Source organism: Rhinoderma darwinii, chromosome 12 (assembly GCF_050947455.1).
Source record: "Rhinoderma darwinii isolate aRhiDar2 chromosome 12, aRhiDar2.hap1, whole genome shotgun sequence".
In the NCBI taxonomy this organism is placed as follows: domain Eukaryota; kingdom Metazoa; phylum Chordata; class Amphibia; order Anura; family Rhinodermatidae; genus Rhinoderma; species Rhinoderma darwinii.
Genome location: NC_134698.1, coordinates 83,795,133 through 83,867,221, shown reverse-complemented (window position 1 = coordinate 83,867,221; position 72,089 = coordinate 83,795,133). Strand labels below are relative to the sequence as shown.

At 43.2% G+C, this 72,089-nt stretch overlaps 1 long non-coding RNA gene across 2 annotated transcripts; it reads left to right on the top strand.

Moving 5' to 3' along the window:
* The first annotated feature begins 28,139 nt into the window (after positions 1-28,139).
* Positions 28,140-66,276, top strand: LOC142664785 (uncharacterized). 2 transcript variants are annotated; one of them, XR_012851379.1, is made up of 3 exons: positions 28,140-28,235; positions 40,286-40,518; positions 65,774-66,276. It is a non-coding gene; the product is annotated as an uncharacterized LOC142664785 (long non-coding RNA). The 2 variants fall into 2 exon arrangements; XR_012851378.1 differs by lacking the exon at positions 28,140-28,235 and adding an exon at positions 36,860-37,040.
* Positions 66,277-72,089: the final 5,813 nt, after the last annotated feature.

Here is a 72,089-nt window from a genome sequence, read left to right as displayed (position 1 = left end):
GGAGAGGTGGGGATACATGTCCTGTGGAGAGGGGGGGATACATGTCCTGTGGAGAGGGGGGATACATGTCTGTGGAGAGGGGGGGATACATGTCCTGTGGAGAGGGGATACATGTCCTGTGGAGATCCTGTGGAGAGGGGGGATACATGTCCTGTGGAGAGGGGGGATACATGTCCTGTGGAGAGGGGGGGATACATGTCCTGTGGAGAGGGGATACATGTCCTGTGGAGAGGGGGGATACATGTCCTGTGGAGAGGAGGGGATACATGTCCTGTGGAGAGGAGGGGATACATGTCCTGTGGAGAGGGGGGATACATGTCCTGTGGAGAGGGGGGATACATGTCCTGTGGAGAGGGGGGGATACATGTCCTGTGGAGAGGGGGGATACATGTCCTGTGGAGAGGGGGGATACATGTCCTGTGGAGAGAGGGATACATGTCCTGTGGAGAGGGGGGGGATACATGTCCTGTGGAGAGGGGGGATACATGTCCTGTGGAGAGGGCGGGGATACATGTCCTGTGGAGAGGGGGGGATACATGTCCTGTGGAGAGGGGGGATACATGTCCTGTGGAGAGGGGGGGATACATGTCCTGTGGAGAGGGGGGGATACATGTCCTGTGGAGAGGGGGGATACATGTCCTGTGGAGAGGGGGGGATACATGTCCTGTGGAGAGGGGGGGAGAGGGGGGGGATACATGTCCTGTGGAGAGGAGGGGATACATGTCCTGTGGAGATCCTGTGGAGAGGGGGGGGGATACATGTCCTGTGGAGAGGGGGGGATACATGTCCTATGGAGAGGGATACATGTCCTGTAGAGAGAGGATACATGTCCTGTGGAGAGGGGATACATGTCCTGTGGAGAGGGGGGGATACATGTCCTGTGGAGAGGGGGGGATACATGTCCTGTGGAGAGGGGGGGATACATGTCCTGTGGAGAGGGGGGGATACATGTCCTGTGGAGAGGGGGGGATACATGTCCTGTGGAGAGGGGATACATGTCCTGTGGAGAGGGGATACATGTCCTGTGGAGATCCTGTGGAGAGGGGGGGATACATGTCCTGTGGAGAGGGGGGGATACATGTCCTTTCCTGTGGAGAGGGGGGGATACATGTCCTGTGGAGAGGGGATACATGTCCTGTGGAGAGGGGGGATACATGTCCTGTGGAGAGGAGGGGATACATGTCCTGTGGAGAGGGGGGGATACATGTCCTGTGGAGAGGGGGGATACATGTCCTGTGGAGAGGGGGGATACATGTCCTGTGGAGAGGGGGGGATACATGTCCTGTGGAGAGGGGGGGATACATGTCCTGTGGAGAGAGGATACATGTCCTGTGGAGAGGGGGGGGGGATACGTGTCTTTTGCTCTATTTTGCGCCTTCAGGACCAGACACCGTTTAGCCATTTTTAACACGTGTTAGTTAAATGGCTATAACTTTTTTATTTGTTGGGCTAACGACGTGATTTTTGCGACGTTTTTTCCGTAGACAATGCAGGTTTCATTTTTATCGTTTTTATACACACCTTTTTTGCTATTTTAGAATTTTTATTCATAAAGTTTGAAATTAATAGTAAAAAAATAAGCTTTTTTACGTTTCAGCTATTTGTTTTTGGTAATATCATAGTTTTACCCTAAAATAGACCTTTTATTTGTGATCGTCATTGTCTACCGTAAATTTTTATATATTACATGTCTATATTAGGGTAATTGGGTCAGCGCTAGCGTTACAACAATGTTTGGCGGGGCAACGTTTTTTTTTTGGGGTGGGTATTTTATGTGTATTTATTATTTACATTTTTTTTGCACTTTACTTTATTGTTTTATTAAGAAGACCTTTGGGGAACTTTATATATTTTTTCTTTCTTTTACACCATGTTTTTCCATTGTAACTGGAGCTGCACAGCAGGGAAATCAGCCCTCTCATAGTGACGATTGTCACTAACTGGGCTGTGCTGGGTCTAGTAAGAGCCAGCAGCAGTCTGTCAGTAACGGCACCCGGCGATCATGTGACCAGTCACATGATCACCGGGAGGAATAGAGACAGCGCCGCTGCTGCTGTCTCTATTCCTGTACACAGCGCGCATTCAGCGCTGTGTACAAGTGATGAGAGAAGATAGAAGCAGCGAAAGCCGCTTCTATCCTCTCCTCAGAGTCCCCGGCAGTCACTGACAGCCGGAGACCCGACATTCAGCTGCCCGATCGCGCGGGCAGCAAGTTAAAACCCGAGCCGTAGAAAGTCTATGGCTCGGGTTTTAAGGACCCGTCCCTGATCGCTGGCCGTAAAAATACAGCCAGCGGTGAGGAACCAGTTAATGGCAGAGCGGGGAGATTCCTCCCTGCTCTGCCGTAGTGTTCAGTGGCGTCCCGCTGTAGCAGCCATAGCGGCTGCTAGCGGAGCCTCCGGCCATGGTGGGGGCCCGTGCCGGCGGGCAACACGGGCCCCCTCATGCCGCGGGCCCCGTAGCAGCCGCTACTGCTGCTACGGCGGTAGTTACGCCACTTGGTCCCCCGTAGCACAGAGTATTTCAGGAGAGGAATGTACTGGTCTTGTGGGAGGTCTCAGACTGAGAGTTACATAGTGGAAGGAGCAGGGTCCCCCGTAGCACAGAGTATTTCAGGAGAGGAATGTACTGGTCTTGTGGGAGGTCTCAGACTGAGAGTTACATAGTGGAAGGAGTGGGGTCCCCGTAGCACAGAGTATTTCAGCAGAGGAATGTACTGGTCTTGTGGGAGGTCTCAGACTGAGAGTTACATAGTGGAAAGAGCAGGGTCCCCAGCAAGGCAGAATGCCTAAATAATAGCCCTCAGCAGTAGATGTTAGGAGTGGTAACTTATGGTCACTGGAAACCAGCAGCAATAAAAGGGGTAACACAAATTCTAGACCCCGTAAAAGATCTTGTCATACTGGAATATTATGCTATTTAATATAAGTTAATATACAAATTAATTAATAAACAAGTTTGTGTTTTTTATAGTTATTTTATTTCATTTTATTATTATTATTATTTTTTTGTTTGCACATTTATATATTATATTTTTATATAATCTAGAAATATAGGTTGTTATTATTATTATTTATATAATATTATATATTTATAGTATTGTAGTTATTATTTATAAATTATTATTATTTTTTAAATGTTTTGTTTTTTGCTCATTATTATTATTATATTTATATTATATATTTATACGCTTTGTATTTTTATTATTATTATCATTTTTATTATTATATTTATATTATACTTTTTTATTATTATTGTTATATTATTATTATCTTTTTATTATTATATTTATATTGAATATTTATATGATACATTTATATTATTATTATTATAATTTTTATTATATTTATATTATTATTATCATCATTATATTATTTTACATGTTTCGCTACATTTTAACGTAGCTTTCAATTTGCACATTTTTCTACTTGCCCTATGGTAACAAAAAAATATAATGGCTGAAGTACAACAAATTAATAAGAAGAACAGTGAAATTTGGCAAATCCAGGCAGTGTAGCGGAGGCTCATATCCACGCTGAATACCAAGTCAGTAATGTCTCCAAGAAGCAGGAGTCAATATCCACTGATGAGAACAGCTAATTGGACACTTTCTGCCGCCGCCTCTCGCACTTTCTGACCGACTTTGAATCTTGGATATTAGCGATGGTTTTATTAGGAGCAGAATAATCGCGGCTCCGGTCACATGTTGTATTAATATTTCACACGGATTCTACTCTTGTGTCATCATCTCAAGGAGGTCTAATTAAAATAATGGGAGAAGAGTAGAATGATGTTCCTGCAGCACCAGGATCCGCAGTGACACGAGACAAACCTGAAATGTCAATGCGCTAAATGTTAAAAACAGTGGAAACTCATCAAAATCCATATTCATGACTAATATATAATGCAGAGGACCAAGGCAGATTCATATTAATGACCATATAATGGCCGTAACATCCGGACCCCGTGCATTTCTCCTAAACTGACTTATATCTCCATAGATGGTCTTATATGGTCTTCTTAATCAGTCATGTGATCATTTTGGCACCTTCTATGGGACCCACTGAGTGGGGTGCAGCTCAGTTTGGCCTTCTCCCCAACTACATAAGCAGAGCTCCCAACTTTCAAGTATCACAAAGAGGGATAACCGAAGTGGCACGCATAGCCATGCCTCTAATCCCACCCAATCCACTATAGCAGAGCAGGGAGGTATCTTCCTACTCTTCTAAGTACTAGTGCCACTGTAGCTCCCTGAAGGAGCGGAATACCTCTGTGGCCAGGGATGCCGCTCCTGGAGCGCTCCGCTTGATGCCTTTGTCCATAAATAGACACAGATCACAGGGGTTTCTCCTAGAGTGGAATCCCCGGTCACAGGGTCGGGAACGCTGTGGACGGGGATGCCGCTTCAGGAGTTGCCCTTCATGTCACTGTCCATATATGGACAGAGACATGAAGCGGAACACCCAGCCACAGAGGTATTCCGCTCCTTCAGGGAGCTACAGTGGCGCTATCTACGGGAAGGGGGATGCTATGTACAACGGGGAATTATACTGTGTGGGGGCACTATATAGGGCATTATATTGTGGGGGGCATTATACTTTTTTTATGGGGCATTTTTTTATGATGGGGTGGGGCGCCGAAAGATATTTTCGGACGGGGTGCCATCTATCCTAAGGCCGGCCCTGGTCCCGCTGATGAAGATTCAATTATTGAGTAGTCTGGGTAAAGGCCCAATGGTTACCCTAACCTTCTTTATAGAGAATAGGTCCATGTAAAGCAATGACTGTGGACATAGGGTGTGATGAGGTTGACATCTACCTGGAGGGGCCCCATTCTGCTTATCGCTCGGGGCCCCTCCCTTCTAATTTCATACATCACAGGTTGATATATAATAAGATGACTGCTGGATATGACTCCGGGGGTTTGACGCTTCTCTCCCTTTTTTCCAGTTGTTATTTTCTAGGTGTCTGACACAGACTGTTCCCGCCGTAGAGATATAAGAAGTTTGATTCATTCTCTGCGAAGCGTCTGATAAAAGAGAAAGCAGCGTCCACCGATGAATATAACATCTCACTGCTCCGAGCTGCACCAAAAGAGGATTTAAAATTGTCAAAATCCTGAATGACATCGCTTCAACATGACACACGGCCTCTCCCCGGTAACAAAGGCGAATGTCACAGAGAATGGGGGGCAGCCGGGAAAAGCCCAAATATCTGCTGGATTTATCATGTGGAAACGTATAGGAGGCCGACACTCTGTATAGGGAACATTTACCACAAGAGTCTGAACACCACAGAGGTCATCCTGCAGACTGATGTTCTGTAATGTTTAGCATATCCATCTATATATATATAGCACATCCAAAATCCAGCAGCACTAGCAGCGTGTAGGTGCGAGCCCTGCGGAACCGCCTGATGTCCCGTATATATAGAAACAAAAATAATCAGGCAGCACTCCGTATAATTTCAGTGAAACAAAGTGTGGTCCTTTATTACCCTAGTGCAGCGTTTCAGTTCCGATCACAGGAGCCTTTCTCAGGCAAATGATGGTGTGCAACAACAGAATATTTAACATGATGTCAATTAATCACATAAGATTGCACCACATCATTTGCCTGAGAAAGGCTCCTGTGATCGGAACTGAAACGCTGCACTAGGGTAATAAAGGACCACACTTTGTTTCACTGAAATTATACGGAGTGCTGCCTGATTATTTTTGTTTCTATATATAAAAAAGGCAACTCTGTAAATACAATACACATCCTGTACTGATCCTGAGTTACATCCTGTATTGTACTCCAGAGCTGCACTCACTATTCTGCTGGTGGAGTCACTGTGTACATACATACATTACTTATCCTGTACTGATCCTGAGTTACATCCTGTATTATACTCCAGAGCTGCACTCACTATTCTGCTGGTGGAGTCACTGTGTACATACATTACTTATCCTGTACTGATCCTGAGTTATATCCTGTATTATACTCCAGAGCTGCACTCACTATTCTGCTGGTGGAGTCACTGTGTACATACATTACTTATCCTGCACTGATCCTGAGTTATATCCTGTATTATACGCCAGAGCTGCACTCACTATTCTGCTGGTGGAGTCACTGTGTACATACATTACATTACTTATCCTGTACTGATCCTGAGTTACATCCTGTATTATACTCCAGAGCTGCACTCACTATTCTGCTGGTGGAGTCACTGTGTACATACATTACTTATCCTGCACTGATCCTGAGTTATATCCTGTATTATACGCCAGAGCTGCACTCACTATTCTGCTGGTGGAGTCACTGTGTACATACATTACATTACTTATCCTGTACTGATCCTGAGTTACATCCTGTATTATACGCCAGAGCTGCACTCACTATTCTGCTGGTGGAGTCACTGTGTACATACATTACATTACTTATACTGTACTGATCCTGAGTTACATCCTGTATTATACTCCAGAGCTGTACTCACTATTCTGCTGGTGGAGTCACTGTGTACATACATTACATTACTTATCCTGTACTGATCCTGAGTCACATCCTGTATTATACTCCAGAGCTGCACTCACTATTCTGCTGGTGGAGTCACTGTGTACATACATTATATTACTTATCCTGTACTGATCCTGAGTTATATCCTGTATTATACTCCAGAGCTGCACTCACTATTCTACTGGTGGAGTCACTGTGTACATACATTACATTACTTATCCTGTACTGATCCTGAGTTACATCCTGTATTATACGCCAGAGCTGCACTCACTATTCTGCTGGTGGAGTCACTGTGTACATACATTACATTACTTATACTGTACTGATCCTGAGTTACATCCTGTATTATACTCCAGAGCTGCACTCACTATTCTGCTGGTGGAGTCACTGTGTACATACATTACATTACTTATCCTGTACTGATCCTGAGTTACATCCTGTATTATACTCCAGAGCTGCACTCACTATTCTGCTGGTGGAGTCACTGTGTACATACATTACATTACTTATCCTGTACTGATCCTGAGTTACATCCTGTATTATACTCCAGAGCTGCACTCACTATTCTGCTGGTGGAGTCACTGTGTACATACATTACATTACTTATCCTGTACTGATCCTGAGTTATATCCTGTATTATACTCCAGAGCTGCACTCACTATTCTGCTGGTGGAGTCACTGTGTACATACATTACATTACTTATCCTGCACTGATCCTGAGTTACATCCTGTATTATACTCCAGAGCTGCACTCACTATTCTGCTGGTGGAGTCACTGTGTACATACATTACTTATCCTGTACTGATCCTGAGTTACATCCTATATTATACTCCAGAGCTGCACTCACTATTCTGCTGGTGGAGTCACTGTGTATATACATTACTTATCCTGTACTGATCCTGAGTTACATCCTATATTATACTCCAGAGCTGCACTCTCTATTCTGCTGGTGGAGTCACTGTGTACATACATTACATTACTTATCCTGTAGTGATCCTGAGTTATATCCTGTATTATGCTCCAGAGCTGAACTCACTATTCTGCTGGTGGAATCTCTCATATCCATCCATCTACGGATGTAGCCATATTTAGCTTGATTCTGATAATTTGCTGCAGCTTGATATCACACAGCAAAAGCCATTGAAAAAGTCAAGATAAGGGATCTTTCCACTGTGTATTTAATGCGTTAAAAGTCAGTATAGAGACGGCTACATCTCTATCTATCTATCTATCTATCTCATATCTATCTATCTATCTATCTATCTATGAATCTTTCTGTATTTCTAGTGATACATTTCTCCTCTATAACATCCATGTGCTGTGGTTTAGTTAAAGCCACTTTGTAGGTTTGAAGTGGAGATTGCTATTGATTCTGAGGATATTTCTGTACTTAGACGCTGTCAACCTCTAGCTTGGAAATGGACAGATAAGACGGTCTCACTTCATTTAGACTTCCAGCCTCTCTCGGTCAATAGCTGTGTGCACTTTACTGCTCTTCGGTTCCTTCGCTCCCCCCAGGTCGCCTCTAAGTGTTCCAGCAGTTTTGGAGCTAATCAGACACATGGAGTCCTTTATGTCACACGTGAGGCTCTCCTCATCCTGAGCGCTGTGATGGGGGAGTGCTCAACTTCTGGGGAACTTATTCCAAGTTTACTAACTGATAAAGTATCAGAGCAGCCTGTGCAACCCCAATATATTCCATATCAAAAGCCCCCCATAGTTAAACCATCAACAATCATTGTGCCCCATATTACAGCAGGTGGTTTTCTAAAATGTTGCAATGACCCAAATGTTCCCTTCTCTTATTGAACATCTGAAGGCGTGGAGCCAAATGCCAATCATTGGAGGGGGTGCCGAGGTAGCAATTGCACCTGGGTCCCAGTCTCTGAGGGTGCCCAAAGATCCCTCTGCCCCCTAAGAAGAAACCAGTATTATAAATGGCACATTCTAGGTGGGGGCTGTTACAGATTTTGCATTGCCCCCCCCCCAGAGCTTCAGGCTACACCTCTGAGTAGATCCTACTGTGTGGGATCCACTGTAGATCTGATATATTTGTTAGGCTCATCCTCCAGTATCTTCTACCCATCCTCTTGTATCCCCAGACCCCAAGATGACTGGTTCCATAGGTGTCTGACGACCATGCCCCCCACCCCCGCTCCATAGATTGTATTCAACTCTAGACATCTGACTTGTAATTTATTTGCATTGATCAGTGAGCAGAACAAACCTGTCTCTAGAATGAAGGGGCCGTCTAACAAGTGTCATGTCCCTTTGGCTTCCATCGTCTTCTTTTTCCTGATGGGCTCCACTGGGAAATATGGAAATGGAGTGAAGCCAATGAAGTCTTGAGGAACGTGACATCACTAGACGGACGAGCCCCTTCATTCCAGCAATACCTGGAGGTCTCTGCTCATGGACCCCACTGATCGCTTCTGCCGGCATGTCCCAAGAAGTTCTTAAAGGGGCAGATACTTCTTGAGTGAAGCCTTCTTGTTTATGGGATGAGCTCTGACAACTCCCGGCTGACAACAGATTTACTCATCACCATTACTTTTCATGAAATGGGCGGTCTATGCATATCGGATACCTTGTTGTTGGGGTTCGGTATTTACGGGACACATTGTCCGTGTTGCGTTCATCCTTTATTTCGGATGTAACGTTCTTTGGTAATGTTTGTGTTTTCCTCATTATTCTCTGTGAATGATCAAGGTCACGTCAGACATATTGGAGGCAGAATGATTCACTCCTCACCGGCCTCCAGTGGAGCAACGAGTGACGGATGACGGCAGATTACACACAGCTCCCGAGTTCTGCTCCTTAGAATGTATCTTATGTAAGAGGAATCCTGCCGAGACCATTTGCTTCCCCCCTAAACGCAACGAGCTGGCGCAGCGAGGAGACGGCATTTTCCCGTAAAATAACTCTTTCTTTAATTTGAAAGCTTCATGAAATGTATGTCTCCCCGTATAGTGAGATCAGTTTGATAGGTGCGCGCCGTGAAGTGCGCTCAGAACACCCATTTACCGCCGAGATGTTCTAATTAAAACCTTCATTGAATTTGTTTTAAATGCGCGACTATTATAAAGACGCGGCTAAGTGTCTCCGGATCAGGCGGCTCCAGCCCCGGAACTTCTGAGAAATAAACAGAGCAAACCGTGAAAGAACTAGAACGCACCGCGCCGCTGCGACTCCTTCTACCCTGTAATTGTGATACTCATATATTTATCTTTACAACCTCAATTGGTATTAATAAATATTTATCCATGATCCGAAATGATAAATAAAATATGCAGTATATAAAGGGTTAATCCACCAAAATGCTGTGATCCCTGAAGCAACCTGTACAGCAACTACATGAAGAATCCACATCTTATATACAGACCCCAAGTGATTGGATGGGCTGCACTCTCAGTGATGTCACCGCTGCTCTCTAGTGAATGGATAGGCTGCATTCTCAGTGATGTCACCGCTGCTCTCTAGTGAATGGATAGGCTGCACTCTCAGTGATGTCACCGCTGCTCTCTAGTGAATGGATAGGCTGCATTCTCAGTGATGTCACCGCTGCTCTCTAGTGAATGGATAGGCTGTATCCCCAGTGATGTCACCGCTGCTCTCTAGTGAATGGATAGGCTGCATTCTCAGTGTTATCACCGCTGCTCTCTAGTGAATGGATAGGCTGCATTCTCAGTGATGTCACCGCTGCTCTCTAGTGAATGGATAGGCTGTATTCTCAGTGATGTCACTGCTGCTCTCTAGTGAATGGATAGGCTGCATTCTCAGTGATATCACCGCTGCTCTCTAGTGAATGGATAGGCTGTATTCTCAGTGATGTCACTGCTGCTCTCTAGTGAATGGATAGGCTGCATTCTCAGTGATGTCACCGCTGCTCTCTAGTGAATGGATAGGCTGCATTCTCAGTGATGTCAATGCTGCTCTCTAGTGAATGGATAGGCTGCATTCTCAGTGATGTCACCGCTGCTATCTAGTGAATGGATGGGCTGCATTCTCAGTGATGTCACCGCTGCTCTCTAGTGAATGGATAGGCTGTATTCTCAGTGATGTCATCGCTGCTCTCTAGTGAATAGATAGGCTGCATTCTCAGTGATGTCACCGCTGCTCTCTAGTGAATGGATAGGCTGTATTCCCAGTGATGTCACTGCTGCTCTCTAGTGAATGGATAGGCTGCATTCTCAGTGATATCACCGCTGCTCTCTAGTGAATGGATAGGCTGCATTCTCAGTGATGTCACCGCTGCTCTCTAGTGAATGGACAGGCTGCATTCTCAGTGATGTCACCGCTGCTCTCTAGTGAATGGATAGGCTGCATTCTCAGTGATGTCACCGCTGCTCTCTAGTGAATGGATAGGCTGCATTCTCAGTGATATCACCGCTGCTCTCTAGTGAATGGATAGGCTGCATTCTCAGTGATATCAACGCTGCTCTCTAGTGAATGGATAGGCTGCATTCTTAGTGATGTCACCGCTGCTCTCTAGTGAATGGATAGGCTGCATTCTCAGTGATGTCACCGCTGCTCTCTAGTGAATGGATAGGCTGCATTCTCTGTCCCCGTAGAGCAGATTCCACAGACATAATTTATATATATACATCCATGCGATGTTTTGCTCTGAGACACACAGACAGCAGGTTGCTCTTTCTCAGTATGAGATTTTGTTCTTGACACTTTTTGAAAACACTTTCTAATTTATCAGATTTACATAAATCCACATTGGTTGTTGCAGACAAATGGGATTTTATTTTTAGCATTTGAACATACGTTTAATTTCAGAGCTGGGAATTTGTCAGAGAACAGAAGTATTTATGATAGAATGAACGTTCATCCGCAGATGTGTAAAAACCACTCAAACGCCTAAACTCCGCAAACAACATTTCTCTTCACATCCCCAACCAACAATTAAGAAAAATTATTGCATGTCGAATACTTTCCCATAGGGCTCCATTTTCCGAAGCGTCTTCGTATGTGAGACGCCTGGGTATTAGGTCAAAACTCCAGCGACTGCTTCGGTATAAATTCTATTGTACAATATTAGGTTAAATTACATTATTGGTATATTTTGTGGAGATTACGGTGGAAAAGTAAATAGACTACGTTTTTTTCTATGTTGTCCATTATTACAGCTCAGCTCAGACCCACTCTCTTCAATGGAGCAGAACTGCAATACCAGATACAACCAACGCACAAATGGGGTGCTGTCTCTCTCTAGAAAGAAAGTAGCCATGGTTTCCAAATCCTGGGGAAAAAAACGTTTTTATTTTTCTTAATTTTTGTATTCTGATCTTCAGGGAAAAAGTAAAGTAAAAACCAGGACTTTAGTTTCCTGTGTATTTTTTTTTTTTTAAGTGTTTAGTCTGGGACACCCCAAAAATAAATTACCTGACTGCTAAGAAAGGGGTGACCAACACCTTTTAACAGGTTTTCTTATTTTATCTTCTGAAATGTCATTTGGTGGTTTAGTAGTTTGACTTGCACAGATGTACTGAATGGTGGGGGTCTCAGCACCTGGTCCTGATATCTCCTGCTGGGATATTTTGTAGCTCAGCGTGTCAATCCATTCATTTATAACCAGATATGGAAATACGGTATTTATGCAGGTTCAGCTTGGGTTAAGTTAGGAGATGTAGTTAGTAGGATATAGGATTTTTATACCTGAGGTAATAGGCATCCATATTTAAATCCAGACATAAAAAAAAAAAGAAAAAAGAAGTAGTCCCTAATTTCTTCATTCTTGGTCCCTAATCGGGTCTTATTGTGTAAACATCCCCCGGGACTCGTTCTTCATCTCTGTGTGAGGAGGAGATCGTGACAACAAGGGAAGAAGAAATATAGAAACAAAGTAACAGGTGAAATAATAACAAACGCAATAGTTTGATACAAACGTGCCCAACATAAAGGAGGCTTCTTCCCCTTAACTTGTCTGCAGTTTTACTCTGAAGTTTTCCTTCCCTCGTAAGTAAAGATCATCTGTTCTTGATAAACATCACTCCCGAATATTTACATCAAAATGATGAACGATTTGGACCTTTAAAATGCTGTCAAATAAAAGAGGGAGCTGAATGTCAAGGTCTTTCTTAGAGCAAAATATTCAAATGCTAATGCTGCGTCCTGCCACGTGCGCTGACCTTTCGTGGAACTGATACAAATGAGGCCTCTTCCGTTATCGCATATCTGATAGATGTCATCGCATGATTGAATCATCTGCTACCTTTATGGCTTAAGCTGATCAATAACTGCAGATTAGCAGAACAGACCGTGAACAGGAGAGAAAATCACAAACAAACTCAAAAATTCACTTACAAGCCAAAGAAAAAAATGCTGCTGATAATATAAAGTGACTCGCAGCGCTACTTCAATTATTGTAATGGGGAATTGCATGGTAAGCAACTCCCTTATGTGTTTTAACCTCGGGGCACCCATAGTAAAACCTGAAATGCCCCTACCCCTTTTATGAAGAATAAAAGTCTCCCGGAGAATCAGGGTCACCCTTTGATTGCATGATGCTCCTTGCAGTACTTTCTCTTTGTGCCCCCCGTATCATATATCTGTCATACAGTGTACAAACAACCATACCATATACTGGCTAGTTATAAGTACCATGCAGCATGGTGCCTATATAACCATGCCATACATTGGACAAATAACACTTCCATACAGTTACTTAATAAACAATACTATACAGTGCTGCCGCCATCGTATACTGCAAATAAATATACAACACAGTAACAGTGCCAGACATTTCCTATATACCACCATATAGTCCTCAAAAAATACCATCACACAATACTCCGATAATACTGCCATACAGTGCTCAAATAATACACCATACAAAGCTCAAATAATGCCACGATACAGCGCTTTAATAATACCATCACACAATACTCAGATAATACCAACATACAGTGACCAAATCATATACAATACAGTGCTCAAATAATACCACCATAGAGTGCCTAAATAATACTGTCATGCTGTCCCCAAATAATACCACCATACAGTCACCAGAGAATACCACCATACAGTCACCAAATAATATCACCATACACTGCTCAAATAAAATCACTATACAGTCACCAAATAATACCACGATACAGTCACCAAATAGTATCACCATACAGTCACCAAATAATATCACCATACAGTCACCAAATAATACCACCATACAGTCACCAAATACCACGATACAGTCATCAAATAATATCACCATACAGTCACCAAATAATACCACCATACAGTCACCAAATAATATCACCATACAGTCACCAAATAATACCACCATACAATCACCAAATAATATCACCATACAGTCACCAAATAATACCGCCATACAGTCACCAAATAATATCACCGCACAGTCACCAAATAATATCACCATACAGTCACCAAATAATACCACTATACAGTCACCAAATAATACCGCCATACAGTCACCAAATAATATCACTATACAGTCACCAAATAACACCACCATACAGTCACCAAATAATACCACCATACAGTCACCAAATAATATCACCAGTCACCAAATATCACCATACAGTCCCCAAATAATACCGTCATACAGTCACTAAATAATATCACCATACAGTCACCAAATAATATCACCAGTCACCAAATAATACCGCCATAGAGTGCCTAAATAATACTGTCATGCTGTGCCCAAATAATACCACCATACAGTCACCAGAGAATACCACCATACAGTCACCAAATAATATCACCATACACTGCTCAAATAAAATCACTATACAATCACCAAATAATACCACAATACAGTCACCAAATAATATCACTATACAGTCTAATATCATCATACAGTCACCAAATAATACCACCATAGTCACCAAATAATATCACCATACAGTCACCAAATAATATCACCATACAGTCACCAAATAATACCACCATACAGTCACCAAATAATACCACCATACAGTCACCAAATAATACCACCATACAGTCACCAAATAATACCCCCATACAGTCACCAAATAATATCACTATACAGTCACCAAATAATATCACTATATAGTCACCAAATAATATCACTATACAGCCACCAATACACCATACAGTCACCAAATAATATCACTATACAGTCACCAAATACCACCATTCAGTCACCAAATAATATCACCATACAGTCACCAAATAATATCACCATACAGTCACCAAATAATACCACCATACAGTCACCAAATAATACCACCATACAGTCACCAAATAATACCACCATACAGTCACCAAATAATACCACCATACAGTCACCAAATAATACCACCATACAGTCACCAAATAATACCACCATACAGTCACCAAATAATACCACCATACAGTCACTAAATAATACCACCATACAGTCACTAAATAATACCACCATACAGTCACTAAATAATACCACCATACAGTCACCACATAATATCACCATAGTCACCAAATAATATCACCATACAGTCACCAAATAATATCACCATACAGTCACCAAATAATATCACTATACAGTCACCAAATAATATCACTATACAGTCACCAAATAATATCACTATATAGTCACAAAATAATATCACTATACAGTCTCCAAATAATACACCATACAGTCACCAAATAATACACCATACAGTCACCAAATAATACACCATACAGTCACTAAATAATATCACTATACAGTCACCAAATGATACCACCATACAGTCACCAAATAATACACCATACAGTCACCAAATAATATCACCAGTCACCAAATAATACCACCATACAGTCACCAAATAATACCACCTTACAGTCACCAAATAATACCACCATACAGTCACCAAATAATACCGTCATACAGTCACTAAATAATATCACCAGTCACCAAATAATATCACCATACAGTCACCAAATAATACCGCCATACAGTCACTAAATAATATCACCATACAGTCACCAAATAATACCACCATACAGTCACCAAATAATACCACCATACAGTCACCAAATAATACCACCATACAGTCACTAAATAATACCACCTTACAGTTACCAAATAATATCACTATACAGTCTAATATCACCATAGTCACCAAATAATATCACCATAGTCACCAAATAATATCACCATAGTCACCAAATAATACCACCATACAGTCACCAAATAATATCACTATACAGTCACCAAATAATATCACCATACAGTCCCCAAATAATATCACTATACAGTCACCACATAATATCACCATACATTGCTCAACTAATACCACCATACAGTCACCAAATAATACATAATACAGTCACCAAATAATATCACTATACAGTCACCAAATAATACCACCATTCAGTCACCAAATAATATCACCATACAGTCACCAAATAATATCACCATACAGTCACCAAATAATATCACCATACAGTCACCAAATAATATCACCATACAGTCACCAAATAATACCATCATAGTGTCACCAAATAATATCACCATACATTCACCAAATAATACCACCATTCAGTCACCAAATAATATCACCATACAGTCACCAAATAATATCACCATACAGTCACCAAATAATACCATCATAGTGTCACCAAATAATACCACCATACAGTCACTAAATAATACCACCATACAGTCACCAAATAATACCACCATACAGTCACCAAATAATACCACCATACAGTCACCAAATAATACCACCATACAGTCACCAAATAATACATAATACAGTCACCAAATAATATCACTATACAGTCACCAAATAATACCACCATTCAGTCACCAAATAATATCACCATTCAGTCACCAAATAATATCACCATACAGTCACCAAATAATACCACCATACAGTCGCCAAATAATACCACCATACAGTCACCAAATAATACCACCATACAGTCACCAAATAATACCACCATACAGTCACCAAATAATACCACCATACAGTCACCAAATAATACCACCATACAGTCACCAAATAATACCACCATAGTGTCACCAAATAATACCATCATAGTGTCACCATATAATATCACCATACATTCACCAAAGACCACCATACATTCACCAAATAATACCACCATACAGTCACTAAATAATACCACCATACAGTCACCAAATAATACCACCATAGTCACCAAATAATATCACCATACAGTCACCAAATACCATCATAGTGTCACCAAATAATATCACCATACATTCACCAAATACCACCAGTCACCAAATAATACCACCATACAGTCACCAAATAATACCACCATACAGTCACCAAATAATACCACCATACAGTCACCAAATAATACCACCATACAGTCACCAAATAATACCACCATACAGTCACCAAATAATACCACCATACAGTCACCAAATGATACCACCATACAGTCACCAAATGATACCACCATACAGTCACCAGATAATACCACCATACAGTCACCAGATAATACCACCATACAGTCACCAAATAATACCACCATACAGTCACCAAATAATACCACCATACAGTCACCAAATAATATCACCATACAGTCACCAGATAATACCACCATACAGTCACCAAATAATATCACCATACAGTCACCAAATAATATCACCAGTCACCAAATAATACCACCATTCAGTCACCAAATAATACCACCATACAGTCACCAAATTATACCACCATACAGTCACCAAATAATACCACCATACAGTCACCAAATAATATCGCCATACAGTCACCAAATAATACCGCCATACAGTCACTAAATAATACCACCATACAGTCACCAAATAATATCACCATACAGTCACCAAATACCATCATAGTGTCACCAAATAATATCACCATACAGTCACCAAATAATATCACCAGTCACCAAATAATACCACCATTCAGTCACCAAATAATACCACCATACAGTCACCAAATTATACCACCATACAGTCACCAAATAATACCACCATACAGTCACCAAATAATATCACCATACAGTCACCAAATAATACCGCCATACAGTCACCAAATAATATCACCATACAGTCACCAAATAATACCATCATAGTGTCACCAAATAATATCACCATACATTCACCAAATAATATCACGAGTCACCAAATAATACCACCATTCAGTCACCAAATAATACCACCATACAGTCACCAAATAATACCACCATACAGTCACCAAATAATACCACCATACAGTCACCAAATAATATCACCATACAGTCACCAAATAATATCACCATACAGTCACCAGATAATACCACCATACAGTCACCAAATAATATCACCAGTCACCAAATAATACCACCATACAGTCACCAAATAATACCACCATACAGTCACCAAATAATATCGCCATACAGTCACCAAATAATACCACCATACAGTCACCAAATAATACCACCATACAGTCACCAAATAATACCACCATACAGTCACCAAATAATATCACCATACAGTCACCAAATAATACCATCATAGTGTCACCAAATAATATCACCATACATTCACCAAATACCACCATACATTCACCAAATAATACCACCATACAGTCACTAAATAATACCAACATACAGTCACCAAATAATACCACCATACAGTCGCCAAATAATACCACCATACAGTCACCGAATAATACCACTATACAGTCACCAAATAATACCACCATACAGTCACCAAATAATACCACCATACAGTCACCAAATAATACCACCATACAGTCACCAAATAATACCACCATACAGTCACCAAATAATACCACCATACAGTCACCAAATAATATCACCATACAGTCGCCAAATAATACCACCATACAGTCGCCAAATAATACCACCATTCAGTCACCAAATAATATCACCATACAGTCACCAAATAATAACACCATACAGTCACCAAATAATACCACCATTCAGTCACCAAATAATACCAACATACAGTCACCAAATAATATCACCATACAGTCACCAAATAATATCACCAGTCACCAAATAATACCACCATTCAGTCACCAAATAATACCACCATACAGTCACCAATACCACCATACAGTCACCAAATAATACCACCATACAGTCACCAAATAATATCACCATACAGTCACTAATACCACCATACAGTTACCAAATAATATCACTATACAGTCTAATATCACCATACAGTCACCAAATAATATCACCATACAGCCACCAAATAATATCACCATACAGTCACCAAATAATATCACCATACAGTCACCAAATAATACCACCATACAGTCACCAAATAATACCACCATACAGCCACCAAATAATATCACCATACAGTCACCAAATAATATCAACATACAGTCACCAAATAATATCAACATACAGTCACCAAATAATACCACCATACAGTCACCAAATAATATCACCATACAGTCACCATATAATACCGCCATACAGTCACTAAATACTATCACCATACAGTCACCAAATAATACCACGATACAGTCACCAAATAATATCACTATACAATATCAGCATTGTGAGAAACTAGACATGTACTGCACAATCCACAGTATATACGTTGATCTGAGCCGCTAGGCATAATTTAGAAACATGAACATGAGGTTCTTTGTAAACATTTTGATCAAACTGTATAAGCCCACTTGCCACTTCACGGCGACCTCTTTAAAGTGGGTCCCTACTCTAGCGGTTGCAGCACCGCATGGCGGCTACCGCCACCGCAGCACCGCTCCTGCAGAGGGAGCAACCCAGGGGCCTTCAGACCGTGCCAAGCCTCCTTGGCTCTGGGCCACGTCCCCCCACAAGTGCAGCACTACAGCAACAGACACCACCATACAGCACCACAACATGTGAACAGATGGAAAGAGCTCACCTTGCCATGCGCCCCCAGTGGCCAAACTGAGAGCACAAGCAAGAGCAGGAACACTTATGAGGTCATTCTGGAATTAAAATCAGCTGGGTATTTTTTCAAATGCGTGGAGTGCTGGTACCAAGTAAAACAAAGGAAATGAGGAGGATAGACTATACAATATCAGCATTGTGAGAAACTAGACATGGACCGCACAATCCACAGTATATACGTTGATCTGAGCCGCTAGGCATAATTAGGCATAGAGTAGGGACCCACTTTTAGAGGTCGCCGTGAAGTGGCAAGTGGGCTTGCATACAATTTGATCAAAATGTTACAAAGAACCTCTCGTTCACATTTAAATATTTTGCCTAGCCACAATTGATCATTGTATACAGTGGATGTGCGATCCATGTCTATTCTCTCCCTTTGATATAATATCACTATACAGTCACCAAATAATATCACCATACAGTCCCCAAATAATATCACTATACAGTCACCACATAATATCACCATACATTGCTCAACTAATACCACCATACAGTCACCAAATAATACATAATACAGTCACCAAATAATATCACTATACAGTCACCAAATAATACCACCATACAGTCATCAAATAATATCACCATACAGTCACCAAATAATACCACCATACAGTCACCAAATAATACCACCATACAGTCACCAAATAATACCACCATACAGTCATCAAATAATATCACCATACAGTCACCAAATAATACCACCATACAGTCACCAAATAATACCGCCATACAGTCACCAAATAATACCACCATTCAGTCACCAAATAATATCACCATACAGTCACTAAATAATACCGCCATACAGTCACTAAATAATACCACCATACAGTCACCAAATAATATCACCATAGTCACCAAATAATATCACCATACAGTCACCAAATAATACCATCATAGAGTCACCAAATAATATCACCATACAGTCATCAAATAATACCACCATACAGTCACCAAATAATTCTACCATATAGTCACCAAATAATACCACCATACAGTCGCCAAATAATACCACCATACAGTCACCAAATAATATCACTATACAGTCACCAAATAATACCACCATACAGTCACCAAATAATACCACCATTCAGTCAACAAATAATATCACCATACAGTCAACAAATAATATCACCATACAGTCACCAAATAATACCATCATAGAGTCACCAAATAATATCACCATACATTCACCAAATAATACCACCATACAGTCACTAAATAATACCACCATACAGTCACCAAATAATACCACCATACAGTCGCCAAATACCACCATACAGTCACCAAATAATACCACCATACAGTCATCAAATAATACCACCATACAGTCACCAAATAATACCACCATACAGTCACCAAATAATACCACCATACAGTCACCAACTAATATCACCATACAGTCACCAAATAATACCACCATACAGTCACCAAATAATATCACTATACAGTCGCCAAATAATACCACCATACAGTCACCAAATAATACCACCATTCAGTCACCAACTAATATCACCATACAGTCACCAAATAATATCACCATACAGTCACCAGATAATACCACCATACAGTCACCAAATAATACCACCATACAGTCACCAAATAATATCACCATACAGTCACCAAATAATATCACCAGTCACCAAATAATACCACCATTCAGTCACCAAATAATACCACCATACAGTCACCAAATAACACCACCATACAGTCCCCAAATAATACCACCATTCAGTCACCAAATAATACCACCATACAGTCACCAAATAATACCATCATACAGTCGCCAAATAATACCAACATACAGTCACCAAATAATACCACCATACAGTCACCAAAATAATACCACCATTCAGTCACCAAATAATATCACCATACAGTCACCAAATAATACCACCATACAGTCACCAAATAATATCACCATACAGTCACCAAATAATACCACCATACAGTCACAAAATAATATCACCATACAGTTGCCAAATAATACCACCATACAGTTACCAAATAACACCACCATACAGTCCCCAAATAATAGCACCATTCAGTCACCAAATAATACCACCATACAGTCACCAAATAATATCACTATACAGTCACCAAATAATATCACCATACAGTCACCAAATAATACCACCATTCAGCCACCAAATAATATCACCATACAGTCACCAAATAATACCACCATACAGTCACCAAATAATACCACCATTCAGTCACCAAATAATATCACCATACAGTCACCAAATAATACCACCATACAGTCACCAAATAATATCACCATACAGTCACCAAATAATACCACCATACAGTCACCAAATAATATCACCATACAGTTGCCAAATAATACCACCATACAGTCACCAAATAACACCACCATACAGTCCCCAAATAATACCACCATTCAGTCACCAAATAATACCACCATACAGTCACCAAATAATACCACCATACAGTCAAGAAATAATACCACCATACAGTCACCAAATAATACCACCATATAGTCACCAAATAATATCACCATACAGTCACCAAATAATCCCACCATACAGTCATCAAATAATATCACTGTACAGTCACCAAATAATATCACCATACAGTCACCAAATAATACCACCATATAGTCACCAAATAATCCCACCATACAGTCGCCAAATAATACCACCATACAGTCACTAAATTATACCGCCATACAGTCACTAAATAATACCGCCACACAGTCACTAAATAATACCACCATACAGTCACCAAATAATATCACCATACAGTCACCAAATAATACCACCATACAGTCACTAAATAATACCACCATACAGTCACCAAATAATATCACCATACAGTCACCAAATAATACCACCATACAGTCACTAAATATTATCACCATACAGTCACCAAATAATATCACCATACAGTCACCAAATAATATCACCATACAGTCACTAAATAATACCACCATACAGTCACCAAATAATACCACCATACAGTCACCAAAGAATATCACTATACAGTCACCAAATAATACCACCATTCAGCCACCAAATAATACCACCATACAGTCACCAAAGAATATCACTATACAGTCACTAAATATTATCACCATACAGTCACCAAATAATACCACCATACAGTCACCAAATAATATCACCATACAGTCACTAAATAATACCACCATACAGTCACTAAATAATATCACCATACAGTCACCAAATAATACCACCATACAGTCACTAAATATTATCACCATACAGTCACCAAATAATACCACCATACAGTCACCAATACCACGATACAGTCACCAAATAATATCACCATACAGTCACCAAATAATACCACCATACAGTCACCAAATAATACCACCATACAGTCACCAAATAATATCACCATACAGTCACCAAATAAAACCACCATACAGTCACCAAATAATACCACCATACAGTCACCAAATAATACCACCATACAGTCACTAAATAATTCCACCATACAGTCACCAAATAATATCACCATACATTCACCAAATAATACCACCATACAGTCACCAAGTAATACCACCATACAGTCACCAAATAATACCACCATACAGTCACCAAATAATACCATCATACAGTCACCAAATAATACCGCCATACAGTCGCCAAATAATACCACCATACAGTCACTAAATAATACCACCATACAGTCACTAAATAATACCACCATACAGTCACTAAATAATACCGCCATACAGTCACTAAATAATACCACCATACAGTCACCAAATAATATCACCATACAGTCACCAAATAATATCACTGTACAGTCACCAAATAATACCACCATACAGTCACTAAATAATTCCACCATACAGTCACCAAATAATATCACCATACAGTCACCAAATAATACCACCATACAGTCACCAAGTAATACCACCATACAGTCACCAAATAATACCACCATACAGTCACCAAATAATACCATCATACAGTCACCAAATAATACCACCATACAGTCACCAAATAATACCACCATACAGTCACTAAATAATACCCCCATACAGTCACCAAATAATATCACCATACAGTCACCAAATAATACCGCCATACAGTCGCCAAATAATACCACCATATAGTCACTAAATAATACCACCATACAGTCACTAAATAATACCCCCATACAGTCACCAAATAATACCACCATACAGTCACCAAATAATACCGCCATACAGTCGCCAAATAATACCACCATATAGTCACTAAATAATACCACCATACAGTCACTAAATAATACCACCATAGTCACCAAATAATATCACCATACAGTCACTAAATAATACCACCATACTGTCACCAAATAATACCACCATACAGTCACCAAATAATACCGTCATACAGTCACTAAATAATACCACCATACAGTCACCAAATAATATCACTGTACAGTCACCAAATAATACCACCATACAGTCACCAAATAATACCACCATACAGTCACCAAATAATACCACCATACAGAGCTCAACTAAAATCACCGTACAGTGTTTTAGACCTCACAGATCTCACACCCATAAGAAGAATACAGATGGCAATTTTCTAAGCCTGACTATGTGAATAAACGTTTCAGCCTCTCCGGCAGTCTGTTCACAGTATACAGGCTGCACTCAATGGAACTTGTATTCTGCTGCTGCCTACAGGACACAACCAGGGAATAGAATCCCCACAATCCTTATTATCAGAATTGCTCTTATCTGTAAAGGGAATGATTGTGATAATTACATTATACCATAGAACTGATACATGATGTGAATCCAAAACAGAGATTCCCTTTGACACTTTTCTGAGTCGTTACTGTGAGAAAACGAGCATGAGGTAAACTAACAACTGTTAAAGGAACACCCCAAGTAAAACTGACGCTCTGAGAGGGCGGAGATGACACGTAGACGTCTCTCCAATATCTCATCATAGATCACCCCCTTATGTCTCTCTAACAATTACATTAGTAAAATTCATCATCTCAGGCATTTCCATGAAATCTAATAGACAGAAGACGACTGCATTAAGGTGACAGTGGCCCCTTACCTACTGTGCCCCTGTGCAGCTGCACAGGTTGCACCAATGGTATGTCTGCCCCCCTCAGGCCATCACTTGTTATAACCCTGGGTGTTATTTTCTGGAATGTTCTTTCAACACTATGGGCCTGTTCACATTAGCGTCAGGTTCCGTTGATGGGTTCCGTCAGACCTTTCCGTCAGCAGAACCCATGAACGGAAAGGCAAATGAAACCATAGCTTCCGTTAGCAGTACTATTGATTTCAGTGGTAATGCTTCCGTTGCTATTGGTTTCCGTTTGTCCCCGTTCCGTAATGTTTCTGGTTTTTTTTTGTAGTGAACTGCGCTATTGATTCCGTCCAAAAAACGGAAACCTTACGGAATGAAGATAAATGGAAACCATTAGCAACGGAAGCAATACCAATGAAATCAATAGTGATGCTTCCGGAAAGCTATGGTCTCTGTTTGCCTTTTCGTTCATGGGTTCCCCTGACGGAAAGGTCTGACGGAACCAATTAACGCAACCCAACGCTGATGTGAACACACCCTTCGGCCTCATGCACATTACTGCCTGCCAATACTGATCCGTAGTCATCCGCAAGTCATCCGCTGTCCACACATATGGTTCATAGTGCATCCGTATCAACTGATCCGCAAAAAAAAAAAACAGGGAGGGATCTTGGGTAATCCCCTGGCCTCGCATAGCAACGCTTCCGTAATTACATGCACATCCGTAGCCGTCCGTAATTACGTAAATGCCCATAGACTTCTATGGGGAGTCCGTGCTGTAATTATGGACAAAAAAAGGACACGTTCTATAATTTGTGGATCATTTCTGCAGCACGGACACCCATCCGAAAAAAAATCCATAGAAATGAATGAAAACTGCGGTCATGTGCATGGGGCCTAACTCTGATACCTCTGATTTAAAGTAATTTGTGGGACTGGTCTCATAGTATTGGGGTCCGAACAGAGGATTTATCCAGAGTTGATTCATTTCCCAATTCTACCCTCCTCCTCCCAGGGGGGGGGGGGGAGTAAAATCCCGGGGGCCCCTCGCTGCAACAAATAACTGATTTTAGGGCCAATTTCCATGTAGATTAGTAAACGTCCGCCGTGCACTACAATTACCCGCAGTGCAGAAGCTGGAACCTCAGAGCGGGAACTCGGGGAAGTCACAGACAATTTTTCACATTATTAAATCCATATTCTTGACAATATATTATTACAAGTCCATGAGGACGGGTAAAATATCAGATGATCTCCCACTTGAATGAAATACAATTTTCATCGCCATCTGTTTTCATTTCATGTTTTATATGTGTGAGGTTAGAAAAAAAAAGTACACCCCCTCCCCTAGAAGGAAACATGGGGGAAACGTCAGCCAAAGTGTAGGAAAATCTGAAACTCTGTAGCAATGGAGGAAAGGAAGGATTTAAGTTACCTATGTGTAATAATAGCTTCTAATGTCGGATAAGACTGAGGTCATGAGGCGCCATAAATCACAGGTTTTATATAGGGGATTTAGATCTTACACTCATGTCTGAAGGTCAGCGTCAGGCAGAGTAAAGCTTAAGCCGGAATCATTGATTACATAATTTTATATATTTTTTATAGTTGTTTTAAGAACAGTTTATTATTTCCTTCCTAAATTATTTCTTGTCAATGTCTTGACTCCATTACAGTTTAGAGCTCCGATGTGGGGGGCGCTGTTGCATGAATGTCTATGAAGAGTTTTGATCATGCACGCTGGTGAAAAGTGGTACTGCAATTCACCAAAGTACTTAGCAATTAAAGCTTAAAGCCAAATATCAAACCCCAAATATCAAACCTCAGACATTTTACACCCCTCATATAACAATGACAGTAATTATCATATTATTCTACAGATCGCAGCTCCCTCCTCTTTACGCTGGTTTTTCATATCTTATTCATGTTGCGTTTTATAATGGAAATTCCTGTAAATGACTCAATAATGAGAATTTTTGGGCTGAAGTCCAAGCAGCGTTATAATGAGGTCACCCTGATCCTGCAGGGAAATACGTCCTTAATGGCTTTGTTATTTTCTCAGCCTCCCTGGGATATTGACTATGTAGAGATGGCGGCCGCGCTCCAGCACCTTGTAGGTTGCGTATAGCTGTAGCGCAGTCGTGTGCCGCAAATTCCGGCCTGAAACATTTCTGCTGCCTGCGACAGAACGATTACGTGAAGATTCGGCGTGTGCGTCGGAGAGATTTTATGTGAAGTTTTTGCAGGAAAGACGCAGATCTTATTTATCCTGGATTCACACATGCAGTTTTTGTCGCAGTTTTTGACGCAGTTTTATTGTGCCAAAGTCAGGAGTGGATCCAAACAGAAGATAAAGTATACAGGAAAAACCGATCCTCCTCTGTTTTATATCAGCTCCTGCGATTGGCTAAAAAATCTGCATGAAAAACTGCGTGTGTGATTCCAGCCTTAGGCTCTGTTCACACGCTTAACTAAAAAGTGGCTGAAAATACGGAGCTTTTCAAGCGAAAACTGTGGCTTTTTTTTACGTCTGTTTTTTACCTGTTTTTCTATTGAGTCAATGAAAAATGGCTCCAAAAACGGCTGAAGGAATGGCATGCACTTCTTTTTACGAGGCGTTTCTTTACGTGGACGTTTTTAAAAACAGCCTGTAATCCAGTATGGGACTATTTTTCCTGTAATCCAGTATGGGACTATTTTTTCTGTAATCCAGTATGGGACTTTTTTCCTGTAATCCAGTATAGGATTTTTTTTCCTGTAATCCAGTATGGGTTATTTTCCCTATAATCCAGTATGGGACTATTTTTCCTGTAATCCAGTATGGGACTATTTTTTCCTATAATTCAGTATGGGACTATTTTTTCCTATAATTCAGTATGGGACTATTTTACCTGTAATCCAGTATGGGACTATTTTTCCTGTAATCCAGTATGGGATTATTTTCCCTGTAATCCAGTATGGGACTATTTTTCCTGTAATCCAGTATGGGACTATTTTTTCCTATAATTCAGTATGGGACTATTTTACCTGTAATCCAGTATGGGACTATTTTTCCTGTAATCCAGTATGGGACTATTTTTTTCCTATAATTTAGTATGGGACTATTTTACCTGTAATCCAGTATGGGACTATTTTTCCTGTAATCCAGGAGGGGCTATTTTCCCTGTAATCCAGTATGGGACTATTTTTCCTGTAATCCAGTATGGGACTATTTTACCTGTAATTCAGTATGGGACTATTTTTCCTGTAATCCAACATGGGACTATTTTTCCCTGTAATCCAGTATGGGACTATTTTACCTGTGATCCAGTATGGGACTATTTTTTCCTATAATTCAGTATGGGACTATTTTACCTGTAATCCAGTATGGGACTATTTTCCCTGTAATCCAGTATGGGACTATTTTTCCTGTAATCCAGTATGGGACTATTTTTTCCTGTAATCCAGCATGGGACTATTTTTTCCTATAATCCAGCATGGGACTATTTTTTCCTATAATCCAGCATTAGACTATTCTTTTCTTCGTGCTGGATTATTGAGATTACGGACCGTCAGATGACGGATTATGGGTATTTTACTGTACATAGCACACACATATACTGTAGCCTTGTATTTCGCTGTATGTGTTTATCAGATATTATTGTGATGTTTCTCTGGATTTGCCGTTACATTATAACATATCCCGGAGCTGCCGCCGCTGTGACGTGACCTTTCCTAGGATTATCCTCCGCAGCTCCTTACGGGAATCCCTTGACCTCTCCGCTCTCCTCGTCCATGGGCCGCGGTGTAATAGACTCCCGCCGGGCGGCCGTGTCTACAGGCGGCTTCATATTGTATTCTTCTAAGCGAGGTATGAAGTGGTAACATATTATCCACTTGTTACATCCGACTCTTTACCTTGGGTTATGTTTCCAGGGAGCACAAAGTGATTTATTTGGCTACGGGGGACGGAGACCTCTATAAATATCAAAAAAGATCAAAAAAATATGGAAACTCCCTGCGGCCTTGTGGAAGAATAATGTATGCCGCCGCCTCCGCCTGCCCGCTCCTATATTTCTTGTCTTTACTGACGGCCACGCTTGTCTACAAACATGCGGTAAACAGGCCGAGCCCCTGACGCCTGACATGATAGGAAGCACACGGGGGAATAAGCGGCTGCTAATGGTGTAGTGTGTGCGAGCATGTCAGCCGCTCAGGTTTAATGTCACCCCGAGGCCGAAGCAATATCACGTACCCTCCATAACAACAAGCCGAGCGCTGGAGGTCTTGTCAGATCAATAGTGAATATCTGCACTTCTTACCGCAGACCCCGGGCCCACCCCGGCCCCAACCAGGCCGAACTACCATAATGTCCCTCACTCAACACTATGGATCCCTTATTCAACATCCTCGTCAAATTCCCAACCGTATCCAATTATTCCAGATATTTGTCACCAAGGGAAAGAAAATATTTACGTCTTTACTGTATCTGCTCCTCCTCCCATTAATTTTGGATTCTGTGAGTAGATACAGATGTAGCAGAGCTGACACATATTACTGTTATATCACAGGATGTTATTTGTGGTAGCAAGAAACTCATGAAACGAAATAAATAGAATAGCTGTTACTGTATAGAAGATGTGAGGATCTCATGTCTGATCACAGTGTAATTATATTATATATCAGTGATGTCAGTAACAGGGGGCGTGGCTGTGACAACCTCTCACACATGATATACAGGCTGGTTGTCAGTAGTAATAGATGAATAGCTGTTACTGTATATAAGATGTGCGGATCTCATGTCTGATCACAGTGTAATTATATTATATATCAGTGATGTCAGTAACAGGGGGCGTGGCTGTGACAACCTCTCACACATGATATACAGGCTGGTTGTCAGTAGTAATAGATGAATAGCTGTTACTGTATATAAGATGTGTGGATCTCATGTCTGATCACAGTGTAATTATATTATATATCAGTGATGTCAGTAACAAGGGGCGGAGCTGTGACAACCTCTCACACATGATATACAGGCTGGTTGTCAGTAGTAATAGATGAATAGCTGTTACTGTATATAAGATGTGCGGATCTCATGTCTGATCACAGTGTAATTATATTATATATCAGTGATGTCAGTAACAGGGGGCGGGGCTGTGACAACCTCTCACACATGATATACAGGCTGGTTGTCAGTAGTAATAGATGAATAGCTGTTACTGTATATAAGATGTGCGGATCTCATGTCTGATCACAGTGTAATTATATTATATATCAGTGATGTCAGTAACAGGGGGCGGGGCTGTGACAACCTCTCACACATGATATACAGGCTGGTTGTCAGTAGTAATAGATGAATAGCTGTTACTGTATATAAGATGTGTGGATCTCATGTCTGATCACAATGTAATTATATTATATATCAGTGATGTCAGTAACAGGGGGCGGGGCTGTGACAACCTCTCACACATGATATACAGGCTGGTTGTCAGTAGTAATAGATGAATAGCTGTTACTGTATATAAGATGTGTGGATCTCATGTCTGATCACAGTGTAATTATATTATATATCAGTGATGTCAGTAACAGGGGGCGGGGCTGTGACAACCTCTCACACATGATATACAGGCTGGTTATCAGTAGTAATAGATGAATAGCTGTTACTGTATATAAGATGTGTGGATCTCATGTCTGATCACAGTGTAATTATATTATATATCAGTGATGTCAGTAACAGGGGGCGTGGCTGTGACAACCTCTCACACATGGTATACAGGCTGGTTGTCAGTAGTAATAGATGAATAGCTGTTACTGTATATAAGATGTGTGGATCTCATGTCTGATCACAATGTTATTATATTATATATCAGTGATGTCAGTAACAGGGGGCGGAGCTGTGACAACCTCTCACACATGATATACAGGCTGGTTGTCAGTAGTAATAGATGAATAGCTGTTACTGTATATAAGATGTGTGGATCTCATGTCTGATCACAATGTAATTATATTATATATCAGTGGTCAGTAACAGGGGGTGGGGCTGTGACAACCTCACACACATGATATACAGGCTGGTTGTCAGTAGCAATAGATGAATAGCTGTTACTGTATATAAGATGTGTGGATCTCATGTCTGATCACAGTGTAATTATATTATATATCAGTGATGTCAGTAACAGGGGGCGGGGCTGTGACAACCTCTCACACATGATATACAGGCCATTTGTCAGTAGTAATAGATGAATAGCTGTTACTGTATATAAGATGTGTGGATCTCATGTCTGATCACAATGTAATTATATTATATATCAGTGATGTCAGTAACAGGGGGCGGGGCTGTGACAACCTCTCACACATGATATACAGGCTAGTTGTCAGTAGTAATAGATGAATAGCTGTGACTGTATATAAGATGTGTGGATCTCATGTCTGATCACAATGTAATTATATTATATATAAGTGATGTCAGTAACAGGGGGCGTGGCTGTGACAACCTCTCACACATGGTATACAGGCTGGTTGTCAGTAGTAATAGATGAATAGCTGTTACTGTATATAAGATGTGTGGATCTCATGTCTGATCACAGTGTAATTATATTATATATCAGTGATGTCAATAACGGGGCGGAGCTGTGACAACCTCTCACACATGATATACAGGCTGGTTGTCAGTAGTAATAGATGAATAGCTGTTACTGTATATAAGATGTGTGGATCTCATGTCTGATCACAGTGTAATTATATTATATATCAGTGATGTCAGTAACAGGGGGCGGGGCTGTGACAACCTCTCACACATGATATACAGGCTGGTTGTCAGTAGTAATAGATGAATAGCTGTTACTGTATATAAGATGTGTGGATCTCATGTCTGATCACAGTGTAATTATATATCAGTGATGTCAGTAACATGGGGCGGAGCTGTGACAACCTCTCACACATGATATACAGGCTGGTTGTCAGTAGTAATAGATGAATAGCTGTTACTGTATATAAGATGTGTGGATCTCATGTCTGATCACAATGTAATTATATTATATATCAGTGATGTCAGTAACAGGGGGCGGAGCTGTGACAACCTCTCACACATGATATACAGGCTGGTTGTCAGTAGTAATAGATGAATAGCTGTTACTGTATATAAGATGTGTGGATCTCATGTCTGATCACAGTGTAATTATATATCAGTGATGTCAGTAACAGGGGGCGGAGCTGTGACAACCTCTCACACATGATATACAGGCTGGTTGTCAGTAGTAATAGATGAATAGCTGTTACTGTATATAAGATGTGTGGATCTCATGTCTGATCACAGTGTAATTATATTATATATCAGTGATGTCAGTAACAGGGGGCGGGGCTGTGACAACCTCTCACACATGATATACAGGCTGGTTGTCAGTAGTAATAGATGAATAGCTGTTACTGTATATAAGATGTGTGGATCTCATGTCTGATCACAATGTTATTATATTATATATCAGTGATGTCAGTAACAGGGGGCGGGGCTGTGACAACCTCTCACACATGATATACAGGCTGGTTGTCAGTAGTAATAAATGAATAAGTGTGACTGTATATAAGATGTGTGGATCTCATGTCTGATCACAATGTAATTATATTATATATCAGTGATGTCAGTAACAGGGGGCGGGGCTGTGACAACCTCTCACACATGATATACAGGCTGGTTGTCAGTAGTAATAGATGAATAGCTGTTACTGTATATAACGTGTGTGGTGTATAATATTGGTATATAGGGTCTGTGGAGTGTAATAGAATGGATTACATTTGTTTTTGTTACTTATAAAGCTCCAGCATATTCTGCAGCGCTGTACACAGATTGTCATCACATTATATATAGGATTTATTATATGGATATTATGTAATATTCCTTTTCTCTGTCCCTGTTATTTGGACGTCTCCGTTACTTGCAGCATTTAGAGGTGATTTCGGTATCTTTATGGATATCACACACTTTGTGTCTGTGGACGGGATGTATCCTGGAGTAATAATACAACAATTTGCTCTATTACTTAGCAGTGACGGTCGTTTGCGGTGATTTACATCGCCTGGTCTGCGGCGCGGCGATCGCTTTATTCTGACTGTTGCCTGATGATTAACAGCTCAACTTCAGGCCTCACAATGAAGCCGATGATTGTCCTGACGCATTGACTTTCTGCCAATGAATGTCTATGGAGTGGCCGGCCGGCAGCGACTCCCTCATTGTATTTTGATGATAAAACCATTACGTTTGGAGAAAGAAGATTTAATGGCCGGGTCCAGGACTCCGATGTTGAACTGGAGCATTTAAAAAAATCATTCCAAGCGTTTAAGGTGGAAAAAAAGGCAGGTAATTATTTGGGTCAACTTCACCATCTACTTAGAAATCAGCCCGGCCCTCGCCTCCCACCATCTGAATACAAAAAGAGCCGATACATTGTGTCCTGGAAGAATGTCCATTACAATGATTTCTTGTCTGCCGTCTTATATAAGTTACATGACATGAGGACATTTCACAACACACATTATAAGATATCTCATTATTATTATTATTATTATTAGTATTATTATTATTTTGTTACATTGTATTGTCTCTGTATTTCATTTAAAGTTAAAGTATACACATTGCCTCAGGGTGTGTGCTTTACGGCAGCTGCAATGAATGGAAGCTGGACAGAGAAAGGTCAATTGATAATTCAGTCTCTAGGAAGTGATAGAGTATAGCCCCTTCCCCAGAAATCCGCAGGAGAGCTGCATACATGACTCTAACCCACCCTCTAATGACAAATCTTATATAGTGCCGACATATTCTGCAGCACTGTACAGAGTCATCACTCACAATTTAATTTCCCTGTCTCACACACTGGGGCCAATATCAGAGGAAGCCAATGAACCACATATTTATGGAGGGTGGGAGAAAGCCAACAAGAACACTGACAAAGCATACAAACTCCATACAGCCCTCAGTTGGATTTGAATTCAAGACCCCAGCGCTGCAAGACAACACTGCGAACCACTGAGCCACCGTGCTGCTAATCACTGAGCCACCGTGCTGCTAATCACTGAGCCACCGTGCTGCTAATCACTGAGCCACCGTGCTGCTAATGACTGAGCCACCGTGCTGCTAATGACTGAGCCACCGTGCTGCTAATGACTGAGCCACCGTGCTGCTAATCACTGAGCCACCGTGCTGCTAATCACTGAGCCACCGTGCTGCTAATCACTGAGCCACCGTGCTGCTAATCACTAAGCCACCTTGCTGCTAATCACTGAGCCACTGCGCTGCTAATCACTGAGCCACCGCGCTGCTAATCACTGAGCCACCGTGCTGCTAATCACTGAGCCACCGTGCTGCTAATCACTGAGCCACCGTGCTGCTAATGACTGAGCCACCGTGCTGCTAATGACTGAGCCACCGTGCTGCTAATCACTGAGCCACCGTGCTGCTAATCACTGAGCCACCGTGCTGCTAATCACTGAGCCACCGTGCTGCTAATCACTAAGCCACCTTGCTGCTAATCACTGAGCCACTGCGCTGCTAATCACTGAGCCACCGCGCTGCTAATCACTGAGCCACCGCACTGCTAACCACTGAGCCTTCGTGCTGCTAACCACTGAGCTACTAACCATTGAGCCACTGTACTGCTAATCACTGAGCCACTGTGCTGCTAACCATTGAGCCACCTTGATTCTAATAACTGAGCCACTGCAATGCCAACCACTCAGCCACTGTGCTTTCAACCAATGAGCCAGCGTGCTGCTAATCACTGAACCACTGCATTGCTAACCACTGAGCCACCGTACTGCTAACCACTGAGCCACTGCACTGCTAACAACTGAGCCACCGTACTGCTAACCACAAGCCACTGTACTGCTAACCACTGAGCCACTGCGCTGCTAACAACTGAGCCACCATACTGCTAACCACAAGCCACTGTACTGCCAACATGCTGTCACACTTCATGTAGATGGAACTTCTGTTCCATCCTCTGTAATCTCCTATAAACTATGATATAGATTATGTCATATAAAAATACTATAATACAAAAATGCAAAAAAAAGATCATGCGTAAAATACAACATCCCCTATAATTACCATATTATTTCATACATTTATTCCCCATAAACACTGTAAGTCTGTACATCAGGGAGTGAATGATTACAGAAGACGTCAAGTATTTGCTTAACCTGAGTTTACATCCCAAACCCCCAACGAGTCTGACGAAAGCGGAAAATGACCGTGATTGGTAGATGTGAGGACTACGCTGAGTGTCGGATAAAACGCGCGGCTCATCCCGTACACATCTCCGTCATCCTCATCAGCCCCGCACCCCTCAATACATGGGGAACCGTCACACCTACAGTGGCTCATGTCTGTATATCAGATAGTAACTCAATGGACTACTTGTGGCTCTCTAGTATGTGGAACTACAACTCCCACCATATCCTGGGAACGCTTCATGAATGACATAAAGAGCTGAACAAACAAAGACATTGTAGATAATTAACCAGCTCATGGCAGAGACCAGTCACTGAGGGGTTACATAGAGCGCCATTTATACTGTCTATAATAACTCGTCCCCGTTCACACCGTGACTTCCTAACCATTAGTCCCTACGGAGCAGTAACGCGGCGGCCTGGGCCGGCAGAGCCCGTAATATCCCGGAGAGCTCCTCAGCTTGATATATTGATCCATTTATCCCTGTAATAGGTTTATCTTTTATCAGTTATTGGCTTAAGTCGTCTCATTGTATATATTGTGGTTTAATGCTCAGGAAATATGCCCCTTAAACAGCTTTACGCTTGTTGGACCGGCGTTATTGCCATATCTCGTCTATTACCAATCTTTCACTGAACGTGTTCATTTAGGGAGCGCTATTATATTACACAATGTGTCTGGCGTTGGGAAGTAGGACATAAACCACTGGTACACTGTGCAGAAAGAGGAAAAGATCCATCATGTGGGCCGAGCTGCAAACAAGAAGGAAAGTCGCTTACCACATGGTTCTTAAAGGAACGCTCTGACCTGTGTGGACGGGGCATGACACAGTGATTCACAGAACACCAAAGAGAGAATCCCTGTGTCATGCTCCGCCTCCTGGGGTCCTGAACTGCACATTACACAGTGTATTGGCTTTATATAAAATGTTCCTTTAAGAAGTTGAAGTCTTATTCAGGTCTAAGGCCGTCCCTTCAACATTAAAAACTATGGAAACTTTTGAAGATTTTTTTCTTTACTATGCCAGTGTATTATATGCTTTACTGCAACTTTGTAATTTGTTTTTAATAAAAAAAAATTAGTTTTACTTTTTTTAGATACAGCTTCTATTTATCCTGGACACATAGAAGCTGCATCGTGCGCGGAGACCCGAATCAGTCAGGTCAGCAGGACTGACGGCTTTGGTGACAGCCGGTCTGTTATCACATGTATGTCAGAGACACACAGGATCGGCTGTCACCGAAGTGCTCAGGATTTGGGTTTCAGCGCACGATGCAGCTTCTATGCATCCGGGATAAATAGAAGCTGCATCTCAGAAAGTAAAAATAAACAAAAATAAATTACAACGTTGCACTGAACACTATAATACATTGTTTTAGTCGTAAAAAAAAAGTCTTCATAGGGGTACATATCCTTTAACTCAGAGCAGGCGGCCCCCATGTGAGGAGAGTTTATGGATCATATTTAATCCGCTGTCATGCGCCCTTCCATCCGTCCCATACTAAATTACAGAATGTATGAAGAGGAGAAGCAGGGGGCAGATAGAAGGGGAACACATGACATCAGGATCAGACTACACATGGTCTGTTTGTAGTCTGTAACCACGGAGACAGATAGTTACTGCATTAGAGCTATAGACCCAAATGGGGAATACATTTTCAATTAAGACTATTTGCAAAGTTGCTTCATTTTTTATTTTAGTTGCATTGGAGTAAAGGCTGATACAGTCTGCGGCCGCCCCATTACCCACGAGGCTCTTGTGCATGTTCTGCTCTGGCTCAGAGATTCTCCTAGCCCGAATGGCACAGCGGTCAGAGCCGCTCCGGGGGTAGGTTCATTGTAGGAGTCAGCTGTCTATGACCCGGGCACTGTGAGGCCTGAGATGTTACCCGTGGAATATTATACTGAACGCCCCATCAGCCGCCCCTTATATGACTAATAACGCTGCATTATTATACGGCCGCTCTGCTCTGATTTACACAATTCCCCTAAACACTCCGAAATCCAAAATAAGAAAATTCTATTTCCATTTTTGGCTTTAATCGTTTTCAGAGTAAATTAATCTTTTTGTAACAACAGGAAAGTTCTTGGTTTTGTATTTTTTATTTGCTGAGCGGCTCCGGCACCTGCACCGGGGGCGCCTCGTGTATATAATATATAGTGTCATGTGACAAACTCCTGCTTTATAGAAAGATCTATGCAAATAGTTATTTACATCTTAATTATATAGAAAAGTCCCTGAAAATGACCGACCTGCAAAATGTGCGTCCTGAATACTGACAGGGGGGTCTGGATTATTAGAGGGGCAATCCAAGAAGAAGAATCTGCTGCAAAGCCAAAGACTTCAATGGAGACGTCTATCATTATACCCCAAAATAAATGTGAGACCCCCTCCCTATTCTACTAAAGAGTTGGGGTCCCAGTAATGTGAAAACCACCAGACGGAAATGTCAAGTAAGTAAAAACGTTGTGAACAGAAGTTATAGACTGTGGAAAACTGCCAGATAGGAGTCAATATCCTGTACCCCAAGTGTCAGTGTATCATTATCCTGTACCCCAAGTGTCAGTGTATCATTATCCTGTACCCCAAGTGTCAGTGTGTCATTATCCTGTACCCCAAGTGTCAGTGTGTAATTATCCTGTACCCCAATTGTCAGTATCCTGTACCCCAAGTGTCAGTGTGTCATTATCCTGTACCCCAAGTGTCAGTGTGTCATTATCCTGTACCCCAAGTGTCAGTGTGTCATTATCCTGTACCCCAAGTGTCAGTGTGTCATTATCCTGTACCCCAAGTGTCAATGTGTCATTATCCTGTACCTCAAGTGTCAGTGTCATTATCCTGTACCCCAAGTGTCCGTGTAGCATTATCCTGTACCCCAAGTGTCAATGTGTCATTATCCTGTACCCCAAGTGTCAGTGTGACATTATCCTGTACCCCAAGTGTCAGTATCCTGTACCCCAAGTGTTAGTGTGTCATTATCCTGTACCCCAAGTGTCAGTGTATAATTATCCTGTCCCCAAAGTGTCATTATCCTGTACCCCAAGTGTAAGTGTCATTATCCTGTACTCCAATTGTCAGTGTGTCATTATCCTGTACCCCAAGTGTCCGTGTCATTATCCTGTACCCCAAGTGTCAGTGTCATTATCCTGTCCCCCAAATGTCAGTGTGTCATTATCCTGTCCCCCAAGTGTCATTATCCTGTACCCCAAGTGTCAGTGTATCATTATCCTGTACCCCAAGTGTCAGTGTATCATTATCCTGTACCCCAAGTGTCAGTGTATCATTATCCTGTACCCCAAGTGTCAGTGTCATTATCCTGTACCCCAAGTGTCAGTCCGGTATATTCCGAACCTGTTTTTTTCTCATAATTGGATGACTGATGAACTGTATTCTGTGGGTCCCTCTTGGGGCGCCCCCCGTTCTTCCTCTCCTGGGCCATGTAGTGCTGGACGTCGGTTTCTTGTAATGATTCTGATTTCTTTCCTCTTTATTGTATAAAATCTTCCGACTTCTGTCTGTCAAATGTTTCCCGGACAGATCCCCTGCGCCCCGTCTTAGACTATAAAACGTCAATGTGTTTTTTAATGAAATAGTTTTTGCTTTTCTCTGGGCTCAGAGTCGTCTAATTAATCCTGAAATACGACTCAATATCTTTTTATGATAAGTGAATCATCGCAGTAAGAGAACATGACCGCACATACAAAACCGTGCTCATTATACGCCAGTCATGACCGCAAAACATGGAGACATTGAACTAATGCTGCTTTCTAATAGACTTTATCTTTCAATTCCTTAACATTTACAAGATCTCAGCTTTCTGTCAGTGAATAAAAACCTTCAATATTACAACCATAGGCTGAAGCAAATCATTTCCATCTGACAAAGGCACCTGACTGGTTAAGGATAAAGTAGCAAGCTGTTCTGTCCTACTCAGTATAGAATTAGGAAAGCGAATGAATTTATTGGAAATCATTATTATCCCTCAAGATTTATTAAAATTAGTCATAACCATCAACCTAAGTGTACAAGAGCGAGAATCAGTGCAGCTGGACTAGGGCAGGACCGTTTTTCAGTCTCTTGATGTTAACAATGAGTGTTTCTATTCACCGACAGCCAGCAGGGTTATTGAAAATGCTTAAACGTTTACACACAAAATTTATTGGAAACTTTAAGTTTTATTTACATTAAACCAGAAACTACTTTTTGGACTTTTGGTTCCTTTATGTCGTAGTTGTTTTACCTTTCACAAAATTATTCTGGGGCGGACACAGACATCAGAGGGACCCCGTGCAAGAATAGTATACGGGCCCTTGCCTTCCATTAGCTCATAGCACCCCCTTATGCCTTTAACAATCCACCAGTAATTGCTCAATCTCTGACATGAAATGGAATAGACAATAGGAAGCTTCATGTAGGGTGGCAGCGGACCTTTACCTACCGGGCCCCACAGGTTACACATCTGGTATGTCCGACCCTGCATTTATTGAACTCTGAGTATATAGAGGGCATACCTCCTACCCATGCCAGATTCGGCAGAACAGACCCAGATTTCTGGCGATGTCCCGGGCGGCCGGTGGTATGTCCCGGACTCCCGTGTCAACTGTATCTGCGTCCTCAGGAGGCAGATACAGATAAACCCAATGCTGAAGCAGGGAACTGTCAGCTCCCTGCTTCAGCATTAGCACAGAGGACTCCCCAGGCTCAGCGCTACTTTAAGAGCTGAACACGGGGAAGCTCCTGACATCACTGTCCATATATGGATAGTGAAGTCAGGGGCTCCTCCTGGAGCGGAATCCCCGGCCACAGCCGGATGATCTGCCAGGCCCAATGTGCGATGCTCGGGCTGGGGATTACCAATGACTACAGGGGGGTAGCGCTATCTAAGGGGGTGTGATACTATCTTTCAGGGGGTGTGGCACTATCTACATTGGCACTGTGGCACTATCTACATGGGCACTGGCACTATGGTTAGCTTTGGAGGCATTAAACTGTATGGGGAAGCTATAGGGGCATTATACGTATGGGGCAGCTATGGGGGCATTATACTGTGTGGGGGCAGCTATGGGGGCATTATACTGTGTGGGGGCAGCTATCGGGGCATTATGCTGTATGGGGGCATCTGTGGTGGCATTATGATGTATGGGGGCATTATGATGTATGGGGGCATCTGTGGTGGCATTATGATGTATGGGGGCATTTGTTTGGAGATTATCCTGCATGGGTGCAGCTATGGAAGCATGATACTGTGTGGGCTGAACCGGATGTGTATGGGTGGCGATTGGGCAAGATTAGAGGCGTGGCTTAGTAGGAAAAAAAACTAGCCAGCGGTTCTATGGGGACAGGGGCACAGTAGAGATAAGTGATAAAGGGGATGCCCATGTTACTGGGAATATAGATCCAGGGCAGATACGAGGAAGACGTAACGTTGTATAATTCTCCGTATCATTGGAGCTGATATCTTTCCTTGGTGTCATTCACACTTTCGAGGACTGGCAGGGTTAAGACTTCAGCTGAGCGTCTGGTGGAGCGTTCCTCCACATTGTCAATTCTCAGTGGTGTCATCTGCCCTCACACCACGTCTGCACTGTCTCATGCTTTATAGATTTTTATGGTCCATGTATGGCTGTTAATTGATACTATATGGACTGAAATAATTACATTTAATTAAAGGTTTTATCTTCCCTTAAAAATCCCTCAGTAAATTCTGCCGGAGCAATGCTGAAAATCAGGACCCATGAGAGGAAGAGACCAAGCGAGACCCCCAGAGCAGAACTAAAACTGATGGAGTCATCAATATGAGGGGAGCAAATGATGACCAGACCAACCAAACTATAGACAACCCCCCAACAGACAGACAGACCATAAACATACCCAATGGCTGATCAGGCAGACACATCAAAAGAAGCAACGCAAGGACCACGGACGTGACACGTAAGTACGAGACCTCTCTGCTGGGGGGCCATGGGGGGGTGGCCAAAATGGACAAGCCATCAATGAGCGTTAATGTGGGACCGTGGCTCATAGAGGCGCAGCTTCTCGTCCTCTCAGATCCACCTAATGATCCTTCTCTTTACTGTGTATTGCTGCACTGCTCACCCTGCTATGGGGGGACTTGGGAGACGATGGGGGAGAAACTTGACATATTGAAGAGGCACGACAAGTTCTTGATGAGCACCTTTACCAGGGGGCGGCGGGTCCCGGCATCTGCTCAGCTTTGCCAGGTGATGACTCCAGCCCCGTCCCACTAACAGTTACATGATGCAGGTGCCCTAACAAGTTGCCGAGGGCCACATCTATTCATAATGCTGCTGGTTTGGGGGCTCCCTCAGGCTCCAGGACAACTTTCACCCCTATACTGTATCTCCCATAGTTTACACAATCTCTTGTTGTCACATGCAATATTAGGGGACCCCCTATATCAGTTAGTTGCTGTAAAGAGGGGCTCTATCTCTGGAGGCAACACCTATAAATGTGCACCACAAAACCACGGAGTAAAGCAGCGCATCATTTATACAATGTATCTTTATTAGCTCATGTAATACAAAAAGTCAATACCACGGCCGTCTCATAAAAACAATAAAAATCCCATAAAATACAAACTGAGGTGGTGGTCAGACATATAATAGCCCATATATAGTTATAAAGTGCGAGCAATACATCTCATGATATAGAAATGATTGATAAGATCCACAGTAAATGCTAATACTCAATATATAGGTTTAAAATCAACCCCAGTATAAGGCAATGAAGTATATATATATACCGTAGCAGCACGTGCTTACTACGTACAAGAACTGAAGTGTGCATGAGGCCTAAGAGGGGCATCAGATTCTGCAGAGCTTCAGCATTTGGAAAGTTCATCGATTATAATGAGGTCTGTTTAACCCCTTCCCGACATTTGACGTATCCATACGCCATAGCCGGGTAGGGGAAGTACGGAACGGGCTCACGGAGTGAACTTGCTCCAAATGATGCGGGTGTCGGCCGACACTTCACGGTAACGAGCGAGATCGTGCTCGAGCGCGATCCCGCTTGTTTAACACGTTAAATGCCGCAGTCAATAGCGACCGCGGCATTTTAATCGTTAGAAAGAGGGGGCGACCCCCTCTAACAGCTCATCGCGCCCCCCGCAATGCAATCGTGGGGTGGCGATGGTTGTTATGCCTGCCTGGGGGCCTAATGAAGACCTCCAGGTCCGCCATCTTTGTGCTCCTATTAAGCGCTGCCTCTGGCCTGTCAGAAAGACGATATACTGCTATACTTTAGTATCGTTCAAGTGATCCAACGATCGCTGGTTGAAGTCCCCTAGGGGGACTAATAAAAAAAGTAAAAATGTGTAAAATAAAGTTGTTTTTTATGTAAAAAAAAATTTTAAAAAGAAAAAGTTAAAAAAAAACCCCTTTTCCCATTTTCCCCCTGGAGAATAGTAAAAAAATAATTAAATAAACATAATTGGTATCGCCGCGTCCGTAAAAGTCTGAACTATTACAATATATAATTATTTAACCCGCACGGGGAACGCCGTGAAAAACAAAATTGTAAACGCCAGAATCTCTATTTTTTGGTCACTTCATCTCCCACAAAAAATGTAATAAAAAGTGATCAAAACGTCGCGTGTACCCCAAAATGATATCATTAAAAACGACAGTTTATAACGCAAAAAATAAGCCCTCATACCACTTAATCGATGGAAAACTAAAAATGTTCTCGCTCGCGGAATTTGGCGACACAAAATAAATGTAATTTTTTACACTTACTTACTTATAAAAGTAGCAAAATATAGAAATAACGATATGTATTTGGTGTCGCCGTAATCGTATTGACCCGCAGAATAAAGGTAACAGGTTGTTTTAATTGCACAGTGAATTCCGTAAAAACGAGACACCTAAAACCATGGAGGGATCGCTGTTTTTTTCATTTTCTACCTCGCAAATATTTTTCTTCCCTTTTCCTATTATATTATACGGCACAATAAATGGTGCTACGAAAAACTACAACTCGTCCCGCAAAAATCAAGCCCTCATAGGAATATAGACGGAGAAATAAAAAAGTTATGACTTTTGGAAGGTGGGGGGGGAATGAAAATTTAAATCTGAAAATTGTTTATGACGGGAAGGGGTTAATGCGTTATATTCAATATTGCTGCCAAAGAGACAACAACTGATTGCAAGGGGTCCCAGTCCTGCTTCGCCCCAGCCCCGCTCCGCCCCAGCCCTCCTCCGCCCCAGCCCCGCTCCGCCAACCCTCCTCCGCCCCAGCCCCACTCCACTGCAGCCCCGCTCTGCCCCAGCCCACCTCCACCCCAGCCCCGCTCTGCTTCAGCCCACCTCCACCCCAGCCCCGCCCCAGCCCCGCTTCGCCCCAGCCCCGCTCCGCCCCAGCCCCGCTTCGCCCCAGCCCACCTCCATCCCAGCCCCGCTCCGCCCCAGTCCCGCTCCGCCCCAGTCCCGCTCCGCCCCAGCCCCGCTTCGCCCCAGCCCCGCTCTGCTTCAGCCCCGCTCCGCCCCAACCCCGCTCTGCTTCAGCCCACCTCCACCCCAGCCCCGCTCCGCCCCAGTCCCGCTCCGCCCCAGCCCCGCTCCACCCCAGCCCTGCTCCGCCCCAGCCCTGCTCCACCCCAGCCCTCCTCCGCCCCAGCCCCGCTCCAACCCAACCCTCCTCCGCCCCAGCTCCCCTCAGCTCCAGGCATACCCCTTCCCAGGCCCCTCCACCAGCTTATTGTTGAGGGATCTTTCTAATAAAAACAGGATGTTCGCACCGGAGACCCCTCGTCCGTACACAGCCCCATATAGACCGACGCATATTGCACCGTGACAAATTCTGCGATGTTCCGTTCCCTGACCCAGAAATGAAGACTTTCCCCATCACGGCTCAATAGTCTCAATGCGATCGTCTTTGTTTTCAGCCAGTGATCAGGGATTTATCTCATGACGGTCACGTATTGCTGAATCCACGGTTAACACGTAATTAGTATGCGGAGCGGCCGACATTAATAAGGAAGAATACGACGAAGCTTTTGTCTCTTCATATAACACGAGCCCCGGAACAGGAGCTGTCACAGAAACGATTAGATCCTCTAATAAAAATGTTCCACAAATATAATTAATATTTTCTTGACTCATTTAAAGCTCTTGCACTTTTTGACCTTTGGTGTAAAGCAGAAGACTTCACATTTTATTTGGTGACGAACTCAATTAAAATGAGGGATGTGAGGAAGGAAAGTAAATTTAGACTTCTGACAACAGATAATACGGAAAAAAAACTTCATTTGACATGTTAAGATATTGCGGCGAACACAAAGACGGCCCATTAGAGCGGCTAATGTCGATGTGGCGAGATATTGTGAAGCCGGGAGTAATGCACCTTCTCCTATAAGACAGCGACTACCGGTCCTGCTCATTATATACAGAGGTTTAATACAGCGCGGGCCCCGGAACAAAAGATATTATGGAAATGAGCGAATATTCTGCGAGACGAGGACAATTATTCCTCATTGTCAGTTTATGATCTCAGCGCCGTTCAAGCTGTAGAACGATATTATGGGAGACGACGCTACATCCAGACGCCTTTATTCATAGCGAGACACAAAGACAGCAACGCCGTGACTGCGCAGATCTGTACGGCGGGTGTAGACGGGCGGCCCATACATGCGGAGGGATTAGGGAAATGAAGCCTATCAGAGTCTATGGCAGAGACACCCATACCCGGCTATATATGGGTCATGTCTCCTTTAATTGAATCATAGTCCCTGCTGTTCTTGTTGCCCCCCCCCCCCCCCCCGGACCTCGTGGGCTCTTCTGAGCTGATAAACGGCCCATGAGGAGCAAAGAAGGACAATGAAAACTCCGGTTTAAAATAAAGCAGATTATTTATATGTTTTTGGGCTTTTTTTACTGATAACCTCCTGATAATGTGAACCAATCATGAGAACATGAGTCCGCGCCGCACTTAGAGGGGCCTGCACGGGGTTGTTCTCCTCCTCTGCTGCGCCCAAAGTGCCCGACTCTTCTGCTGCATAAGAAGACACTGGTATTATACATGGCACATGGCAGGTGGGTACAGATTTTGCATTAGGTCCCAATGGACAAGACCCCCTTAATGTGTTCCTCCCAGAGGCGCAGCTAGGGGTTTAGCAAAGGGGGGGGGGGCGAACACATCTGAATGGGCCCCTACCCAGTGGGCCCCCAATACATGTTCACACAGTATAATGCCCCCATAGCTGCTCCCACACAGCACATACCTCCCAACCGTTCCGGATTCAGCGGGACAGTCCCGAATTCCAGGCGGCCGGGGGTATGTCCCACTGAAATCTGCACCCTCATACAGTATAATGCCCCTATTACTGCCTTCCACACAGGGTAATATCGCACAGCTGCCCCCACACAGTATAATGCCCCCATAGCTGCCCCCACACAGTATAATGCCCCCACAGCTGCCCTCACACAATATAATGGCCCCACACAGTATAATGCCCTACATCTATCTCTCTATCTATCCATCCATCCATCCATCCATCTATCCATCCATCAATCTATCTCTTTGAAGACCAGCTTTACCAGGAGAATAAAGTAGCAGATGCCTCTTACATTCATTTTACTGTATGTTTGGCCCCACTTTCTCCCCATATAGGGATCCTCGTTGGGTCCTGTGATTATTGTGTAGATGGCGGCATCGCTCTGCTTGGTCTGTGATACATGACCAGGTAGACAGGCAATGAAGAGGTTACGTTTTTTTTTCTTTACATATATCGATGGTTTTACAGAAGCTTTAGTCAGATCAGGCGGATGATTGAGGGGAGTAGTTGCCGGAGATTAACCATAAGACGTATAAATGCAGGTCTCACATTATCCTGTAAACAGAGACTGTATATTACAAATCCCACAGATTGCCGCCATTATGAGCCGGGGGAGGGGGGGGGATTCCAGATGGAATTGGAAACATTAATGGGAGAAAATGCTCATCCGGTGAATGAAGCGTCCTCGCCGCGTACACGGCTCTCCATGTAATTGTGCGCTGAGAGTGGAGATCATCCGTTATGGTAGCAGCTAATCAATGGTGGATGCAGATTCTTTCTGAATTATCTTCAGATGAAATTAGTCACGTAAAATGCTGCGTTCTCTAATTCCCTTGGCGAGGATTTAGTGAAGATCAAATGCGCCATTTGCAGGAAGCAATATTAACAAAATGGAGGAAAAGCTCAACCCTGTTACAAGACATTGCAATGTGTTACTGGGTCACATACAAAAAAGAAAAGAAGAGGCGTTCAGAGGCGTGCAGAGGGGTGCAGAGGCGTTCAGAGGCGTTCAGAGGGGTGCAGAGTGGTGCAGAGGCGTTCAGAGGGGTGCAGAGGCGTTAAGAGGGGTGCAGAGGGGTGCAGAGGCGTTCAGAGGGGTGCAGATTACTTCAGAGGGGTGCAGAGGCGTTCAAAGTGGTGCAGAGGCGTTCAGAGGGGTGCAAAGGCGTTCAGAGGCGTTCAGAGGGGTGCAGAGGCGTTCAGAGGGGTGCAGAGGCGTTAAGAGGGGTGCAGAGGGGTGCAGAGGCGTTCAGAGGGGTGCAGATTACTTCAGAGGGGTGCAGAGGCGTTCAAAGTGGTGCAGAGGCGTTCAGAGGGGTGCAGAGGCGTTCAGAGGCGTTCAGAGGGGTGCAGAGGCGTTCAGAGGTGTGAAGAGGCGTTCAGAGGGGTGCAGAGGCGTTCAGAGGGGTGCAGAGGCGTTCAGAGGCGTTCAGAGGCGTGCAGAGGGGTGCAGAGGCATGCAGAAGGGTGCAGAGGTGTTCAGAGGCGTTCAGAGGGGTGCAGAGGCGTTCAGAGGGGCGCAGAGGCGTTCAGAGGGGCGCAGAGCCATTCAGAGGGGTACAGTGGTGTGCAGAGGCGTTCAGAGGGGTGCAGAGGCGTGCAGAGGGGTGCAGAGGCGTTCAGAGGGGTGCAGAGGTGTTCAGAGGGGTGCAGAGGCGTTCAGAGGGGTGCAGAGGCGTTCAGAGGGGTTCAGAGGGGTGCAGAGGCATTCAGAGGGGTGAAGAGGCGTTCAGAGGGGTGCAGAGGCATTTAGAGGGGTGCAGAGGCGTGCAAAGGCGTTCAGAGGGGTGCAGAGGCGTTCAGAGGGGTGCAGAGGTGTTCAGAGGCGTGCAGAAGGGTGTAGAGGGGTGCAGAGGCGTTCAGAGGGGCGCAGAGGCGTTCAGAGGGGTGCAGAGGCTCCAGAGGGGTGCAGAGAGGTGCAGAAGGGTGCAGATTGGTGCAGAGGCGTTCAGAGTCATTCAGAGGGGTTCAGAGGGGTGCAGAGGGGTGCAGAGGGGTGCAGAGGCGTTCAGAGGGGTGCAGAGGCGTTAAGAGGGGTGCAGAGGGGAGCAGAGGCGTTCAGAGGGGTGCAGATTACTTCAGAGGGGTGCAGAGGCGTTCAAAGTGGTGCAGAGGCGTTCAGAGGGGTGCAGAGGTGTTCAGAGGGGTGCAGTGGCGTTTAGAGGGGTGCAGTGGCGTGCAGAGGCATTCAGAGGGGTGCAGAGGCGTTCAGAGGTGTGAAGAGGCGTTCAGAGGGGTGCAGAGGCGTTCAGAGGGGTGCAGAGGCGTTCAGAGGGGTGCAGAGGCGTTCAGAGGCGTGCAGAGGGGTGCAGAGGCTTGCAGAAGGGTGCAGAGGGGTGCAGAGGTGTTCAGAGGGGTGCAGAGGCGTTCAGAGGGGCGCAGAGGCGTTCAGAGGGGTGCAGAGCCGTTCAGAGGGGTACAGTGGTGTGCAGAGGCGTTCAGAGGGGTGCAGAGGCGTTCAGAGGGGTGCAGAGGCGTTCAGAGGGGTGCAGAGGCATTCAGAGGGGTGCAGAGGCGTTCAGAGGGGTTCAGAGGGGTGCAGAGGCATTTAGAGGGGTGCAGAGGCGTGCAAAGGCGTTCAGAGGCGTTCAGAGGGGTGCAGAGGTGTGCAGAGGGGTGCAGAGGCGTGTAGAGGTGTTCAGAGGGGTGCAGAGGCGTGCAGAGGGGTGCAGAGGCGTGCAGAGGGGTGCAGAGGCGTTCAGAGGTGTTCTTGCACCTGTTTACATGCCGGCTTTCAGTTTGTTGGAATGTGCTGTTAATACTTTTGTGTTGTTTATGTGATTCATATATGTGGGGTTAGTGGGGTCATATATATAGGGTTAGTGGGGTCATATATGTGGGGTTAGTGGGGTCATATATGTGGGGTTAGTGGGGTCATATATGTGGGGTTAGTGGGCTTATATATGTGGGGTTAGTGGGTCATATATGTGGGGTTAGTGGGGTCATATATGTGGGGTTAGTGGGGTCATATATGTGGAGTTAGTGGGGTCATATATGTGGGGTTAGTGGGATCAAATAGGTGGGGTTAGTGGGGGTCATATATGTGGGGTTAGTGGGGTCATATATGTGGGGCAGGTGGGGTCATATATGTGAGGCGTTAAGAGGGGTGCAGAGGGGTGCAGAGGCGTTCAGAGGGGTGCAGAGGCGTTCAGAGGGGTGTAAATTAGTTCAGAGGGGTGCAGAGGGGTGCAGAGGCGTTCAAAGTGGTGCAGAGGGTTGCAGAGGCGTTCAGAGGGGTGCAGAGGTGTTCAGAGGCGTTCAGAGGGGTGCAGTGGCGTTTAGAGGGGTGCAGTGGCGTGCAGAGGCGTTCAGAGGGGCGCAGAGGCGTTCAGAGGGGCGTAGAGGCGTTCAGAGGGGTGCAGAGGCGTTCAGAGGGGTACAGTGGTGTGCAGAGGCGTTCAGAGGGGTGCAGAGGCGTTCAGAGGGGTGCAGAGGCGTTCAGAGGGGTGCAGAGGCGTTCAGAGGGGTGCAGAAGTGTTCAGAGGCGTTCAGAGGGGTGCAGAGGCGTTCAGAGGGGTTCAGAGGGGTGCAGAGGCATTCAGAGGGGTGAAGAGGCGTTCAGAGGCGTTCACAGGGGTGCAGAGGCATTTAAAGGGGTGCAGAGGCGTGCAAAGGCGTTCAGAGGGGTGCAGAGGCATTCAGAGGGGTGCAGAGGCATTCAGAGGGGTGCAGAGGTGTGCAGAGGGGTGCAGAGGCGTGTAGAGGAGTTCAGAGGGGTGCAGAGGCGTGCAGAGGGGTGCAGAGGCGTGCAGAGGGGTGCAGAGGCGTTCAGAGGTGTTCTTGCACCTGTTTACATGCCGGCTTTCATTTTGTTGGAATGTGCTGTTAATACTTTTGTGTTGTTTATGTGATTCATATATGTGGGGTTAGTGGGGTCATATATATAGGGTTAGTGGGGTCATATATGTGGGGTTAGTGGGGTCATATATGTGGGGTTAGTGGGGTCATATATGTGGGGTTAGTGGGCTTATATATGTGGGGTTAGTGGGTCATATATGTGAGGTTAGTGGGGTCATATATGTGGGGTTAGTGGGGTCATATATGTGGAGTTAGTGGGGTCATATATGTGGGGTTAGTGGGATCAAATAGGTGGGGTTAGTGGGGGTCATATATGTGGGGTTAGTGGGGTCATATATGTGGGGCAGGTGGGGTCATATATGTGGGGTTAGTGGGGTCATATATGTGGGGTTAGTGGGGTCATATATGTGGGGTTAGTGGGGTCATATATGTGGGGTTAGTGGGATCAAATAGGTGGGGTTAGTGGGGTCATATATGTGGGGCTAGTGGGGTCATATATGTGGGGTTAGTGGGGTCATATATGTGGGGTTAGTGGGGTCATATATGTGGAGTTAGTGGGGTCATATATGTGGGGTTAGTGGGGTCATATATGTGGGGTTAGTGGGGGACATATATGTGGGGTTAGTAGGGTCATATATGTGGGGCAGGTGGGGTCATATATGTGGGGTTAGTGGGGTCATATATGTGGGGTTAGTGGGGTCATATATGTGGGGTTAGTGGGGTCATATATGTGGGGTTAGTGGGATCAAATAGGTGGGGTTAGTGGGGTCATATATGTGGGGCTAGTGGGGTCATATATGTGGGGTTAGTGGGGTCATATATGTGGGGTTAGTGGGGTCATATATGTGGGGTTAGTGGGGTCATATATGTGGGGTTAGTGGGATCAAATAGGTGGGGTTAGTGGGGTCATATATGTGGGGCTAGTGGGGTCATATATGTGGGGTTAGTGGGGTCATATATGTGGGGTTAGTGGGGTCATATATGTGGGGTTAGTGGGGTCATATATGTGGGGTTAGTGACTGCCTCCATTGTTGATCTTGCGCTCCTCCCCTTCTGCCCGGATGATTTTAATTAGTTTAATGCTGGTTCCTGACATCCCCAGGTATATATGTAGTTTTAGTCCCAGTTCTGGGTGTGTGTGCAGCGTAGGTCCCCACCTATAGAGGTCGCCTTGTCGCAGGTGGGTTCACACAATTTGATCAAAATGTGCGCTAAGAACCTCCCTATTTGTAAGTAGATTCAGCAGTAATGCAGATTTATTTATATTTAGTGGCCTAGGTGACATTAGTGTTCGCAGTGTGCGGTCACCATTTTTTTTTTATTGCTAGATACAGATGTAGCCGTCTTTATCTTCACTTTTAACGCATTAAATACACAGTGGAAAGACCCCTTATCTTGACTTTTCAATGGCTTTTGTTGTGTGATATCAAGCTGCAGCAAATCAGTCAAGATAAAGATGGCTTATTCGTATTCTGTAGATAGATAGATAGATGGATGGATGGATGGATGGATGGATGGATGGATGGATGGATGGATGGATGGATGGATGGATAGATAGATATGAGATAGATAGATATGAGATAGATAGATATGAGATAGATAGATATGAGATAGATAGATATGAGATAGATAGATATGAGATAGATAGATATGAGATAGATAGATATGAGATAGATAGATATGAGATAGATAGATATGAGATAGATAGATATGAGATAGATAGATATGAGATAGATAGATATGAGATAGATAGATATGAGATAGATAGATATGAGATAGATAGATATGAGATAGATAGATATGAGATAGATAGATATGAGATAGATAGATATGAGATAGATAGATATGAGATAGATAGATATGAGATAGATAGATATGAGATAGATAGATATGAGATAGATAGATATGAGATAGATAGATATGAGATAGATAGATATGAGATAGATAGATATGAGATAGATAGATATGAGATAGATAGATATGAGATAGATAGATATGAGATAGATAGATATGAGATAGATAGATATGAGATAGATAGATATGAGATAGATAGATAGATATGAGATAGATAGATAGATATGAGATAGATAGATAGATATGAGATAGATAGATAGATATGAGATAGATATTAGATAGATAGATATGAGATAGATATTAGATAGATAGATATGAGATAGATATTAGATAGATAGATATGAGATAGATATTAGATAGATAGATATGAGATAGATATTAGATAGATAGATATGAGATAGATAGATAGATAGATATGAGATAGATAGATAGATAGATAGATAGATAGATAGATAGATAGATAGATAGATAGATAGATAGATAGATAGATAGATAGATAGATAGATAGATAGATAGATAGATAGATAGATATTAGATAGATATTAGATAGATAGATAGATAGATAGATAGATAGATAGATAGATAGATAGATAGATATGAGATAGATAGATAGATAGATAGATAGATAGATAGATAGATAGATAGATATTAGATAGATATTAGATAGATATTAGATAGATAGATAGATAGATAGATAGATAGATAGATAGATAGATAGATAGATAGATAGATATGAGATAGATATTAGATAGATAGATAGATAGATAGATAGATTCTTTCTTCTGATGGGTCTCTTCTCAGACAGTATATGTAGCGGTCACAAGTATTTTTCCGTGGTTGAGGGATATCTGAGGTTCCTTCACATTTTCAATCACTGGGGGGGAAATGAGTTTCTTTTGTAACTTGCAGTTTTCTTGAGATAAATGAAAGCTGAGCTGGAAATGTAAGAAGTTCTGTCAATGTGAAGATGTTTTAATCCTCGTCCTTCTCTGCAGATCACTACAAATATCACCAGGACAGACAATGAGGCAGAGGTCTAATTCTGGAAGGTTTCTTAAGTGTTCAGCTCATTCTTGGGTTTTGGGAACTGCTTTACCTAGGTCACTGTGGACGACCCGGATCCAGCAGCCGCTGCCCCCCCAAACTAAGGGGATCAGAAGGGTCCTGACACTTCAGCGAAATGAACAATTAGATGGTGTCCATAATGTGCCAATCTATATACACTGACTGATTGGGGGCTCTTGTGTTGGGTGCCCCCCTATTAACGCCATGGGCCCTAATAGAGAATATAAAATGTGGCTGTTGATAATTGACATCCCCTTTAAGTGCTGTGTATACTATTTAATGGAAGAAGACAAATATACATTGTGAACACGTATTACAAATTAGTATTCTCTCCATAGAGGTCAATGGGGCTAAACACGGCGATCCTTGTCATGGGTCCATAGTTTGACCTCTCATGTAGAATACTGACTTATCTTCTCCCCATAGAAGTGTTTGTCATTTATTGACTTATAGGGAGAATATGGATGATGTATTAGACGTCATCATGATATATTAGTAACATTTCTCATGGGATTGTTTGTTGAGATCCTCCATAATAACTGGACAGGACATTTGGGATTAGTCAATAGAATCCCCTACACGTATATCCTCCATGGAGCAGCGCTCTATTATATCTTAAGTATATATTATATTTAGCACTGGGGTGAGGTTGGTTATAATATGAGCAGGTGGAGGTCAGTCCACCATTGACCACGGAAGGTGATATTGATCAACTATCTATTGCTGCCTCTATTAGAAGAGAGGCGGCTGTATTATCCAATCCCAGTAACATGATTGGTCGGGGATCTCATTAGCTCAGCAATTATTGAATTAGTGGAGCGTGTCGGTCATTCTGTATGTACATGATGAATTGCTGATCTATTGTGTAGTTAGCAGGACAAGGTCGGTCTGCTTCATGACAGTCCTGTGCTAGTGTCTATTGATCCATTCTGTAGTCAGTAAGGACAATGCGGGTGTATGATCCATTCCACAGTCAGTAAGAACAATGCGGGTGTATGATCCATTCTACAGTCAGTAAGGACAATGCGGGTGTATGATCCATTCTACAGTCAGTAAGGGCAATGCGGGTGTGTGATCTATTCTAAAGTCAGTAAGGACAATGCGGGTGTAAAATCCATTCTACCGTCAGTAAGGGCAATGCGGGTGTATAATCCATTCTACAGTCAGTAAGGACAATGCGGGTGTATGATCCATTCTACAGTCAGTAAGGACAATGCGGGTGTATGATCCATTCTACAGTCAGTAAGGACAATGCGGGTGTATAATACATTCTACAGTCAGTAAGGACAATGCGGGTGTATGATCCATTCTACAGTCAGTAAGGACAATGCAGGTGTATGATCCATTCTACAGTCAGTAAGGACAATGCGGGTGTATGATCCGTTCTACAGTCAGTAAGGACAATGTGGGTGTATGATCCATTCCACAGTCAGTAAGGACAATGCGTGTGTATGATCCATTCTACAGTCAGTAAGGGCAATGCGGGTGTGTGATCTATTCTACAGTCAGTAAGGACAATGCGGGTGTAAAATCCATTCTACCGTCAGTAAGGGCAATGCGGGTGTATAATCCATTCTACAGTCAGTAAGGACAATGCGGGTGTATGATCCATTCTACAGTCAGTAAGGACAATGCGGGTGTATGATCCATTCTACAGTCAGTTAGGACAATGCGGGTGTATAATACATTCTACAGTCAGTAAGGACAATGCAGGTGTATGATCCATTCTACAGTCAGTAAGGACAATGCGGGTGTATGATCCATTCTACAGTCAGTAAGGACAATGCGGGTGTATGATCCATTCTACAGTCAGTAAGGACAATGCGGGTGTATGATCCATTTTACAGTCAGTAAGGACAATGCGGGTGTATGATCCATTCTACAGTCAGTAAGGACAATGCGCGTGTGTAATCCATTCCACAGTCAGTAAGGATAATGCGGGTGTATGATCCATTCTACAGTCAGTAAGGACAATGCGGGTGTATGATCCATTCTACAGTCAGTAAGGACAATGCGGGTGTATGATCCCTTCTACAGTCAGTAAGGACAATGCAGGTGTATGATCCATTCTACAGTCAGTAAGGGCAATGCGGGTGTATGATCCATTCTACAATCAGTAAGGACAATGCGGGTGTATGATCCATTCTACAGTCAGTAAGGACAATGCGCTTGTGTAATCCATTCCACAGTCAGTAAGGATAATGCGGGTGTATGATCCATTCTACAGTCAGTAAGGACAATGCGGGTGTATGATCCATTCCACAGTCAGTAAGGACAATGCGGGTGTATGATCCATTCTACAGTCAGTAAGGACAATGCGGGTGTATAATACATTTTACAATCAGTAAGGACAATGCGGGTGTGTGATCTATTCTAAAGTCAGTAAGGACAATGCGGGTGTAAAATCCATTCTACCGTCAGTAAGGGCAATGCGGGTGTATAATCCATTCTACAGTCAGTAAGGACAATGCGGGTGTATGATCCATTCTACAGTCAGTAAGGACAATGCGGGTGTATGATCCATTCTACAGTCAGTAAGGACAATGCGGGTGTATAATACATTCTACAGTCAGTAAGGACAATGCGGGTGTATGATCCATTCTACAGTCAGTAAGGACAATGCAGGTGTATGATCCATTCTACAGTCAGTAAGGACAATGTGGGTGTATGATCCATTCCACAGTCAGTAAGGACAATGCGTGTGTATGATCCATTCTACAGTCAGTAAGGGCAATGCGGGTGTGTGATCTATTCTACAGTCAGTAAGGACAATGCGGGTGTAAAATCCATTCTACCGTCAGTAAGGGCAATGCGGGTGTATAATCCATTCTACAGTCAGTAAGGACAATGCGGGTGTATGATCCATTCTACAGTCAGTAAGGACAATGCGGGTGTATGATCCATTCTACAGTCAGTTAGGACAATGCGGGTGTATAATACATTCTACAGTCAGTAAGGACAATGCAGGTGTATGATCCATTCTACAGTCAGTAAGGACAATGCGGGTGTATGATCCATTCTACAGTCAGTAAGGACAATGCGGGTGTATGATCCATTCTACAGTCAGTAAGGACAATGCGGGTGTATGATCCATTTTACAGTCAGTAAGGACAATGCGGGTGTATGATCCATTCTACAGTCAGTAAGGACAATGCGCGTGTGTAATCCATTCCACAGTCAGTAAGGATAATGCGGGTGTATGATCCATTCTACAGTCAGTAAGGACAATGCGGGTGTATGATCCATTCTACAGTCAGTAAGGACAATGCGGGTGTATGATCCCTTCTACAGTCAGTAAGGACAATGCAGGTGTATGATCCATTCTACAGTCAGTAAGGGCAATGCGGGTGTATGATCCATTCTACAATCAGTAAGGACAATGCGGGTGTATGATCCATTCTACAGTCAGTAAGGACAATGCGCTTGTGTAATCCATTCCACAGTCAGTAAGGATAATGCGGGTGTATGATCCATTCTACAGTCAGTAAGGACAATGCGGGTGTATGATCCATTCCACAGTCAGTAAGGACAATGCGGGTGTATGATCCATTCTACAGTCAGTAAGGACAATGCGGGTGTATAATACATTTTACAATCAGTAAGGACAATGCGGGTGTATGATCCATTCTACAGTCAGTAAGGACAATGCGGGTGTACGATCCATTCTACAGTCAGTAAGGACAATGCGGGTGTATAATACATTCTACAGTCAGTAAGGACAATGCGGGTGTATGATCCATTCTACAGTCAGTAAGGACAATGCGGGTGTATGATCCGTTCTACAGTCAGTAAGGACAATGCGGGCGTATGATCCATTCTATAGTCAGTAAGGACAATGCGGGTGTATGATCCTTTCTACAGTCAGTAAGGACAATGCAGGTGTATGATCCATTCTACAGTCAGTAAGGACAATGCGGGTGTGTGTTCCATTCCACAGTCAGTAAGGACAATACGGGTGTGTGATCTATTCTACAGTCAGTAAGGACAATGCGGGTGTATAATACATTCTACAGTCAGTAAGGACAATGCGGGTGTATAATACATTCTACAGTCAGTAAGGACAATGCGGGTGTATGATCCATTCTACAGTCAGTAAGGACAATGCGGGTGTATGATCCATTCTACAGTCAGTAAGGACAATGCGGGTGTATGATCCATTCTACAGTCAGTAAGGACAATGCGGGTGTATGATCCATTTTACAGTCAGTAAGGACAATGCGGGTGTATGATCCATTCTACAGTCAGTAAGGACAATGCGCGTGTGTAATCCATTCCACAGTCAGTAAGGATAATGCGGGTGTATGATCCATTCTACAGTCAGTAAGGACAATGCGGGTGTATGATCCATTCTACAGTCAGTAAGGACAATGCGGGTGTATGATCCCTTCTACAGTCAGTAAGGACAATGCAGGTGTATGATCCATTCTACAGTCAGTAAGGGCAATGCGGGTGTATGATCCATTCTACAATCAGTAAGGACAATGCGGGTGTATGATCCATTCTACAGTCAGTAAGGACAATGCGCTTGTGTAATCCATTCCACAGTCAGTAAGGATAATGCGGGTTTATGATCCATTCTACAGTCAGTAAGGACAATGCGGGTGTATGATCCATTCCACAGTCAGTAAGGACAATGCGGGTGTATGATCCATTCTACAGTCAGTAAGGACAATGCGGGTGTATAATACATTTTACAATCAGTAAGGACAATGCGGGTGTATGATCCATTCTACAGTCAGTAAGGACAATGCGGGTGTACGATCCATTCTACAGTCAGTAAGGACAATGCGGGTGTATAATACATTCTACAGTCAGTAAGGACAATGCGGGTGTATGATCCATTCTACAGTCAGTAAGGACAATGCGGGTGTATGATCCGTTCTACAGTCAGTAAGGACAATGCGGGCGTATGATCCATTCTACAGTCAGTAAGGACAATGCGGGTGTATGATCCCTTCTACAGTCAGTAAGGACAATGCGGGTGTGTGTTCCATTCTACAGTCAGTAAGGACAATGCGGGTGTGTGTTCCATTCCACAGTCAGTAAGGACAATACGGGTGTGTGATCTATTCTACAGTCAGTAAGGACAATGCGGGTGTATAATACATTCTACAGTCAGTAAGGACAATGCGGGTGTATAATACATTCTACAGTCAGTAAGGTCAATGCGGGTGTATAATACACTCTACAGTCAGTAAGGACGATGCGGGTGCATGATCCATTCTACAGACAGTAAGGACAATGCGGGTGTATAATACATTCTACAATCAGTAAGGACAATGCGGGTGTATGATCCATTCTGCAGTCAGTAAGGACAATGCGGGTGTATGATCCATTCTACAGTCAGTAAGCACAATACGGGTGTGTGATCTATTCTACAGTCAGTAAGGACAATGCGGGTGTATAATACATTCTACAATCAGTAAGGACAATGCGGGTGTATGATCCATTCTACAGTCAGTAAGGACAATGCGGGTGTATGATCCATTCTACAGTCAGTAAGCACAATACGGGTGTGTGATCTATTCTACAGTCAGTAAGGACAATGCGGGTGTATAATACATTCTACAGTCAGTAAGGACAATGCGGGTGTATGATACATTCTACAGTCAGTAAGGACAATGCGGGTGTATGATACATTCTACAGTCAGTAAGGACAATGCGGGTGTATGATCCATTCTACAGTCAGTAAGGAAAATGCGGGTGTATGATCCATTCTACAGTCAGTAAGGACAATGCGGGTGTATAATGCATTCTACAGTCAGTAAGGACAATGTGGGTGTATAATACATTCTACAGTCAGTAAGGACAATGCGGGTGTATGATCCATTCTACAGTCAGTAAGGACAATGTGGGTGTATAATACATTCTACAGTCAGTAAGGACAATGTGGGTGTATAATACATTCTACAATCAGTAAGGACAATGCGGGTGTATAATACATTCTACAGTCAGTAAGGATAATGCGGGTGTATAATACATTCTACAGTCAGTAAGGACAATGCGGGTGTATAATACATTCTACAGTCAGTAAGGACAATGCAGGTGTATGATCCATTCTACAGTCAGTAAGGACAATGCGGGTGTATGATCCATTCTACAGTCAGTAAGGACAATGCGGGTGTATGATCCATTCTACAGTCAGTAAGGACAATGCGGGTGTATAATACATTCTACAGTCAGTAAGGACAATGCGGGTGTATGATCCATTTTACAGTCAGTAAGGACAATGCGGGTGTATGATCCATTTTACAGTCAGTAAGGACAATGCGGGTGTATGATCCATTTTACAGTCAGTAAGGACAATGCGGGTGTATGATCCATTCTACAGTCAGTAAGGACAATGCGGGTGTATAATACATTCTACAGTCAGTAAGGACAATGCGGGTGTATAATACATTCTACAGTCAGTAATGAAAATGCGGGTGTATAATACATTCTACAGTCAGTAAGGACAATGCGGGTGTATGATCCGTTCTACAGTCAGTAAGGACAATGCGGGTGTATGATCCCTTCTACAGTCAGTAAGGACAATGCGGGTGTATAATACATTCTACAGTCAGTAAGGACAATGCGGGTGTATAATACACTCTACAGTCAGTAAGGACGATGCAGGTGTATGATCCATTCTACAGACAGTAAGGACAATGCGGGTGTATAATACATTCTACAATCAGTAAGGACAATGCGGGTGTATGATCCATTCTGCAGTCAGTAAGGACAATGTGGGTGTATGATCCATTCTACAGTCAGTAAGCACAATACGGGTGTGTGATCTATTCTACAGTCAGTAAGGACAATGCGGGTGTATAATACATTCTACAATCAGTAAGGACAATGCGGGTGTATGATCCATTCTACAGTCAGTAAGGACAATGCGGGTGTATGATCCATTCTACAGTCAGTAAGGACAATGCGGGTGTATAATACATTCTGCAGTCAGTAAGGACAATGCGGGTGTATGATCCATTCTACAGTCAGTAAGGACAATACGGGTGTGTGATCTATTCTACAGTCAGTAAGGACAATGCGGGTGTATGATACATTCTACAGTCAGTAAGGACAATGCGGGTGTATGATACATTCTACAGTCAGTAAGGACAATGCGGGTGTATGATCCGTTCTACAGTCAGTAAGGACAATGCGGGTGTATGATCCATTCTACAGTCAGTAAGGACAATGCGGGTGTATGATCCCTTCTACAGTCAGTAAGGACAATGCGGGTGTATGATCCATTCTACAATCAGTAAGGACAATGTGGGTGTATGATCCATTCTAGAGTCAGTAAGGAAAATGCGGGTGTATGATCCATTCTACAGTCAGTAAGGACAATGTGGGTGTATAATGCATTCTACAGTCAGTAAGGACAATGTGGGTGTATAATACATTCTACAGTCAGTAAGGACAATGCGGGTGTATGATCCATTCTGCAGTCAGTAAGGACAATGCGGGTGTATGATCCATTCTACAGTCAGTAAGGACAATGTGGGTGTATAATGCATTCTACAGTCAGTAAGGACAATGTGGGTGTATAATACATTCTACAGTCAGTAAGGACAATGCGGGTGTATGATCCATTCTGCAGTCAGTAAGGGCAATGCGGGTGTATGATCCGTTCTATAGTCAGTAAGGACAATGCGGGTGTATGATCCCTTCTACAGTCAGTAAGGACAATGCGGGTGTATGATCCATTCTACAGTCAGTAAGGACAATGTGGGTGTATAATACATTCTACAGTCAGTAAGGACAATGTGGGTGTATGATCCATTCTACAGTCAGTAAGGACAATGTGGGTGTATAATACATTCTACAATCAGTAAGGACAATGCGGGTGTATAATACATTCTACAGTCAGTAAGGACAATGCGGGTGTATAATACATTCTACAGTCAGTAAGGACAATGCGGGTGTATGATCCATTCTACAGTCAGTAAGGACAATGCGGGTGTATGATCCATTCTACAGTCAGTAAGGACAATGCGGGTGTATAATACATTCTACAGTCAGTAAGGACAATGCGGGTGTATGATCCATTTTACAGTCAGTAAGGACAATGTGGGTGTATGATCCATTTTACAGTCAGTAAGGACAATGCGGGTGTATGATCCATTCTACAGTCAGTAAGGACAATGCGGGTGTATGATCCATTCTAGTCAGTAAGGACAATGCGGGTGTATGATCCATTCTACAGTCAGTAAGGACAATGCGGGTGTATAATACATTCTACAGTCAGTAAGGACAATGCGGGTGTATGATCCATTTTACAGTCAGTAAGGACAATGCGGGTGTATGATCCATTCTACAGTCAGTAAGGACAATGCGGGTGTATGATCCATTTTACAGTCAGTAAGGACAATGCGGGTGTATAATACATTCTACAGTTAGTAAGGACAATGCGGGTGTATGATCCATTCTACAGTCAGTAAGGACAATGCGGGTGTATAATACATTCTACAGTCAGTTAGGACAATGCGGGTGTATGATCCATTTTACAGTCAGTAAGGACAATGCGGGTGTATGATCCATTTTACAGTCAGTAAGGACAATGCGGGTGTATGATCCATTTTACAGTCAGTAAGGACAATGCGGGTATATGATCCATTCTACAGTCAGTAAGGACAATGCGGGTGTATGATCCATTCTACAATCAGTAAGGACAATGCGGGTGTATGATCCATTCTACAGTCAGTAAGGACAATGCGGGTGTATGTTCCATTCTACAGTCAGTAAGGACAATGCGGGTGTATAATACATTCTACAGTCAGTAAGGACAATGCGGGTGTATGATCCATTTTACAGTCAGTAAGGACAATGCGGGTGTATGATCCATTTTACAGTCAGTAAGGACAATGCGGGTGTATAATACATTCTACAGTCAGTAAGGACAATGAGGGTGTATGATCCATTCTACAGTCAGTAAGGACAATGCGGGTGTATGATCCATTCTACAGTCAGTAAGGACAATGCGGGTGTATGATCCATTTTACAGTCAGTAAGGACAATGCGGGTGTATGATCCATTCTACAGTCAGTAAGGATAATGCGGGTGTATAATACATTCTACAGTCAGTAAGGACAATGCGGGTGTATAATACATTCTACAGTCAGTAAGGACAATGCGGGTGTATAATACATTCTACAGTCAGTAAGGACAATGCGGGTGTATGATCCATTTTACAGTCAGTAAGGACAATGTGGGTGTATGATCCATTCTACAGTCAGTAAGGACAATGCGGGTGTATAATACATTCTACAGTCAGTAAGGACAATGCGGGTGTATGATCTATTCTACAGTCAGTAAGGATAATGCGGGTGTATAATACATTCTACAGTCAGTAAGGACAATGAGGGTGTATGATCCATTCTACAGTCAGTAAGGACAATGTGGGTGTATGATCTAGAACCTTTGGTCGGTTCTTTATGTAAGATCTTGGTTGTATATGGCTATTGTCAGTCATTTGTCATTAACTCTTGTGCTTCCTTCTTTATTAAAAGAACAGTTTATTTTGTGTCTATAATATTTACATCCTGATGTTTCTGTGTCATCCATGATGGCGTCAGGTCACGTGATTGCCAGTTGCTGTCACTGCGGATGGCACAATCGTTGTATGTAAACACAATTGTGCCACTGTGAATGAGCTTCTTTGTATCCAGTCATTGAAAGGTTAAATGTAAAGTTTTTCTGCAGATGAATAAATGGATAATAAGTGTTTTCCCCGAGTCCTCACAAGTCCGTTTTAAGGCCTAATTTGTGCAATAATTTACTTTTGTCAGAAACTTTCAATAGGAAGACGTTGACCTTTTGCTAAAAGCTAAGAAGCAGCAGAAAACATTGAGTGGCCTTCAGATCAGTGAAGATTTCCACTCTCCATAGGACGCTGTCAGTAGATACACACTTGCATAATACTTTTCACATAAGAAGTATCTGGAAGGTGCGGCGTTCGCTGCTTTAATAGGTTTTTGTCCTCGACGTCTCCGGCTTCAATGATATTTGTCGTCTATTAGAAAGGATTACACTGCAGGGGAGTCTCAGCACCGGCGGATCACCAGTTTCTCCCAGCGCTTTTGTCTATATAAGAAAATGACACGTTCTTTACAGGACGTTACATTAATGGGCACATTATTGGTATTCCATTAGCAGGGAAATGATAGATCTTTGAATATGCAAATATATAATTAACCAACTAACCAGGGGAGCTTCCCATAGAGGTCTGATGTAAGCGCCACCAGACTCGCAGCGTGGGCGCTATCATTAATATACCCTCATCATCAGCACCTGCGTTCTATCATTTCTGGGTTATCGTAATTACAATACCGTCATGATAATCAATGGGCGTCAAGGGTTAAATAAATATCAAACTCTGCCACCAGGCATGAGCACCAGTATCTCTGAACGGAATCTACTGGAAGCCCAAAGAAGACATGGTTCATAATAGACGAGGTGCAATGATTGGGGTCCCCTGATCTTCAATACGAATCTCCCATATAACACACTGGTAATTCGGTGAGCACTGGGGATTCCGTCGATGGGTCCCGAATAGGAATGTGGCAGAAGAAAACTTAGTCCAGTGTATTAATTCCTCAGGTTGCTCAAGTTTGAAAGTACATGGCAGCTGCTCCGTTATACTAAAGGTGGCCATTAGGGAAAGGGGAATAAACTGCTGCCAGACCCCTCTGTCCCCCCCCAGATAGTCAGCCGGTCCTGGGTTTGATAGTCAGCTGATCATGGCTTCGACAGTAAACTCGTCCAGGGTTTGATAGTTGGTCACTCCTGGGTTCGATAATCAGCCGGTTCCACGTTCAATAGTTGACCGGTCCTGGGGTCAATAGTTGGCCGGTCCTAGGTTTGATAGTCCACCAGTTCTGAGTTTGATAGACGGTCCTGGTCCAATAATTGGCCGGTTCTGTGTTCAATAATCACCTGATCCTGGGTTCGATAGTCAGCCGGTCCTGGGTTCGATAGCCAGCCGATCCTGGACTTAATAGTCGGCTGGTCCTGGACTCGATAGTCGTCCGGTCCTGGGTTCAACAGTTGGCCGGACCTGGTTTCGATTGACGGCTGGTCCTGGGTTCGATAGATGGAAGGTCCTGGGTTCAATAGGTTGCCAATCCTGGGTTAGTTAGTCTGCCGGTCCTGGCTTCGATAGTGGGATGATTCTTGGTTCGATAGTCGGCCAGTCCTGGGTTTGATAGTTAGCCGATCATGAGTTGGATAGTCGGCTGGTCCTGGGTTTGATAGTTGGTCGGTCCTGGATTCAACAATCGGTTGGTCCCGAGTTCAATAGTTGACCAGTCCTGGGTTCAAAAGTTGGTCAGTCCTAGGTTTGATAGTCCACCAGTTTTGGGTTCGATAGACGGTCCTGGGTTCTATAGTTGTCCGGTTATGGGCTTGATAATCGGCCGGTCCTAGGTTCCTTAGTCAGCCGTCCTGGGCTCTATAGTTGGCCGAACTTAGGCTCCATAGTGGGACGTTCCTGGGTTCCGTAGTTGGCCGGTCCTTGGTTCCATAGTCGGCCAATCCTGGGTTCCATAGTCGGCTGGTCCTAGGTTCCATAGTTGGCCAGTCCTGAGTTCAATAGTCTGCCAGGCCTGGGTTTAATAGTTGGATGATCCTTGGTTTGATAGTTGGCAAATCCTGGGTTTGATAGTCGGCGGGTCCTGGGTATGATAGTTGATCAGTGCTGTGTTTGATAGTCAGTTGGTCTCAAGTTCAATAGTCGACCGTTCCTGGGTTCGATAGTTGGTCCATCCTATTTTGATAGTCAACCAGTTCTGTTTTCTATAGATGGCTGGACCTGGGTTCTATAATTGTCCGGTTATGAGTTTGATAGTTGGCCGGTCCTTCCATAGTCGGTTGGTCCTGGGTTCCATATTTGGCCAGTCTTGGGTTCCAGAGTCAGATGTTTCTGGGTTCCATAGTTGACGGTCTTGTGTTCCATAGTTGGCCATTGCTTGGTTCGATAGTCAGACAGCCCTGGGTTCGATTGTCGGACGATCATGTGTTTGATAGTCGGCCAATCCTAGGTTCAATAGTTGGCTGATCCTGTGTTTGGCTGGGTTTCAGATGATGTGTATGAACTATAAAGGGATGCCTGGTCTCTATATTCCAATGTAGCACCCCTCCCCCTCATGCTAGCCCCAGCCTTATGTAATGCCGATTGCTCCACATCTTGCAGATAATTTGCTATTTTGTATCTTGTTGCGCTTGTGTATTTACAACGTTTCAGATTTGGTCCACACAGGTGTGAAGGTCAGAGGGTGGAGAAGTCATTTTCACACCCATCAGAGCTGAGAAGGTGATGATGAATTTTAGCAGCAGCTGTTTTCACTACATAGAGATCTGAACAGAGACAGAGTTTTTTTTCCCTCTCCGGCTCATGTCATGTCAAGGCAATCTACAGCATCGAAATATCTTCATTTTCCTCGAGTCAATCCTCTTTATGAAGACAAGGCCCTTTCAAAAGATTCTCGTTATTTTGCCGTTCCTGTCTGGCATTTAATGATTCTAAAAGGAGTAAAAAGTCAATCAATAAAAGCTATGAGCGGGAGATTAGCATGTCTTAGCGCTGAATGGGCTGTCACTGTGACACGGGAAAGTGGATTTGATTGGTGCTCATTTCCAACTTGTCAGAATCCGCTCGTATCTATTTCATTACGGCTCTAGAATGTTCTCTCCGCAGCGTCAGGTGAAAGCGACTGAGGAGACTGGAAAAGTCTACAAATGCCGACCTTTCTTTTTTTCACCTTCATTTTGTGAAAATTTCATATAATATTCTTCTCCGCTTTATCAGCGGTCAGTCTGTGAACTGCGCAAGTTCCTCCACGCTCTTCCATTAACCTATCCATAATGGGCAGCGTAATTATGCTGTTATTTTATGTGGTATGAAATGTCAGTCCATCCTTGCTTTCACCTCTGCGCTGCCAGTGTCTGCTTGACTTCCAGGATCAGAGCTTGATAATTAGAAAGAGCTGCAGAATTTGAGACAATGTGCAGGATTTAAAGGGGAAATCTACCCAAGAGTGATCTACCGGCAGAGAGAGAGAAGATCCTATAGCTGAGGAGCATGAGTTCAGACCTCCGCCAGAACTGTAGAGCCCCCAGACCCCACTGCTACAAATGCTCCCAATATGCAATGTGCCATTTAAATCAATGATGTTTGGCTCTGAATGTTGTATCCAAGATCTCTAGAAACAGAAATGAACAGAAATCGCTGGTCATTCTGGAAACTGTTGGTTGTCTAAGCCCATTGACTCCTCCGATGTGACCTCTGACTTGTGTCCATGATATGCATTTTAATATTTTTTTGCCTTTTACAATACTGACCCATTGGCTGATGTCTTGCTAATCCAGCGCTCGATTCAATCTTGTCAGATGCAGTAACCTTCCATTTACATCACCAATTTAAGATATTTGCTTGCTGTCAGTGAAAGGAATTATTCTGAAACCCTATACAAACCCAGTCCTGCACACACAGCTGATGGGTTGGTTACACTATATCAGTGTAGGCAATCCTCTGCGAGCTAAACACAGCACCACAAATCTATCTCCCATCCTGGACTCCAGGCGGATAGTTTTTACCTGCACTGATACAGTGTAACAACCCTCAGCTGTGTGAGAAGTCTTATGAAGGACAGTTTTTCAGTTTCTGGATGTAAACATGAATGTTTCCATTTACTGACAGCAAGCTGAGATCTTAAAAGTGGCAAATAATTGAAACGCTAGGTAGAGTTGTAGAACTTTCCATTAGGCAATGATGAGGCTTTAATAACAGTGGACTGGCCCTTTAACTATTAATTAACCAGTTTTGAAATTGAGGTTTGACTCCATTTTTGGTGACGTTCTCCTCGGCGGCTCCTCGGCTGGATGTGAGGAGCGTTTGAGATGCCAGTGGGGCCTCCTTCATTAATGGACTGCACAGAATATCAATAGACTTGGAGATATTTATCTCTGAGGAGTAACTTCTCCAGGTTTTTTCCTGCTTAGTAATTTTCTCCCTTTGAGATTCAGACACTTGTTATTTTTTATTTTTACTTGACATTTATTTTCACTACATGAATAAAATATAAAGTCCTGCATTTTGCAGACGGCTCACAGGGGAACACAACTTATTAGTTGCCAACTTTCATTCAAATCAATATCCCGCATTAGAGGTGATTTGCTTTTCAATCACAACAGGTAATTCATGGCTGGGCCAGAACCAGCAACCCCGTGATAGAGCAGCCGGGAGACGAGCACCTTCACACGACCTTGAGGCGCTGAGCGATGTGCAGCCAAGGGAAGGAGAGCCCAGAGGGTGGAGAAGCATCTACCAGCAGCACCATGGATAACAATATATACTCCTATATCACAGATACATCATGTCCCAGGCTGCTGAACACGAGGGCAGCTCCTGAATAACACCTCCAACCCACCACCCCAAACTGAGAATTACCTGCAGTATATGAGTAACACAAAACGTGCTGTCCTCCAGCAACCAGTCTTTCACTATTAAATTGAGAAATCTCCATCTGACCGATGTTCTGACTGTGTAAGGCGATGTTCACACATAGCAGATTTTTGCACACATTTCCCAAACTAAAAATCCATTTGTACATGTGAATGTGGTTGGTTCTGCAGCATGAAATTGGTAAAAATGTCAGCAACAAATCTGCCGCAAATAAACATATCCTAAGAGTCAACCGCTGGAGTGGAGTTCTTATATTCTATTCACAAAACAGGAAGCTCAGGATCAGTACAGGATAAGTAATGTATGTACACAGTGACTCCACCAGCAGAATAGTGAGTGCAGCTCTGGAGTATAATACAGGATATAACTCAGGATCAGTACAGGATAAGTAATGTAATGTATGTACACAGTGACTCCACCAGCAGAATAGTGAGTGCAGCTCTGGAGTATAATACAGGGTGTAACTCAGGATCAGTACAGGATAAGTAATGTAATGTATGTACACAGTGACTCCACCAGCAGAATAGTGAGTCCAGCTCTGGAGTATAATACAGGATGTAACCCAGGATCAGTACAGGATAAGTAATGTAATGTATGTACACAGTGACTCCACCAGCAGAATAGTGAGTGCAGCTCTGGAGTATAATACAGGATGTAACTCAGGATCAGTACAGGATAAGTAATGTAATGTATGTACACAGTGACTCCACCAGCAGAATAGTGAGTGCAGCTCTGGAGTATAATACAGGATGTAACTCAGGATCAGTACAGGATAAGTAATGTAATATATGTACACAGTGACTCGACCAGCAGAATAGTGAGTGCAGCTCTGGAGTATAATAATGTAACTCAGGATCAGTACAGGATAAGGAATGTAATGTATGTACACAGTGACTCCACCAGCAGAATAGTGAGTGCAGCTCTGGAGTATAATACAGGATATAACTCAGGATCAGTACAGGATAAGTAATGTAATGTATGTACACAGTGACTCCACCAGCAGAATAGTGAGTGCAGCTCTGGAGTATAATACAGGATATAACTCAGGATCAGTACAGGATAAGTAATGTAATGTATGTACACAGTGACTCCACCAGCAGAATAGTGAGTGCAGCTCTGGAGTATAATACAGGATATAACTCAGGATCAGTACAGGATAAGGAATGTAATGTATGTACACAGTGACTCCACCAGCAGAATAGTGAGTGCAGCTCTGGAGTATAATACAGGATGTAACTCAGGATCAGTACAGGATAAGTAATGTAATGTATGTACACAGTGACTCCACCAGCAGAATAGTCAGTGCAGCTCTGGAGTGGGTGGAGTAGGACGTGTGGAGAGAGCTGCTGAGACTTCCGTGCAGGCCTTGGATCCAGGGACTTTCCTTATCCTATCTGCCCAGGCCTCATACCATCTGCCTGGGCTTGGAAAGTACCCTGAGGGGGGTTCCATCCTAGGATGGAGCCTCAGACCTCTACCTCCCGGAGCATGCCAGCGGGGGGTAGAGGGTCATCCCAGCTGGCTGGGAATATGCAAACAGTCGCGGGGGTGAGGAGATCATCTCGGGGCAAGGCTGTCCTGGCTCCCCCTGAGGCTGGAACCCTGGATAAGGGTATGGAGACGCGGTCCGGCAGGGTGATCGAGGTGTTGTCATCTGGAGAAGGACCAGCGCCGTCCGGACATTTGGAAGACGGTCGTGTGGAGGAATGGGGACAGCTGAGGACCGGAGAGACGGTGGAGAACTTCAGCTCCCGTCTGGCTATGCGGTTGGAGGAGTATCGGGACCTCAGGAAGTCGCTGCAACGGCTCCGTGCGGACTTGGCGGTCGCCAGAGGAAGAGCTGCAAAAGCCTCAGGAGGTAAGAGGTCCCGATACCTTTTAAATGTGAAATCCTTGTTGGAGGAAATAAAAGAAGTGGAAGAGAGACGTGAGGAGATTTTGGCAGGCGGAGGGGTGTTTGGAGAAAAGTTAAAAAATGAAGAGAGGTTTGCCGAGATGGCAGCACCTATAAAAATAGAAAGTGTGGAGGAAGACAGCAGAGCCCCAGACACAGCAAAGGAAATTGTGGGGGAGAAAATGGAGCATGAGAATGCAAAGTCCAGAGAAGGCTCAGATTCTGAGGCACCCAGGAGCAGTGAGGAGGAGGAGGGTGGACTCACAGCTGGGAGAAATCAGGAGAGTTTTGATACTGACAGTGAGCGGCCTCCAGGATTACTCACACAGATCCGTAACGTGGAGTCGCCGGTATCCTTCCAGGGATTTTGTTTCGGTGCGGAGTTACCCGCAGAGGAGGAAAAGCAAAAGAAAAAAAAATTTAAGAAGAAAAAAAAGACAAAGGAAAAAAAATCTGCTAAAGGTTCATTTAAAATGGTGTATACAGCAAGATCCTTCCTGTGCTCTGAGCCTGATGCAAGTCAGGATCAGGGCGCAGGTCCCGCAAGACCCCCAGCTCAAGCCTCTGCAGTGGGGCTGGAGCGGGAATGCGGGGAGAGTGTTACGGGTCCGGCATTAGAACACGTGGTGGTCGGGGGGGGCGTGTCCGGATGCCGAGGAGAGCGGTCACATAAGTCTGAGCTCCTCTCCTAGCCTCAGATAAAGCGGCTCATAACCACCCTTAAAGGTCGGATACCGACACAAAAATATACCCGGAGACTCCTGAAGTAGCCACAAAGCAGCAGGGATGGTGAGAGGAAGATCTAAACCGGCTGCCCCGGTTAAACTCACGTCCTTCTATCCCCCGGCGGGAAACTCACAAAATGGCGCCGGCCACACTCTGCAGGAAAACGCTCCGGTCCTAGGAGCTCCTATCCTCTCCCAGGCAGCACATTGCACAGCAGGCAGTCCAAGTGTGGAAGGATCTTCAAGCACACCAGACAAGCTGTATGCACTGGATTTCAGGTCAGTCTCTCTCCCTCCTAGTGTGCCCAATCTGGGGAAATCTAGGGAAAGCAGCCCGTCTGATGAATCAGCCATCACCTTATCTAATATGAGGAGTCTATTGTCAGAATTAAGGACATCCATGCAAAACGATTTCCAAACTGCCTTTACCACACTGTCTAAAGACATTAGAGATATTGGTGATCGCACAGCTCATCTTGAAACAAAAATGGATGAATTTTCCTCTGCTTTTAATACTTTGGTGGACGCTCAAAATGAGACAGATGAAGACATGCTAGCAGTAAAATTAAAATTGGCTGACTTGGAAGACCGCTCCAGAAGGAACAACATTCGTTTCCGCGGTATACCGGAATCCATCACGCCAGCGCAACTCAGAGAGTTCCTGATTGATTATTTTACTGCTTTAATCCCAGAGGCGGATCAAAGAGATTTGATGATTGATAGAGTACACAGATTGCCAAAACCCAAACATCTACCGCAAACAACGCCAAGAGATGTTCTGGCAAGAATTCATTTTTATCAAACAAAAGAGGCCATCTTGAAGTCGGCGTTTAAAAATAACGACATCCCTGAGCGGTTTGTGGGCATCTCGTTGTACGCAGATTTATCACCAACCACGATGAATCGCAGAAGAGAATTTGCGCCTTTCACAAAGCATCTACGTGACCAAGAAATTCCCTATAAATGGGGTTACCCGGTCAAGCTCCTCATCACGAAAAATGGAGCCACCCATGTCCTTCACACACCCAAAGAAGCAGCGTCTCTTCTAGCAAAATGGTTTCCCGACTTTCAGCCTCGAGATCATCAAATGATGGCGAAAAAGAAACCACCGGTATTATCCCAGGAATGGACACAGGTTGGATCTCCTAAGAATCCCTGAATTCAATCTGATTGAATATAGAGGAGATTGGCCCAGCAAGAATTTTGGACTCCCTGTTGAATCCAGAATAAGGAACTCACGGTGTTGTCTGATATCCTTTTTTATTTCTTTTTGATAATCTTATTGCTGCAGGTTGTACTGTGCCTTTAAATAACCATGTGGGCTAGGAAGGCACTTATGTTACACGTGTTGTGTCTCTTCCCCCCCCCATGAGGCCAACTATCTTTACAAGGAGTTGGCTAGATATATTTGAACATATTTTCATATGTGTTCTCAGGTTTTTATGTTACAAGGTATCACTACTGATTGATAAGAAAAATACGTTATGTACATATAGTCTTTCTTGTCGGGGAATAACGGAGATGAGTGGTCCTCACTCACATAATATTACTCACGTAGGGGAGATATTTAGAGATCAGGTATGCTACAAGAGTACACAGTATCGATCTTTCTTAGGGTATAATGGTCTTTAAAATATCATCTTTGAATGTGAAGGGCCTTAATAGTCCATTCAAACGCTCTCTCATGTGGAAAGAATGTAAAATGCTGAAATGTGATGTGTTATGTGCACAAGAGACACACCTCTTGGGGAAAGACATCCACAGGCTTAAAAATGCACAGTTCCCCCATATTTTTTGTACCCCAAACTTAGGCAAGAAAAAGGGGACGTTGATTGCTATCAAAAATTCTTTGGCCTTTCAACTTATACAAGTAACTTATGATAAATGTGATAGGTTTGTAATCATACAGTGCCTCATTAACAATGAGAAATACACCTTGGTCTCACTATACGCTCCTAATAAGCATCAAGGCAGATTTCTCAAACGTCTACTTAAACGAATTGAGAATAATAAATTTGGTTCCCTAATACTATGTGGGGACTTCAATAAAGTACTGACTCCTCAATTAGATAAGAGTAGGAGCAAACCAAAAGAAAAAAACACAGATATCTATAACATTTTATTCAGGGGAAATCTCTATGACACGTGGAGAACTTGTAATGCCTCAGAAAGAGATTATACTTTTTTCTCTCACCCCCACAAATGCTATTCTAGAATTGACTTTATTATTGCTGACCAATGGTTACTCCAGCGTGTGATCAACCCTAGCATCGGGACAATCACTTGGTCGGACCACGCCCCAGTCTCTATCTCTATTAATGAGCAATATAATCGAGTTCCCACCTCCCCCTGGCGCATAAACAACTCCTTACTAAACAAAGAGGAATACAATGCACAGATAAACAAAGCGTTGACTGACTTTTTCGAAACTAACAAACCGGATGACACGTCCACCTTTAACAACTGGTGTGCACACAAAGCAGTAATCAGAGGTCACCTTATCAAAATTGCGGCAACAGCAAAGAAAATAAGATTAGCTAAAACAGAAGAATTGTTGCTTAAAATTAAGAAATTAGAAGATCTTAATAAAAAGAGAACCACGAGAGGTCTAACAATCGAATTAAAACAATTAAGAACACAACTTCACCAATTGTTATACCACAAGTGTGAATACGCCCTGAGAAGGAGCAGAATGATCTATTACTGGCAGGGTAATAAGGCTGGGAAGATGTTAGCTAATAAATTTAAAAACAAAACTTTGAAGGCTAAAATACCCTATATTTTTAAACCATCTGGGGATAAAATCTTAAACCCACAGGGGATAGCTGAAGCCTTTGCTGAATACTATGGTCATTTATACAATTTAAACAAAGATCCTCTCACCAAACAACCTACGCAGCAACTTATAGATCGCTTTCTAGATTCGGTCAATTTACCGTCGATCCCGAGTGATCAAATGACACTCCTTAATGCACAATTCACATTATCAGAGGTACAAAATGTCATTAAACAACTCAAGATTAATAAATCTCCCGGACCAGACGGTCTAACAAATGAATATTATAAACAGTTCTCTCAGATTATAGCCCCTCACCTAGTATCAATGTTCAATCAGGCCACTATTTCAGGTCGTTTTCCTAAAGAAATGCTACAAGCACTAATAATTACCCTCCCGAAACCAGGCAAATCTCCTGATAGGCCCGAAAATTTTAGACCAATTTCTTTGCTAAATTGCGATTTGAAAATATATTCAAAAGTGTTGGCCAACAGGCTGGTCGATATCCTTCCTTCTCTAATCAATATTGATCAAGTAGGATTTATTAAAAATAGACAAACGGTAGATGGAACTAGAAGACTAATCAACATCCTTCACTATGCAGAAACGCATAACACCCCTTCTCTGCTCCTATCATTAGATGCAGAGAA